This window comes from Octopus sinensis, unplaced genomic scaffold (assembly GCF_006345805.1).
Source record: "Octopus sinensis unplaced genomic scaffold, ASM634580v1 Contig13301, whole genome shotgun sequence".
Lineage (NCBI taxonomy): Eukaryota > Metazoa > Mollusca > Cephalopoda > Octopoda > Octopodidae > Octopus > Octopus sinensis.
In genome coordinates, this window is record NW_021832868.1 from 13,513 (window position 1) to 85,426 (window position 71,914).

General features: G+C 43.5%; 6 protein-coding genes across 6 annotated transcripts; 1 reads left to right on the top strand and 5 right to left on the bottom strand.

Moving 5' to 3' along the window:
* Positions 1-6,740: 6,740 nt before the first annotated feature.
* LOC115229633 (histone H2A-beta, sperm-like) lies at positions 6,741-7,100 on the bottom strand. The gene has a single exon (XM_029799959.1). It carries the CDS (start codon positions 7,098-7,100, stop codon positions 6,741-6,743), a length of 360 nt encoding a protein of 119 aa, XP_029655819.1.
* Positions 7,101-13,041: 5,941 nt separating this feature from the next.
* LOC115229634 (vegetative cell wall protein gp1-like) lies at positions 13,042-13,725 on the bottom strand. Its single transcript, XM_029799960.1, has one exon. The coding sequence runs from the start codon at positions 13,723-13,725 to the stop codon at positions 13,042-13,044; it is 684 nt and encodes a 227-aa protein (XP_029655820.1).
* Positions 13,726-13,835: 110 nt separating this feature from the next.
* LOC115229631 (histone H3.2-like) lies at positions 13,836-14,246 on the top strand. The gene has a single exon (XM_029799955.1). It carries the CDS (start codon positions 13,836-13,838, stop codon positions 14,244-14,246), a length of 411 nt encoding a protein of 136 aa, XP_029655815.1.
* A 1,507-nt stretch (positions 14,247-15,753) lies between these two features.
* Positions 15,754-16,135, bottom strand: LOC115229632 (histone H2A-beta, sperm-like). The gene has a single exon (XM_029799956.1). The coding sequence runs from the start codon at positions 16,133-16,135 to the stop codon at positions 15,776-15,778; it is 360 nt and encodes a 119-aa protein (XP_029655816.1). The 3' UTR covers positions 15,754-15,775.
* Positions 16,136-33,006: 16,871 nt separating this feature from the next.
* On the bottom strand, positions 33,007-33,774 carry LOC115229636 (vegetative cell wall protein gp1-like). The gene has a single exon (XM_029799961.1). The coding sequence runs from the start codon at positions 33,772-33,774 to the stop codon at positions 33,007-33,009; it is 768 nt and encodes a 255-aa protein (XP_029655821.1).
* A 26,310-nt stretch (positions 33,775-60,084) lies between these two features.
* Positions 60,085-60,973, bottom strand: LOC115229637 (tigger transposable element-derived protein 7-like). The gene is made up of 2 exons (XM_029799963.1): positions 60,337-60,973; positions 60,085-60,200 (listed from the first exon to the last, which is right to left on the bottom strand). The coding sequence occupies exons 1-2, from the start codon at positions 60,971-60,973 to the stop codon at positions 60,085-60,087; spliced, it is 753 nt and encodes a 250-aa protein (XP_029655823.1).
* Positions 60,974-71,914: the final 10,941 nt, after the last annotated feature.

Genomic DNA, 71,914 nt, shown 5'->3' on the forward strand with positions numbered 1-71,914 from the left:
GCCAGGCGCCTTGTTCTTCAACCCAGCAATTGCCCTTTTAATCTCTTCCTGTGTTATCGCCCCACATAATGGTCCCTCCGATAATTGCGAAGAGCCAAGCTTCTTCACAATTCGGTCATAAGTCCCGCGTGGAACGGTAGATTCGACCTCTTGAACCTGACTGAGTTGGTTCCTGAGTACTTCCGGGATACGATCAGAGGAGATATATTTCCCGTCTGGTTCTTTTAGTGAAATTTCAAATCCTTTGGCATCATTTCTGGTAAGGCGTTGATATGCTTTCCAGAAATTAGGGTTTCGCTTATCCAGTTTTCTGCATTCAGACCTCCATTTACTTTCGACCTCAGTCTTGGCCATTTTTGCAATAGTAGATTTTATCTTGTCGATCTCCAATTTCAGGCGGCATTTGATTGACTCAACCCGAAATCTTCTCCTGCGATTTTCCAGGGTACCTTTCGTTCTGATCAGAGTGACAAGTTTCGAATTTATCCGCTTTTGCGTTCCTTTGGGTTTCCATACATTTTTTAATGCATAAACATCTAGGAATTTTATGATTGACGATCTAAGGTGATCATCGAGATTGTCAATATCATCTCTGCTTCTCAGAGGCTGGGACACGACATTTCGAAGAGAATTCCGCATATATGATTCGAATAAACTCCAGTTCATGTTCACGAGGTTGTAACCAATGAACAAGTCCTCCGTAACATTCATAGTCATCTTTATCAACATCGTTTGCGGCACGTGGTCAGAGCCAATGTCCGCTTCCAACCTCGGTATGTAACATAAAGGACTAATTGATGCCGAGCATAGAAAGAGACCCAAGCGATCAGCCCTGCCTCTGTCTGCATAATGATTCAGTTCTTCCGAAGTAAAGACCGAAAAACCCAAGCTACTGGCCAAGTCCTCAAGGACAGTTCCATCCATATTCGTAGTTTCACATCCATAACTCACATTTTTGGCATTAAGATCTCCTGCTAGGATTGACAGGCAATTTTCCTCACCGAATGCCAGTAGGAATTCCTGCCGCAGTATATATGTGCGCAGTATTGGAATATGCTGTGGCTGAAATGCTTGAACTTGCTTGAAATTTTTTTTTTATTTTTTTTAACACAGATAATTTTATGAAGGTTAATTACTTAAACTAATCATTTAGTATTTAATTAGCAGCAGAGGATAAGATGGAATGGCAATTCCCACGCAAGATGGCTATTGATATTGGAAAAGCCATGTCCGTTCCCGATGATAATTTCTTCTTCTGCTTGCCAAATCCCCCAGTTTAATAAGGAATTTTTTAGTTCTGGGGCCGAGGACTCCCGATGTCTCCACTGCGATCGGGGCAAAGATATGGCGGTGAGATAATGCACTGTATTTCTTGATTTTTAGCGTTTCGCTGGAAATACAGCAGTAAAATGTGGAAAAAGAAGAATTAAACCACGTCACGTTGTCGTTGCAATTGGAAATGACGACGAATTAAAAGAATTAACTCAGAAAGCTATTATTTCATTTGGTGGATTTATGATTCGCAAGACTGCATAAACTCCTAAACCAACTTACTAACTTTAAATTTATTATTTGAATAATGCACTGTTATTTTGTAATAGAAGCTACTCAAGTATGGAAGTGAAAAGCTAAATGCATCGTATATTTTCCATCAAGTTTATCTACTACAAACGAGGCCTCATTATTTTCATCTAAATTAAAAGTGAGATTATAACCTAATATTTCACGAATGGCACGTTTAATTCCAGAAATATCTCTATACTTTTTGAACAAGTCTCATTTATCGCCGAGTGATGTGTCGTATTATAAAAACGTAACTTTGTCTAAAAATGTTTTCAATTTTTATTATCTATCAGTTTTTCCATACCCCGTGTCAATGTTTGATTAAAGCGCTCAATTACACCCTATTTCTTCAAATTATTTTTTTCTGCAAATAACCATCCTTTTTTATCAGTTTCATGTCGCTAATCGCTATTTACAAATGACACGAGCTATTTATAAAGCGATCATAGTTAGTTAAACAAAAGATTTAGTTCAGAGACATATCCTCTCTCCTAGTAGAAAAAAACTTCATTAAAAGCTGGGCTTTTCATTTAATTCTTGGATTTGCTAGTTAGATTTGGCTGACTTTTTTTCTTTCTAGAAATCGATCTTGGAATCTCTTTAGTTGATTATTACTTTTTTGATCAGAGTCAACCTTACATCCCTTCAATTTACATGCATCCTATTTATATCCCCCTACAAGTAAAAGTACAGAACCCTAAATCGCTGTTTCCTCCCAATCTGACTTTACAAATGAAGCGATAGAAGATTTAAAAAAGCAGGTACTTCCACTAAAATCTAAAATGACTAAACGAAAAAAACTCTAGCCCAACGCACAAACTCAGCTGTTTTCGAGTTAGTCACAGTCTTTCTGAAACAGTGGACTTTAACATGATGGAAAAAGCTCTCCCTTAAGCAGGCACCACTTATACGGATGGTTCTACTATCGAACATAGATATTTTAGACGATGAGTGTCAAACATGCAGGCCGCAAACTTCATGTGCAACACTAATAAAACAGTACCCTGCAGTCCGATTTTATGTCTCTCAGTGATTCTCAACATTTTTAGCTCAAGGGCCAGATCAATAATTAAGAGGATGAGTTCTCAAACTTTTTAGCTTAAGGACTAAATCGATAATTATGAGTATCATTCCGGCCGCACAAAAAATATTTTATTTGATCAAAAAAGGCTTATTAGTTTAATAAGAGAATCAATGTGAGACTTGATTTTGCTTGGCGTCTACTATTTGATTTAAAAGAGGGGTAAAAATCAAAGACAAAGTTCGTAAAGTTGAATTAGGTGTTCACTAGTTAATCGATTTCGATACTTACTTTTTATTCGCATAAGTTTACTGAAAAGATCTACACATCATACGTATTTCCAAAGACTGATGCATTTTTAGCATTATCGACCAAGTTCAGATATTTTCATTCTCGAATTTGACTCCAAAAATCCAATAGTTTACTTAAATTAAATAGCGCTGTAAATCTGCCTCAATTTAAATTAGCTCCAGCTCATACATAAAGCGTTTACAGTATTTTTTTCCATAGGTGACGGAAATATTTTCATAATATGTAGAGCTTCTTTAAAATCATTCAAACGTGTTTCAAATTCATTGATTAAATCACTAATAACAGAGATATATTTTTTGATTGAGTTCCCTATTTTTTTAATGATATCAAAACTTTCTTGACACTTTTTTACTTGCCCAAGACGATCCACCGTCTCTATTTGATAAGAATGCCCATCATATCAACATTTCATTCAGGAAAGTTTTAATAACTGACTAATCAGGCAATACATAATTTCATCATTTATTTTTTAAAAAGTGTTAATAAATATTTAATTAGCAGCAGAGGATAAAATGAATGGAAATTCCCACTCAAGATCACTATTGATACGCGTTGGAATAGCTATGTCCGTTCCCGATGATCATTTCTCCTTGATCGTTTCTCCTTGAATATATAATAATTATAAGCGCAATTCACGGAAAAAGAGTAACTATAATGCCAAACGATATGCATTTATCGAGAAGAATTCGAGGTGAAAAAACATAATTTGTATTTTAAATAAAAAATGATTTATTGTTTGGATAATTCTGAGACAATTTTTAAATTTTTTGTTGAAGTTTGTAGAAAATGTAATGTTGCACCTCGTTTAGATAAAAGAGCATACTCGTTGTGTATTTTAGAAAATATATAATTAAAAATTGTTTAATACGGATTTGTTGGATAATTAATATATAGCAGGAAAACAAACAAAAACCTATAACCATGAACAAGCTATAGTGAACAAAAATATTTATTTTAAAAACACAAGAAAAAAAATATCAGTTAATAAATTCGGAGAAGAGATTGATTTGAGAAATCAATTGAGGAAGCCCGCTGCCTGTATGGAAAGCGAGTTCCCTCGGAGTATGGCTATTCCGATCCTTTGTCTTAGCCATACTCCTTCACGAGGATCATTCTTCTTTGTGGCGAGCATTCTTCCGAGTTCGCGCAAGAACTCGGCAGTCGCTGGGCCAACTGCTCCTGATGACTCAGCCGCAACAGGGGTGAATCTGTAGCGGTCCCCGAGGAAGGAATATTTTTTGGTTTTAAGGTTTTCCGCGATTGAGGCAGCTGCTCCAGGTGTCTGAACCGATTTAAGGAGATTCGTGCTTGAGTAAGTATCGACGCAAGTTGCGTCCCAGACCAAAGATCGTCCGGAGTTGAAAGGGAAAAGAGTCATCCCGTCAGGTCTCTTTCCATCACCTCGATCGAGACCCACTGGTTCAAGCTGTGCTGGGAAGCCTGCAGCCTTCAGAGCTCTGACGATCACGTCGTTCAGAGCGGCGTGACGTGGTCCTCTTCCGGCGGATCTCCTGCAGGATAGCGGGTGCAATCCCTTCGCATCGACCGTTTTCCCGCAGCGGCATCGGTGCTCCTTGGCAAACGTCTAGTCCAAGTCTTTGTCCGACTCCAATCCTCAAAGAATCGTCGTCCAAAAAAGTCCCGAGATTTGGGCAAGGGATTGCACCAAGCCATGCTCCGCTCCCTCCACTTGAGGCTGACACCAGGCAAGCAAGACGATGTTGATTTGCTTCTTTTTTAAGCCCTTCTGAAATTTTGGAGCAGACAATGTTATCCCAGTTCCTTTGTTTCGTTGTGTCTTCGGGGATTTTGAGTCCTGACCTGTTCCAATCCCGGCAAGCTTCATCAAATGACTCATTCCAGCGAAGTCCAATAGTGTGACGAAGGACTTGCCGTGTCAAATGGTTGCAGCTTGAGAGAGACGAAAAATATGCCGGGTACGCGACCTCCAGCGCCGATCTTAGACCGACACCCCCAAATCCAGAAGGAAGCTTCCCGCCGTGAACAAAAATAAAAACTGAACATGCTTTTTCTTATAAATTTACAATTGGACAATATTGCAAATATGTCTCAAATTTATTTTTAACATAGATTAAAGTATTTTACATTTTTTTAGTTTTTTTTAATAAATATATATTTATGCCCTTTTTTATAATATCGAAAATTTAAAACCAAAAAAATACTGAACAAATTTAAATTACTTATATATATATCAAAAAAAAGGTTTTATTTTTTAAAATTCGTTCAAATTGAATCATTTGTAACCTCTCTACATAGCCAATCATTGAACATTTGAAGAAAAAGGCAGAATAATTGGCATGTATAAATCTGGAAAAACATACAGAGAAATACAAGATATCACGAAAAAGTATGCTTGGCACGATATTGCAAATTATCAAAAGCTATTCAAATAAGTGCTTGACGGACAAAAAAGTTAAGTCTGGTTGACCATTCGTTGCTCAATCGTCACAAATATTTTAAATTAAAGAGGCTTGAAAAGTGGATGTCAATTTCAACTGTTTTTAATTACTAAAACATTTACAGAAAAAAGGGAAATCAGTAACAGCTCAAACAATAAGAAATACCACGAAAAATTGGTCTGAATGCATATCCGCCCACGAAAAGACCACTTCTTACCAAAAACCCTAAACTTCAATGATTAAAGCTATGCCAAACATGCAATATGCTCTCAAAATATTTCGGGAGCGAGTTATTTTAAGTGATGAAAGTAAATTTAATATGTAAAATAGTGATGTAAGAACTTTAGTATGGAGAAATCGCAAGGAAAAATATTTAACAAACAATCTTAAAAAAACAGTAAAATTCGGTAAAGGAACTATCATGAACTATAATGCCATAATCAATATTGGATTCATTAATTTGGTTTTGATAAAAGAGAAGATTGGTGGAGCTTTGTATGTTAACATATTAACGAATAATATGATCTCATTTCTGAACAAAATCGAACACAAAGATCCTAGTTTCCAACAAGACAATGATCTGAAACATACTTCGGCAATAGCAAAGAGCTTTTTTCAAGTAAATAATATCGAATTACTACTATGGCCAACACAAAGCCCAGATTTAAACCCTATAGAGAATGTTTGGGCCTTTATTAAAGAAAAAATCAAAGGAAGAGAATTTTTGAAAAAGGAACATTTATTTGCAAAAATATCATCAATTTGGAATTAACTCAAAATAGAATATGCAAAAAGTCTTATTAATAGCATGCCAGGCCGAATACTAGATGTAATTAGAGCTAATGGAGGACATAATAGATATTAAATAAATTTGTGCATTTTTTGGGTTCTGAATTATGAATGAATGGAAAACCGTATAAATATAATATTTTTTAGACAAACTAAAAAATAAAGCAAAACTTTATTTAATTTTTTTAAATCAATAGAAGTTATTTTGTAAATATTGTTTCATAGTAAATTCATGAGAAAATGCTTTTTCAGTTTTTATTTTTGTTCACTGTATATTTTTACTATTTTTTGGGATAATTTCTCCATCTACGAGGCGGGGAAGTCCTCTTGTTAACTCTCTTTTCTCTCTGTTTTCGTTTACAGTTATTATTAAAAAAAAAAAAAAAAAAAAAACAAAACAAAAAATAAAATTTAGCCTAAGTAAATAAATTATATTGGACTAAAAAAATATTTCGCCAATGATAAAATAACACAGTATTGCGATATTTTATCTATAATTACTTCTAAATGTTTATTCGTTGATTGTGTTTGAAATTTTTTTGAAATTCGTTAAAAAAACTTAACTGGTTGATCTATTGTATTTCGAAAACAATATTACAAAATAACAGTGCATTATTCAAATAATTAATTTAAAGTTAGGAAGTTGTTTTAGGAGTTTCTGCAGTTTTGCGAATCATAAATCCACCAGATAAAATAATAGCTTTCTGAGTTAATTCTTTTAATTCGTCGTCATTTCCAATTGCAACGACAATGTGACGTGGTTTAATTCTTCTTTTTCCACATTTTACTGCTGTATTTCCAGCAAGTTCAAGCATTTCAGCCACAGCATATTCCAATACTGCGCACATATATACTGCGGCAGGAATTCCTACTCGCATTCTGGTTTCATGACGGAGACACCGGTGAATGCGTCCAACTGGAAACTGTAACCCGGCCCGAACGGATTTGCTTTTAGCCTTTGACCGTACTTTTCCTCCTTTTCCTCTTGAAGACATTATACTCTGCTAACTATTTTTTATTTACATAATAAAAAAAATTCTACTTCTTGTGTTGTTGGATTTCAGTGGCACGTTGTGTTGTTGTGGTGCACTTTTTTCTTTTTCTGTTCATTGTTATTTGCTATTCAATAATCCATTGTTGCCTCTTTTTCTCTTTTTTGTTTTTCTTTTTATCTCACCAACAATCCATTTATTGATTCTTTTCTTATGTCATCTTGTTTTTCTTGCAAAACAACCAATTCTCGTAAGAGGGGCCGCTCGTGCTCTTCTTGCTCTCTTTATTTTCACTTATCCTGCGCCGGTCTTTCTAAGGCCAGTTCCGCTATGATCGAATGCTGGAAGTGCCCAAAATATCTCGTGCCTGACCTACCCGAGCAGACTAATCTTCCACCCTCCATTCCCGCATCCATTCCCAATCCCTTGGTTTTTCTCAAACTCCTATCAGCATTCCGGAGTCATTCAATCATTCCTGCCAGAATCCCAAAATCAGCCAGACTTACCGTGGCTAAGTCCCTCTCGGTCTTGATCGACCAGGCACTGTTATCCAACGATCCCGAAACCTGGTTCAAGTTATTCTGTTTCTTCCCTGTCTGCCTTAATTCTACATCAATTCGCTCACACGATGCCAAACTCGTTTCTTCCGCTCAGCGGATCAAAGATCGCTGTTTATCCTTTATTCATTCTGAATTCAACTCTGACTGGCTGTCCGTCCCTTGTTCTCCGTCTAGTAATGAGCCGTCTCCCAAACAAAGCGGTTCAGCTGAAATGCGCCTATATCGAGCAGTTCAAAGCAAACTTCTCCAGGGGGACATCTCCGGTGCTGTACGTGCAATCTCGTCGGACTCCTCAGTGGCTCCCCGGTGTGACACTGTCCTAAATCAACTCCGAAGTAAACACCCTCGCACTCCCGCCGATATACGAGCAATTCCGACTTTGGACACGGTCCCGCCTATCCCGATCACACCGGCCGAGGTCTCGGCTGCCCTGGGGTCTTTTGTTCCCAGCAGCAGCGGGGGCTTAGACGGTTTAAAGCCCATCCATATCCGGGATCTCGTATCACCCCTAACCCTCGATTCCGGTAGGGACTTATTATCCTCCATCACCCGTCTTTGTTCGCGCATTGTGTCCGGCACGATCCCAGCCGTCGCAAGGGAGCTTCTCTTTTCTGCGGGGCTTATTGCCCTGAAGAAAGTCGAGGGCGGTGTGAGACCGATTGCTATCGGCAACGTCTTCAGAAGGCTCTCAGCCAAAATCATGTCATTCAGGGTGGTTCCAACTCTGAGTTCGGAGTTCTTACCCTTCCAGTACGGTGTTGGTGTTAAGGGTGCCTGCGAAATCCTAGCGCACGGTACCCGCCAACTCCTACATTCTAAACCCAACGACTGTGAGTTTATTGTCAAACTGGATGTCAGTAATGCTTTTAATTGTGTCCGTCGTGACCACATGCTCGAGGTGGTCTCAAAACGGTGCCCAGAGCTCTGGCCAATCGTAAATCTTGCATATTCTTCTCCAAGCTGCCTCCTGTTTCATGGCGAAACCATTATGTCCGAATGCTGTATTCAGCAGGGTGACCCCCTTGGGCCATTGCTGTTTGCCCTCTCTGTTGATCATATTGCACGCAACCTTGCTTTCAATGTCAATTTTTGGTACTTAGACGATGTTACTATTGGAGGACCTTTGGATGTCGTTATGGAGGACATTAACAAAATCACGTCTGGTTTCGCGGAGATCGGTCTATCTTTGAATGGTCGTAAGTGCGAACTCGTAAATATTTCGTTATCCTCGGGGGCTCTTTCTCACGCATCTTTTTCCCTACGAGGTCTGATTGCAGGGTTAAGGCTCACACCTACCAACGATCTAGTTATTCTGGGGTCACCAATTTCCGAACATGGAATCTTAAAGAGCTTATTGTCTAAATTGGAAGAAATCAAGCTGCTTACCGAGCGGATCCGCGGGCTTGACTCGCACATGGCTTTTTTCTTGCTGAGGAATTTCCTCTTTATCCCGAGGCTAACATACATCCTACGTTCTTCGCCTTGTTTCGTGGCTCCCGATGCTTTACTTGCAATCGACAATTTTATCCTCAGCTCGCTGGTATCCCATCTCAACACGAGACTCACTGGCGTCGGTCTTACCCGTGCGTGCCTACCTATACGTTTCGGGGGGATCGGGATTCGCTCCTGCAAGGACCTAGCCTTGCCTTGCTATCTTTCTTCGACCTCGGCATCCAGGAATTCGGTCTGCTCGGTTCTTTTTCCCTCTCTCGAACTCAACGAGCTTTCCGAATTCTCATCAGCCTCGCGCATTTGGTCGTCACTCGGTCTGGTTTTTCCGACGATCCCTTCAGTCCAAAAGAACTGGGACGAGTCTTTTGCTCAGACACTCTGTGCAAACTCCGGTCAAAGTTGGACCAAGTCCAACTGGCATCTCTCAACTGCGCTTGCCAGCCGCATACGGGAGACTGGCTCAATGCACTCCCTACCCCTAGTACGGGACATCTCTTGGACGACGAATCCTTACGGATTGGTGTCTGCTTACGCTTGGGCCTGGACATCTGTCAGCCCCACCCATGCCGGTGCGGGTCCACGATCTCTCCGAACGGTTTGCACGCCCTCTCGTGCAAGAAGAGTGCTGGTAGAATTCCTCGCCACACTCACCTCAATGACGTCGTGAAAAGGGCTCTAGAGTCGGCAGGTTTCCCCTCCACTCTAGAGCCAGTCGGTCTCTGCCGGAGTGATAGAAAGCGTCCTGACGGGATGACTACCTTCCCTTTCAGGGAAGGCAAGTCCCTGATTTGGGACGCAACTTGTGTTGACTCGTTCTCCGCGTCGGTGTTACTCAAGTCCATCACTAACCCGGGTTCCGCCAGTGCTCAGGCTGAGGAGGCTAAGAGGTCGAAGTATGGAAATATTTCGGACTCTTACGAGTTTGTCCCCCTCGCCTTTGAAACATCTGGAATTGTCGGCAGGTCTGCGACTCGCCTTCTTGCCGACATTGCCAAGAGAATCGCCAAGAAGACCAACGACCGGAGGGAGACGAGCTGGCTCTTCCAGCGAATCTCGGTCGCAGTGCTCCGCGGAAACTGTCACTCGATACGCAGTGCGGCGACTTTGAGCTGACCTCCAGGCTCTTTATTAATTCGTGTATAACTTATTCCTCTTTTATATGAAATAAATTAAATTATGAATTTAAAAAAAGGAAGGAAAATTTTTATTTTAAATAATTAGTTAGAGAGGCTGTTAGTGAGGTAACATAAGGAGACCTTCGGCATTCCTGCCTTTTCGGTCCAGCACACACGCTCGCCTCTCTACACAACCACAGGTTAGGACTTACCGTCTTACCTGCCACCCAGTCATTATCTTCTCTAGGACCTCAGGGAGGCCTTTGAGGGACAATTCCTGGGCGTTGGAGAGCTCATCATGCCATCCTAAGCCATAGGCTAGCCGGATGGCTCGTCTTCTTACTTTCTTAAGCGCGTCAACGTACTTCTCCCTGTCCTCGCAGAAGTGCCAAGCGTGCACGCCATAGGTTAACACGGGTAACACCATGGCGTTGAACACACGGAACCAGGCACCTCTCCTCAAGTGGAAAGCACGCAACGCGCCTAATCGCTGCATTGCACGCATTTTGGTACGTGCAATGTGATCATCGAACTTACCTGACTGCTTGAAGACCACGCCCAAGTAAGTCGTCCGATCAACTACAGCGATCGCTGACCCGTCCAGCGATAACCTAGGGATAAAATTAGTGTAACCCCTCGTCCTTTTACAGACTTTAAGGACACTGCACTTGTCCGCACACATCTTTAGACCCCTACTCCCACACCAGTTTACAAGTTCATCCACAGCAACCTGTAGCCTACGACACGCACACTCTGGTTTCATCGACTGATCCCAGAGGATAATGTCGTCTGCATAGATCACCATTTCAGTACGAGCATTGACTGGCATAGGCGCAGAGGCCATAAAGATATTAAATAGTGTGGGACTCAGCACAGAACCCTGAGGGACCCCGCGAAGGACTGTTGCGACTTTAGAAAAGACCCCCTGATGTCGCACGACCTGACCGCGAGATTCGAGGAACCCCGACAGCCAGCGCCTTAGACATGGAGAAACCCCACACGTGGCGAGGGAACTCCGCAGGCCGTCGTGCCACACCGAGTCGAAGGCCTTTTCTATGTCAAGACTAACTAACATACCAAACTCACTTTTCTGGAGGGCGTTCTTCATTTCGGAAGACACCTTCCACAAGCAGTCTCCACATGAACGACCGTCCCTGAAGCCCCATTGGAACTCCGGGAGGGCGACAGCCACCATCAGCTCCTCCAGGAGCCTTTGGTGCATGATCCTTTCTAGGATTTTAGATATAGCGGGAAGCAAGGAAATGGGCCTATATCCCCCGGGGACATCATGAGGCTTCTCAGGTTTTCCAATGAGGATTACCTCAGCCACTTTCCACCTGGAAGGAATCATCCCAAGTCGCAAGCTCCCGCTAAACAAAACCTGTAAGGCTGTGATCAACAACGGCGGGGCCTTTTTGAAGATGGACATAGGGATCCGATCTAGCCCCGCCGCGGTGTTCTTACTTCGGGAGATCGCTGCCAGGATCTCCCTTTCGGAAACTTCGCCTGCATCGACCCTTGATATGTCCAGCTGGCAGCGCTTGTCCCAAGACAATACCTCCTGGATAGTAACAAAAGACGACGTCTCTACGAACTGACTTCCGTCAGTTCCCGAGATGTTGTTGAGGTGGGTTGAAAATATATCAGCCACCTCAACCGGGTCCGAGGCGAGGGTTCCATCAGAGCGCTTAAGGCGCACTGACTTTGCCTCCCCTCTCCCCGACAGGCTCTTCAGTTGTTTCCAGAAGTCCGGAAAGCGCGGGTCCACTCTTTGGCAGGCCCGCTCCCACCGTGAACTTTCGTGTTCACGGATTTCCCTCCGGATCTCCCTCTGAAGCCGGCTGATCCAGCCGCGAAACCAGACACGGTTCTCCTGGTAGACGCATTTGTCCCGCAGTCTGGACAGCCGGCGCTTGAATCTAATTTTATTTAGCACCCGGTACGGGAGCGTGGAATGTGCCTGGCCCTGTACTGGGTTCTGTTTGAAATTATCTCGCATATAATCAGACAGGGCAGCATTGATTCCATTATCTAACGCCTCCAACTCTCGTATGTTGGCGCAGGTATTCCCCACCAGGAGTGAGGGCAACCTGCTGGCCATGAACCTCTCCAGGTTGGCCCAGGAACCGGACCGGAGGTCAAAGTATCCTGGGGCCCTTTGAGGAACTGGCTCACGGAGTTCGTGCAATAGAGGCAGATGGTCGCTCCCAATATCAGGCAATAAAATTGTGTTACTAACCCAATTTAGCATCCCGGGGCTGACCAGAGCAAGGCCTAGCCAGTCTTGTCCTCCCCGCGAATCGATGTGATTTGGCTCGCTTGAAGATCTGATTTCCAACCCGAGGTCTTCAACCAGCGTCTTTAGAGCCAAACCATGCGCGTTGGTTACCCTGAAACCGAGCTCATGGTGCTTGGCATTCAGGTCCCCAACGACCATCGCCTTCGGATGCTTTCCAAAGAACTCCCGTACGTGCCAAGAACACGCCGTAAAGTTCTTCGAATACATCGCCCCTAGGTAAAAAGTTAAATTACCTATGCGAATCCTCACTTGGAGGAATTCACATAGGCTACAAGAACATATACCTGAGCTCCGGAGAGCAAGGTACGGCTTGTAGAAGAGGCTAGTTCCAGTGCCACATGTTGACCCCTGTTTCCAGGGTATGTGACAGCAGTTGTAGACATCAACTACGTACCGATCCTGCTTTAACTTTGTTTCGTTGACCACCAGGATGTCCGCACTAGTGGTGGCCAACATCCTCCGAATCGGGTCTCCTTTGCCTGACAAGGAGCGCGCGTTCACCGATATGATGTTGAGCATCATATCGGCTCTTCGCCAAGGATCTTCTTGGCCTCGGCATAGTTGCGGCGTAGCATATCCGCTACGCTGCACTTCATCTCCCTACAAAGTGTTATCAGGCGTATACATAACTCCACCGCAGGACTAACACTGTCCTGCGGCTCACGCTCGCAAGGGGGTGAGTGCAATGGCATCTCCACGTATGGAGGAAGCCTTTTCGCCCCCAGGTTTTGCTGGGCGGTGTCACCTGTAGCCGACTCGGAGGGCATCGCAGGCTTCGGCATCCGAGCTGACTCGGATGCTTCCACCCGCTTTGCCGGCTTTGTCGGCGACGGCGGAACCGACCCGCTAGCAATGTGGCTCGCAGGCTTCGCCACCCAAGCGGACTTGGGAGGTTTGGCCTGCTTTGCCTGTTTGCCAGGTTGTGGAGCGGGGGCCGCGACGCTGGGGGTGCGGTGGCTTGCAGGCATCACAGGCTTCGCCACGCAAGCGGACTTGGGAGGTTTGGCCTGCTTTGCTTGTTTGCCAGGTTTTGGCGCTGGGGCCGCGACGCTAGGGGTGCGGTGGCTTGCAGGCTTCACAGGCCTCGCCACCCAAGCGGACTTGGGAGGTTTGGCCTGCTTTACCTGTTTGCCGGTTGGTTGCGCGGGGGCCGCGACAGATGAATTGGACGCAAGCTCAGAAGAGTTCAGTTGCCTTTGCATCAGTCTCGTCCTATCACCGTCCTTAATTCCTGTCACTTTCTCTTTCTCTGTTAATTACAATAAACTTCATTCATTCATTCCTGAAACTGTTTTGTCTGAAATAAAAAAATATGGCTAGAACAAAACAAACGGCTCGAAAATCTACTGGTGCAAAAGTACCAAGGAAACAGTTGTCTGCAAAATCTGCTCTCAAGTCTGTTTCACAATTTGGAGGAGTAAAGAAACCTCATCGATTTCGACCTGGAGTTGTTGCAATGCGAGAAATTAGACGATATCAAAAGAGCACTGATTTGTTACTACGAAAACTTCCATTCCAGAGACTCGTGAGAGAAACCGCTCAGTTTATCAAAACTGATTTGCGTTTTCAATCGTCAGCGATTGTCGCTCTCCAAAAAGCGGCAGAGAGTTACCTAGTTGGAATTTTTGAAGACAGTAATTTGTGCGCAATTCACGGAAAAAAAGTAACTATAATGCCAAACGATATGCATTTATCGAGAAGAATTCGAGGTGAAAAAACATAACTTGTTTTTTTAAATAAAAAAATGATTTATTGTTTGTATAACTCTGAGACAATTTTTAAATTTTTTGTTGAAGTTTGTAGAAAATGTAATGTTGCACCTCGTTTAGATAAAAAGAAGATACTAGTTGTGTATTTTAGAAAAAATATAATTAAAAATTGTTCAATTCGGATTTGTTGGATAATTAATAAATAGTAGGAAAACAAACAAAAACCTATAACCATGAACAAGCTACAGTGAACAAAAATAAAAACTGGACATGCTACAGTGAACAAAAATAAAATTAAAGAAGCTTGAAAAGTGGATGCCAATTTCAACTGTTTTAAATTTACCAAAACATTTACAAAAAAGGGAAATCAGTAACAGCTCAAACAATAAGAAATACCACGAAAAAATTGGTCTGAATGCATATCCACCCACGAAAAGACCACTTTTTACTAAAAACCCTAAACTTCAATGATTAAAGCTATGCCAAACATGCAATATGCTCTCGAAATATTTTGGGAGCGAGTTATTTTAAGTGATGAAAGTAAATTTAATATGTAAAATAGTGATGTAAGAACTTTAGTATCGAGAAATCGCAAGGAAAAATATTTAACAAACAATCTTACAAAAACAGTAAAATTCGGTAAAGGAACTATCATGAACTATCATGCCATAATCAATATTGGATTTATTAATTTGGTTTTGATAAAAGAGAAGATTGGTGGAGCTTTGCATGTTAACATATTAACGAATAATATGATCTCATTTCTGAACAAAATCAAACATAAAGATCCTAGTTTCCAACAAGACAATGATCTGAAACATACTTCGGCAATAGCAAAGAGCTTTTTTTCAAGTAAATAATATCGAATTACTACTATGGCCAACACAAAGCCCAGATTTAAACCCTATAGATAATGTTTGGGCCTTTATTAAAGAAAAAATCAAAAGAAGAGAATTTTTGAAAAAAGAACATTTATTTGCAAAAATATCATCCATTTGGAATTAACTCAAAATAGAATACGCAAAAAGTCTTATTAATAGCATGCCAGGCCGAACACTAGATGTAATTAGAGCTAATGGAGGATATAATGGATATTAAATAAATTTGTTCATTTTTTTGGGTTCTGAATTATCAATGAATGGAAAACCGTATAAATATAATATTTTTTAGACAAACTAAAAAATAAAGCAAAACTTTATTTAATGTTTTAAATCGATAGAAGTTATTTTTTAAATATTGTTTCATAGTAAATTCATGAGAAAATGCCTTTTCAATTTTTATTTTTGTTCACTGTATATATTTACTATTTTTTGGGATAATTTAGCTTAAGTAAATAAATTATATTGGACTAAAAAATATTTTGCCAATGATAGAATAACACAGTATTGCGATATTTTATTTATAATTACTTCTAAACGTTTATTCGTTAATTGTGTTTGAAATTATTTTGAAATTCTTTAAAAAAACTTAACTGGTTGATCTATTGTATTTCGAAAACAATATTACAAAATAACAGCGCATTATTCAAATAATTAATTTAAAGTTAAGAAGTTGGTTTAGGAGTTTCTGCAGTTTTGCGAATCATAAATCCACCAGATGAAATAATAGCTTTCTGAGTTAATTCTTTTAATTCGTCGTCATTTCCAATTGCAACGACAATGTGACGTGGTTTAATTCTTCTTTTTCCACATTTTACTGCTGTATTTCCAGCAAGTTCAAGCATTTCAGCCACAGCATATTCCAATACTGCGCACATATATACTGCGGCAGGAATTCCTACTCGCATTCGGGTTTCATGACGGAGACACCGGTGAATGCGTCCAACTGGAAACTGTAACCCGGCCCGAACGGATTTGCTTTTAGCCTTTGACCGTACTTTTCCTCCTTTTCCTCTTGAAGACATTATACTCTGCGGAAAAAACATTATTAGTTAAGGGAGTTAAAAACTAACTAAGTAGACCTTCGGCATCGCTGCCTTTTCAGTCTCCATCTCACACACGCCTCCCTACACACAACCACAGGTTAAGACTTACCGCCTTACCTGCCATCCAGAAATAATCTTCTCTAGGACCTCAGAGAGGCCTTTGAGAGATGATTCCTGGGCGTCGGAGAGCTCAGTCCGGAATCCTAAGCCATAGGCTAGCCTTATGGCTCGTCTTCTTACTTTTTTAAGCACGTCAACATGCTTATCCCTGTCCTCATAGAGGTACCAAGCGTGGACGCCATAGGTCAAGACGGGTAACACCATGGCGTTAAACACGCGGAACCAGGCACCTCTGCTCAAGCGGAAAGCACGCAACGCACCTAATCGCTGCATTGCACGCATTTTCGTACGTGCAATGTGATCATCAAACTTACCGGACGGCTTAAAGAGCACGCCCAAATAAGTCATCCGATCAACTGCAGCGATTGCTGACCCGCTCAGCAATAACCTAGGAACAAAATTAGTGTAACCCCTCGTCCTTTTACAGACTTTAAGGACACTGCACTTGTCCGCGCACATTCTCAGACCCCTACTCCCACACCAGTTTGCAAGTCCATCCACAGCAACCTGAAGCCTACGACACGCACACTCGGTTTCATTGAGTGATCCCAGAGGATAATGTCGTCTGCATAGATTACCATTTCAGTACGAGCATTGACTGGCATAGGCGCAGTGGCCATAAACACATTGAATAGTGTCGGACTGAGCACAGAGCCCTGAGGGACCCCGCGAAGGACTGTTGCGACTTTAGAAAAGACCCCCTGATGCCGCACGACCTGCCTGCGAGATTCAAGAAACCCCGACAGCCAGCGCCTTAGACACGGAGAAACCCCACACGTGGCAAGGGAACTCCGGAGGCCGTCGTGCCACACCGAGTCGAAGGCCTTTTCAATGTCGAGACTAACTAAAATACCGCATTCCCTTTTCTGGAGGGCGTTCTTCATACCAGACGACACCTTGTGAAGGCAGTCCCCGCATGAGCGGCCCTCCCTGAAGCCCCATTGGAACTCAGGGAGGGCGTCTGCAACCATCAGCTCCTCCAGGAGCCTTTGGTGCATAATTCTTTCTAGGATTTTAGATATTGCGGGGAGCAAGGAAATGGGCCTATATCCCCCGGGGACATCATGTGGCTTCCCGGGCTTTCCGATAAGGATTACCTCAGCCACTTTCCACCTGGAGGGAATCATCCCAAGTCGCAAGCTCCCGTTAAATAAAACCTTTAGTGCAGTGATTAACCGCGGCGGGGCCTTCTTAAAGATGGCCATCGGGATCCGATCCAAACCCGCCGCGGTGTTCTTACTTCGGGAGATTGCTGCCAGAATCTCCGCTTCAGTAATTTCGCCTGCATCGTTCCTTGATATGCCCAGCTGGCAGCGCTTGTCCCACGACAATATCTGCTGGACAGTATCAAAGGACGATGTCTCTACGAACTGACCTCCGTCAGTTCCCGAGATGCCATTGAGATGGGCTGAAAGTATTTCAACCACCTCAACCGGGTCCGAAGCGAGGTTTCCATCAGAGCGTTTAAGGCGCACTGACTTAGCCCCCCTTCTCCCCGACAGGCTCTTCAACTGCTTCCAGAAGTCCGGAAAGCGAGGGTCCACCCTTCGGCAGGCCCTCTCCCACCGCGAACTTTCGAGTTCGCGGATTTCTCTTCGGATCTCCCTCTGAAGCCGGCTAATCCAGCCACGAAACCAAACACGGTTCTCCTCGTAAATGCATTTGTCCCGTAGTCTGGATAGCCGGCGCTTGAACCTAATTTTATTTAAGATCCGGTGAGGGAGCGTGGAATGTGACTGACCCTGCACTGAGTTCTGTTTGAAATTATCTCGCATGTAATCAGTCAGGGCAGCATTGATTCCATTATCAAGCGCCTCCAACTCACGTATGTTGGCGCAGGTATTCCCCACCAGAAGTGAGGGCAACCTGCTGGCCATGAAACTCTCCAGGTTAGCCCAGGAACCCACCCGGAGGTCAAAGTATCCTGGGACCCTTTGAGGAACTGGCTCACGGAGTTCGTGCAATAGAGGCAGATGGTCGCTCCCAATATCGGGCAATAAAATAGTTTTACTAACCCAATTTAGAAGACCGGGACTGACCAGAGCAAGCCCTAGCCAGTCACGTCCTCCCCTCGCGTCGACGTGGTTTGGCTCGCTCGAAGTCCGGATTTCCAGCCCGAGGTCTTCAACCAGCGTCTTCAGAGCCAAACCATGCGAGTTGGTTACCCTGAAACCAAGATCTTGATGCTTGGCATTCAGGTCCCCAACAACCATGGCCTTCGGATGCTTTTCAAAGAACTCCCGTACGTGCCAGGAGCACGCCGTAAAGTTCTTCGAGTACATCCCACCTAGGTAAAATGTTAACTCGCCTATGCGAATTCTCACTTGGAGGAATTCACACAAGCTACATGAACATATACCTGGACTCTGCAAGGCAAGGTAGGGCTTGTAGAAGAGGCTAGTTCCTGTGCCACATATTGACCCCTGTTTCCAGGGTATGTGACGACAGTTGTAGCCATCAACTACGTACGGACCCCCCTTTACCTTCGTTTCGTTGACCACCAGAATGTCCGCACTCGTGGTGGCCAACATCCTCTGAACGGCGTCCCTTTTTCCTTCCAAGGAACGCGCGTTCACCGATATGATGTTGAGCATCATATCGGTTCTTCGCCAAGGATCTTCTTGGCCTCGGCAACGTTGCAGTGTAGCATTTCCTCTACACTGCAATTCATCTCCCTACAAAATTTTAATAGGGAAACGCATAATTGCACCGCAGGACTAATACTGTCCTGCGGTACACGCTCGCCAGGGGCTGAGTGCAATGGCATCTCCACGTATGGAGGACGCCTTTTCAGCCCCAGGTTGTGCCGGACGGCGCCGCCGTTAGCCGCCTCAGAAGGCATTGCCGGCTTAGGCAACCAAGCGGACTCGGAAGCTTTCACCTGCTTTGCCAACTTTGTCGGCGAAGGCTGCACCGACCCACACGTAGCATGGCTCACAGGTTCCACTGTCTTCGCCACCCAAACGGATTTGGAAGGTTTGGCCAGTATCGCCTGCTTGCCAGGTTTTGGCGCAGGGTGCGCGACGCGACGCGGGCGACTTACTGTTGGGATTACATCCCCACCTACCTTTCGGGTTGCCTCCTTGAACTTGGGGCAACCTCTGAAGTTGGCAGTGTGTCCCAACTTACCACAGTTGACACACTGCCTCTCCTTGGATGGTGAGGGGCACGTCTTGCGACCATGCTCCCCACCGCAAATAAGGCACTTCGCCTTATCCGGGCACTTTGTGGAGATGTGCCCGAACCCCTGACACCGAAAGCATTGGGTGGCTTTCGGGCGGGGCCAGGCAGCTCTCATCCTAATGTAGCCGATCCTAGTACCCAGAAGTACTAGGCGCTCGGCTTCCGCAGGAGATCCCAGGATGACCTCCACCACTTCAAGAGGGCGGTTACCCTGCTTGAAGCGTGCAAGGGCAGAGGCACTGGGGTACTCCCGCTGTATGTGTCCTAAAAGGTCATTATCCTCGAAGTCCCGGGGGACCCCGAGGAGCAGGACTCTTACCTGCCTTACCTTTTGTTCAATCCTGACAAGCCGATGCATGCCAGGACCGAACGGGCTGGACTTCTCCAGCTCTCCTTTAAAGCTGAAGAAGTCCTCCTCCTTCTCCCACCCAAGCAGGAATTGGGTGGGCTCCCTCTTCAGGACTCTATACAGCTTTGAAGGCTGGATAGAGTCTAACGTACCTAAGATCTTTATGACCGAGGCCTTCCCACTTGTAGGGAGGACCTCAAGTCGTGCCACAGCACCGAAGGTAATTCTGCCCCCGGCGCCAGTGGTCTTCTTTGGGTGTGCATCCACCTGATCGGACACACACCCAGTACCTAAAACATTAGGGGGGGTTGGACGGCCAGCCGCACGTTTGGGTTTCCCCACCGTGTACCAACCGTCCTCAAGGGCAACCTTATTTCCTGCCGTACCCACCGGACGGCCTCAGGAGACGACACCCTGTTGGCATTAATTGACTTACCTAGGCTGGGTTTGGCACCACTAGACAAACCGCAAACACGTGGCGAACCAGCATGCTGTGCGGTTGTCGTGGCTACCAAACAATTAGTACCTGTTGCAGCTGCTGCTCCCCCGACACCAGCCAAAGGGGCAGCAGAGGAGAAGAGTCTTCAGTGAGTGCTGAACCCATCTGGGAGGGTCCAGGCTTCGACCTCCTGCTTTGACCTAAAGAATTAAAAACACCACTAGAATAGCCGGAAGCACGTGGCGGTGAACCACGGCTCCGGCAGTTCATCGTAGTGGCACACTGAACCGTCTTGTCCTCCGGGGAGTGCGAAGCGGGAACGCCTCCACTTCTGCATAGTCTTCTTAGTGCAGACAGCTTGCGAGCAGATTTTGCAGACAACTGTTTCCTTGGTACTTTTGCACCAGTAGATTTTCGAGCCGTTTGTTTTGTTCTAGCCATATTTTTTTTTTATTTCAGACAGGACCTATGCCAAACATGCAATATGCTCTCGAAATATTTTGGGAGCGAGTTATTTTAAGTGATGAAAGTAAATTTAATATGTAAAATAGTGATGTAAGAACTTTAGTATCGAGAAATCGCAAGGAAAAATATTTAACAAACAATCTTACAAAAACAGTAAAATTCGGTAAAGGAACTATCATGAACTATCATGCCATAATCAATATTGGATTTATTAATTTGGTTTTGATAAAAGAGAAGATTGGTGGAGCTTTGCATGTTAACATATTAACGAATAATATGATCATTTCTGAACAAAATCAAACATAAAGATCCTAGTTTCCAACAAGACAATGATCTGAAACATACTTCGGCAATAGCAAAGAGCTTTTTTTCAAGTAAATAATATCGAATTACTACTATGGCCAACACAAAGCCCAGATTTAAACCCTATAGATAATGTTTGGGCCTTTATTAAAGAAAAAATCAAAAGAAGAGATTTTTGAAAAAAGAACATTTATTTGCAAAAATATCATCCATTTGGAATTAACTCAAAATAGAATACGCAAAAAGTCTTATTAATAGCATGCCAGGCCGAACACTAGATGTAATTAGAGCTAATGGAGGATATAATGGGTATTAAATAAATTTGTTCATTTTTTTGGGTTCTGAATTATCAATGAATGGAAAACCGTATAAATATAATATTTTTTAGACAAACTAAAAAATAAAGCAAAACTTTATTTAATGTTTTAAATCGATAGAAGTTATTTTTTAAATATTGTTTCATAGTAAATTCATGAGAAAATGCCTTTTCAATTTTTATTTTTGTTCACTGTATATATTACTATTTTTTGGGATAATTTAGCTTAAGTAAATAAATTATATTGGACTAAAAAATATTTTGCCAATGATAGAATAACACAGTATTGCGATATTTTATTTATAATTACTTCTAAACGTTTATTCGTTAATTGTGTTTGAAATTATTTTGAAATTCTTTAAAAAAACTTAACTGGTTGATCTATTGTATTTCGAAAACAATATTACAAAATAACAGCGCATTATTCAAATAATTAATTTAAAGTTAAGAAGTTGGTTTAGGAGTTTCTGCAGTTTTGCGAATCATAAATCCACCAGATGAAATAATAGCTTTCTGAGTTAATTCTTTTAATTCGTCGTCATTTCCAATTGCAACGACAATGTGACGTGGTTTAATTCTTCTTTTTCCACATTTTACTGCTGTATTTCCAGCAAGTTCAAGCATTTCAGCCACAGCATATTCCAATACTGCGCACATATATACTGCGGCAGGAATTCCTACTCGCATTCGGGTTTCATGACGGAGACACGGTGAATGCGTCCAACTGGAAACTGTAACCCGGCCCGAACGGATTTGCTTTTAGCCTTTGACCGTACTTTTCCTCCTTTTCCTCTTGAAGACATTATACTCTGCTAACTATTTTTTGTTTACATAATAAAAAAATGGCATTCCGAAATTTCGTTGAAGATTTTTTTCGGAATGGTCCTTTTTTGCATCAGTCGAAAAAAATTTGGCAATGATACTTTTTTTGCATAGGTTGAAAATAGTGTTTATTTAGAGAATTTTTCCTAATGTCTGGACGTGGTAAAGGTGGCAAAGGAGGAAAGAGTGGTGCAAAACGATTTCGAAAGATATTAATTGACAATATACAAGGAATTACTAAGCCAGCAATAAGAAGACTATGTCGAAGAGGAGGTGTTCGAAGAATTTCTGGAAAAATTCATGCAATTACAAGACTGTCTCGAGGAGGACCTCTTCCCAACGAAAAGGTTCCTGATGCGGACGGTTGGCATACCGTGGGGAAACCCAAACGTGTTGCCAGCCGTTTTTAATAGTTTAGGTACTGGGTGTGTGTCTGCGCAGGTAGATGCACACCCAAAGAAGACTGCTCGCGCCGGGGGTAGAATTACCTTCGGCGTGGTGGCTAGAGAGGTCTAGTGGCCTCGGGCAAAAAGGCCTCGGTCATAAAGATCCTGGGGACGCTTGACTCTATACAGCCATCTAGGCGGTATGACTCGAATGAAGTTCGTTTTATTGACTCGACAGAAAAATTCGGAAATTATAGCATTTCTTAAGGATGGTGAAATGCCAGATGAAGTGACTCAGAATCAGAATGAGTCAAATTTCAGGAGAACGGCATCATTATTCAGATTGTCGGACTCCAAAAATGACATTTTTTACTTCAAAACTTCGGGAATCTTACTACGTACCTTTGCTCTCGAGGAAGTAGAAGAAAAGAAACTTTTTATTGAAAATCTCCATTTAAAAAATGGACATCCAGGTCAAGACAAGCTGCTTTTTCTCCTTAAAGATACTGTTTATGGGTCTTGTCGGAATGAGGTTATGTCAGTCCTCAAATCATGCTGCCAATGTCAGGCGAGAAAGCTTATGAACACCAGACCTGTAATTAAGCCAATAAGAGCCTATAGCGTGAGAGAAAGGTATCACTATTCAGTCTAATGTTAGATATATTTTTGATCTAATCGATTTACGTCATTATGCTCATGAGAACGAAAATTACGCGTGGCTTTTGGTTGGCCTCGATTCATTCTCAAAGTTTTGTTGGACGTCACCGTCATTGTCCAAATCAGCTATGGAAGTGTCTAAAGCAATAAATAAAATAATATTAATTTTTGGAAAACCATTAATTCTTCATATGGACAATGGGAAGGAATTTGTCAACGAAAGGATTTCCCGATTGTGCGATGAGTACAAGATAAAGCACGTGAGAGGTCGTGCAAGGTGCCCTTGGGTGCAGGGGCAGATGGAAAGACTAAACCAATCTCTGAAATATATGTTGTCCTCCACCTGTTTGTCTGAAAACCTCTATTATAAATGGATTTCGATTATAGACCGGATAACCAGTTCATATAACTCACCCATTTGGCAACTCGATGCAATAGAATGCATAATTCCGAGTAAACAAGGCGACATAACGAAATTGTTAAATGCATACACATGCACCTATGCAGAAAATTTGGATTCAAAAAATCAAAAAGGTTAAAGACTCACTCTATCCAAAGAGTTGACACTACTATCCTTAGTTAATTTACTAAATAATTAAGATTAATTTATTCAAGTTTAATGCAACTTGGGTCACTCGTCTTCTGAAAAAGTTAAATTTGTTGACTTAAATAGCAATATCAAAAAAATGACAAATTGGGAAATTAATTATTTTAAAAATAAAATGAATAACAACGTCATTAAGAAATGCCAAATCGCATAAAAAAAGCTCATTCGAAGCGTAAAGAAAAAAAGTAAATTTACAAAAAATAACACTTATAGATGAATTAAAACACAACACTGATCACCAACCCGTAATAGCGACCACTCCAATGCAGTTAAGCATTATTGAACTCCAAAAACAAGCCCGTAAACAGATGACCGTACAGGAGAAACTTCTGGAAGTAGTGGACAGTTTTGACGTTCTGTCCCAATCAGAGGCCAACTACTTAGTCCTAGACCAGAAATTACTTGACAGAGCTAAAATAATCGAAAATCCACCAACATATGCCCCTTCAGAACACAGCCTTAGTCTTGAATCTATCGAAGCTCCAATTCAAAGAAAGCCTTACAAACCTTATGTTAAACCACATTCAACAAGCGCGTTTATACTTTCCTCAATTATATTTAGTATAATTTGTATGTTTATATTTTAGCTGTAATCGCACTTTTGGTTCACCATAACGCATTCAGACCACAAATGAACGACATTAAGCCTATTGAACAGCTTTGTGAAAAAATGTCTCCACATATATTGATCACAAATAACCAAGTGAATGTCACATATATGAAGGCTCTGAATGTCGGATAATTGGAATATGAGACTTCAGATGTCAACGAACTTAGTTATTTTATTAAATATAAAAAATGTCGGAATATTTGGACCTGGATATTTTCTTGTTAATAGAAATGATAAAGAGGGAACAAACTACATAATGCATAGATTTATTGGAAAATATGAATATCCGATGGAATTTGTGGAAATAGTTTGCAACAAATATTTGTTGCCTTTTAAGTAAATTACTTTTTGATGTAAAAATAAATTTATCTGAAAAATTATCTTTTATAAATACAGATAAGCTGTTTTTAATCCAAATATTTTTTTTGACTTTAAATCAGTTCGACTCTTTCGAGCAACCATCTTGTTGTATAGGCGTCAAAAATAATTCAGTACCAGTCTGTTCCATGCTCGTCCATGCCCCTCTGTTGCGGGCGAAATCCCGCAAAGATTTTAGGTCGTCCCAGTTTTTGAAACTTTTGTCATGAAGTTTGAGATCCCTTTCAAGAACTGTGTGTGATGACATGGGATGAACTGGTCACCAAATACCACAAGCGGTACTTAAGACAGTTGGATGTAGATAAGTCTCTACAGGCTTATATACAGTCAGCCCTTTCCTGACGTTTAGTCAGCAAGAGGCGCTAGACTGCACCTTCTCGAAGGTCTACAGTGCCAGAGAAGAAAAGGAAGAAAAAGAGGAGGTGCGTGGAGTGCCACCTTCTGCTCACTTCGAAGGCTCTGGACTTAGTAAAATTACTTAGTTTCTTTTTTTAATAAAGCTAGTTAGTATATTTATGAAATTGCTAATTTTTATCTGGTTAATTTGTAAGGAATATCAATGTATTTTATTAAAAAAATTATGTATAATTTATCCACCAAATCCGTAAATTGTCCTACCTTGACGTTTCAAGGCATTAACAACGTCCATTGCGATAACAGTTTTTCTTTTGGCATGCTCAGTGTAAGAAATACAATCACGAACAGTTTGCTCAATAAAAATCTTAAGGACAGAACGTGTCTCCTCGTAAATTTTTCCAGAAATTCTTCGAACACCCCCTCTTCGACATAGTCTTCTTATTGCTGGCTTAGTAATTCCTTGTATATTGTCAATTAATATCTTTCGAAATCGTTTTGCACCACTCTTTCCTCCTTTGCCCCTTACCACGTCCAGACTAGGAAAAATTCTCTAAATTGGAAAATTTTTATTTAATAATTAATTAGAGAGGCTGTTAGTGAGGTAACATAAGGAGACCTTCGGCATTCCTGCGTTTTCGGTCCAGCACACACGCTCGCCTCTCTACACAACCACAGGTTAGGACTTACCGTCTTACCTGCCACCCAGTCATTATCTTCTCTAGGACCTCAGGGAGGCCTTTGAGGGACAATTTTTGGGCGTTGGAGAGCTCATCACGCCATCCTAAGCCATAGGCTAGCCGGATAGCTCGTCTTCTTACTTTCTTAAGCGCGTCAACGTGCTTCTCCCTGTCCTCGCAGAAGTGCCAAGCGTGCACGCCATAGGTTAACACGGGTAACACCATGGCGTTGAACACACGGAACCAGGCACCTCTCCTCAAGTGGAAAGCACGCAACGCGCCTAATCGCTGCATTGCACGCATTTTAGTGCGTGCAATGTGATCATCGAACTTACCTGACTGCTTGAAGACCACGCCCAAGTAGGTCGTCCGATCAACTATAGCGATCGCTGACCCGTCCAGCGATAACCTAGGGATAAAATTAGTGTAACCCCTCGTCCTTTTACAGACTTTAAGGACACTGCACTTGTCCGCACACATCTTTAGACCCCTACTCCCACACCAGTGTACAAGTTCATCCACAGCAACCTGTAGCCTACGACACGCACACTCTGGTTTCATCGACTGATTCCAGAGGATAATGTCGTCTGCATAGATCACCATTTCAGTACGAGCATTGACTGGCATAGGCGCAGAGGCCATAAAGATATTAAACAGTGTGGGACTCAGCACAGAACACTGAGGGACCCCGCGAAGGACTGTTCCGACTTTAGAAAAGACCCCCTGGTGTCGCACGACCTGACCGCGAGATTCGAGGAACCCCGACAGCCAGCGCCTTAGACACGGAGAAACCCCACACGTGGCGAGGGAACTCCGCAGGCCGTCGTGCCACACCGAGTCGAAGGCCTTTTCTATGTCAAGACTAACTAACATACCAAACTCACTTTTCTGGAGGGCGTTCTTCATTTCGGAAGACACCTTCCACAAGCAGTCTCCACATGAACGACCCTCCCTGAAGCCCCATTGGAACTCCGGGAGGGCGTCAACCACCGTCAGCTCCTCCAGGAGCCTTCGGTGCATGATCCTTTCTAGGATTTTAGATATAGCGGGAAGCAAGGAAATGGGCCTATATCCCCCGGGGACATCATGCTGCTTCCCAGGTTTTCCAATGAGGATTACCTCAGCCACTTTCCACCTGGAAGGAATCATCCCAAGTCGCAAGCTCCCGCTAAACAAAACCTGTAAGGCCGTGATCAACAACGGCGGGGCCTTTTTGAAGATGGACATAGGGATCCGATCTAGCCCCGCCGCGGTGTTCTTACTTCGGGAGATCGCTGCCAGGATCTCCCTTTCGGAAACTTCGCCTGCATCGACCCTTGATATGTCCAGCTGGCAGCGCTTGTCCCAAGACAATACCTCCTGGATAGTAACAAAAGACGACGTCTCTACGAACTGACTTCCGTCAGTTCCCGAGATGTTGTTGAGGTGGGTTGAAAATATATCAGCCACCTCAACCGGGTCCGAGGCGAGGGTTCCATCAGAGCGCTTAAGGCGCACTGACTTTGCCTCCCCTCTCCCCGACAGGCTCTTCAGTTGTTTCCAGAAGTCCGGAAAGCGCGGGTCCACTCTTTGGCAGGCCCGCTCCCACCGTGAACTTTCGTGTTCACGGATTTCCCTCCGGATCTCCCTCTGAAGCCGGCTGATCCAGCCGCGAAACCAGACACGGTTCTCCTGGTAGACGCATTTGTCCCGCAGTCTGGACAGCCGGCGCTTGAATCTAATTTTATTTAGCACCCGGTACGGGAGCGTGGAATGTGCCTGGCCCTGTACTGGGTTCTGTTTGAAATTATCTCGCATATAATCAGACAGGGCAGCATTGATTCCATTATCTAACGCCTCCAACTCTCGTATGTTGGCGCAGGTATTCCCCACCAGGAGTGAGGGCAACCTGCTGGCCATGAACCTCTCCAGGTTGGCCCAGGAACCGGACCGGAGGTCAAAGTATCCTGGGGCCCTTTGAGGAACTGGCTCACGGAGTTCGTGCAATAGAGGCAGATGGTCGCTCCCAATATCAGGCAATAAAATTGTGTTACTAACCCAATTTAGCATCCCGGGGCTGACCAGAGCAAGGCCTAGCCAGTCTTGTCCTCCCCGCGAATCGATGTGGTTTGGCTCGCTTGAAGATCTGATTTCCAACCCGAGGTCTTCAACCAGCGTCTTTAGAGCCAAACCATGCGCGTTGGTTACCCTGAAACTGAGCTCTTGGTGCTTGGCATTCAGGTCCCCAACGACCATCGCCTTCGGATGCTTTCCAAAGAACTCCCGTACGTGCCAAGAACACGCCGTAAAGTTCTTCGAATACATCGCCCCTAGGTAAAAGTTTAAATTACCTATGCGAATCCTCACTTGGAGGAATTCACATAGGCTACAAGAACATATACCTGAGCTCCGGAGAGCAAGGTACGGCTTGTAGAAGAGGCTAGTTCCAGTGCCACATGTTGACCCCTGTTTCCAGGGTATGTGACAGCAGTTGTAGCCATCAACTACGTACCGATCCTGCTTTAACTTTGTTTCGTTGACCACCAGGATGTCCGCACTAGTGGTGGCCAACATCCTCCGAATCGCGTCTCCTTTGCCTGACAAGGAGCGCGCGTTCACCGATATGATGTTGAGCATCATATCGGCTCCTCACCAAGAAACTTCTTGGCCTCGGCATAGTTGCGGCGTAGCATATCCGCTACGCTGCACTTCATCTCCCTACAAAGTGTTATCAGGCGTATACATAACTCCACCGCAGGACTAACACTGTCCTGCGGCTCACGCTCGCAAGGGGGTGAGTGCAATGGCATCTCCACGTATGGAGGAAGCCTTTTCGCCCCCAGGTTTTGCTGGGTGGTGTCACCTGTAGCCGATTCGGAGGGCATCGCAGGCTTCGGCATCCGAGCTGACTCGGATGCTTCCACCCGCTTTGCCGGCTTTGTCGGCGACGGCGGAACCGACCCGCTAGCAATGTGGCTAGCAGGCTTCGCCACCCAAGCGGACTTGGGAGGTTTGGCCTGCTTTGCCTGTTTGCCAGGTTGTGGAGCGGGGGCCGCGACGCTGGGGGTGCGGTGGCTTGCAGGCATCACAGGCTTCGCCACGCAAGCGGACTTGGGAGGTTTGGCCTGCTTTGCTTGTTTGCCAGGTTTTGGCGCTGGGGCCGCGACGCTAGGGGTGCGGTGGCTTGCAGGCTTCACAGGCCTCGCCACCCAAGCGGACTTGGGAGGTTTGGCCTGCTTTACCTGTTTGCCGGTTGGTTGCGCGGGGGCCGCGACGCTAGGGGGGCGACTTACCTTCGGGATTACATCCCCACCAACCTGTCGGGTTGCCTCCTTGAACTTACGACAACCCTTGAAGTTGGCAGTGTGTCCTAACTTACCACAGTTGACACACTGCCTCACCATAGGTGGTGAGGGGCATGTCTTGCGATCATGCTTCCCACCGCAGATTAGGCATTTCGCCTTCTCCGGACACTTCGTGCTTATGTGTCCGAACCCCTGACACCGAAAGCATTGGGTGGCTTTCGGGCGGGGCCGGACAGCACGAAGCCTGACGTAGCCGATCCTAGTACCCAGAAGTACTAGGCGCTCGGCTTCCGCAGGAGATCCCAGGATGACCTCCACCACTTCAAGAGGGCGGTTACCCTGCTTGAAGCGTGCAAGGGCAGAGGCACTGGGGTACTCCCGCTGTATGTGTCCTAAAAGGTCATTATCCTCGAAGTCCCGGGGGACCCCGAGGAGCAGGACTCTTACCTGCCTTACCTTTCGTTCAATCCTGACAAGCCGATGCATGCCAGGACCGAACGGGCTGGACTTCTCCAGCTCTCCTTTAAAGCTGAAGAAGTCCTCCTCCTTCTCCCACCCAAGCAGGAATTGGGTGGGCTCCCTCTTCAGGACTCTATACCGCCTAGATGGCTGTATAGAGTCAAGCGTCCCCAGGAGTTTAAAAACAGTTTAGAAAAAAAATATAACAAAAATAATTAAAATTTGGTAGAAATTGATCATTTTAGATTTTAGGGCGCTAAAATACAAGATCGCCGAATCCGGGAACAAATAAATAAAAGTTTGCCATAAGAATATAAAGAATAGAACTTTCTATCAAAAAATAAGGTAAAATTCAATGAATAAAGATAAATGAGAATATTTCAAATAAGCGATATAAACAAATTGAAAGAATAAACTCGCAAATATTACACAAATGAAATTTCAGATAATTTATTAATTAAAAGAAACTACATCGCAAAATATTCCTTCTAATCCAAATAAATAAAAAAATAAAGATTGACCAAATAATGGCAAATTGTGAAACAGAATTGCGAGCAGATTGTTTCCTTGGAAATTTTGCTCCAGTAGATTTTTGAGCAGTTTGTTGTGTTCTAGCCATATTTTTGTTATTTCAGACAGAACCGATTCAGACAAGTTATTTTTGATTTATATTATTCCGAATTTTTAAACAACGTTATTAGGAGGAGGAAAATTTTTATTTAATAATTAATTAGAGAGGCTGTTAGTGAGGTAACATAAGGAGACCTTCGGCATTCCTGCCTTTTCGGTCCAGCACACACGCTCGCCTCTCTACACAACCACAGGTTAGGACTTACCGTCTTACCTGCCACCCAGTCATTATCTTCTCTAGGACCTCAGGGAGGCCTTTGAGGGACAATTCCTGGGCGTTGGAGAGCTCATCACGCCATCCTAAGCCATAGGCTAGCCGGATAGCTTGTCTTCTTACTTTCTTAAGCGCGTCAACGTGCTTCTCCCTGTCCTCGCAGAAGTGCCAAGCGTGCACGCCATAGGTTAACACGGGTAACACCATGGCGTTGAACACACGGAACCAGGCACCTCTCCTCAAGTGGAAAGCACGCAACGCGCCTAATCGCTGCATTGCACGCATTTTAGTGCGTGCAATGTGATCATCGTACTTACCTGACTGCTTGAAGACCACGCCCAAGTAGGTCGTCCGATCAACTATAGCGATCGCTGACCCGTCCAGCGATAACCTAGGGATAAAATTAGTGTAACCCCTCGTCCTTTTACAGACTTTAAGGACACTGCACTTGTCCGCACACATCTTTAGACCCCTACTCCCACACCAGTGTACAAGTTCATCCACAGCAACCTGTAGCCTACGACACGCACACTCTGGTTTCATCGACTGATTCCAGAGGATAATGTCGTCTGCATAGATCACCATTTCAGTACGAGCATTGACTGGCATAGGCGCAGAGGCCATATAGATATTAAACAGTGTGGGACTCAGCACAGAACACTGAGGGACCCCGCGAAGGACTGTTCCGACTTTAGAAAAGACCCCCTGGTGTCGCACGACCTGACCGCGAGATTCGAGGAACCCCGACAGCCAGCGCCTTAGACACGGAGAAACCCCACACGTGGCGAGGGAACTCCGCAGGCCGTCGTGCCACACCGAGTCGAAGGCCTTTTCTATGTCAAGACTAACTAACATACCAAACTCACTTTTCTGGAGGGCGTTCTTCATTTCGGAAGACACCTTCCACAAGCAGTCTCCACATGAACGACCCTCCCTGAAGCCCCATTGGAACTCCGGGAGGGCGTCAACCACCGTCAGCTCCTCCAGGAGCCTTCGGTGCATGATCCTTTCTAGGATTTTAGATATAGCGGGAAGCAAGGAAATGGGCCTATATCCCCCGGGGACATCATGCTGCTTCCCAGGTTTTCCAATGAGGATTACCTCAGCCACTTTCCACCTGGAAGGAATCATCCCAAGTCGCAAGCTCCCGCTAAACAAAACCTGTAAGGCCGTGATCAACAACGGCGGGGCCTTTTTGAAGATGGACATAGGGATCCGATCTAGCCCCGCCGCGGTGTTCTTACTTCGGGAGATCGCTGCCAGGATCTCCCTTTCGGAAACTTCGCCTGCATCGACCCTTGATATGTCCAGCTGGCAGCGCTTGTCCCAAGACAATACCTCCTGGATAGTAACAAAAGACGACGTCTCTACGAACTGACTTCCGTCAGTTCCCGAGATGTTGTTGAGGTGGGTTGAAAATATATCAGCCACCTCAACCGGGTCCGAGGCGAGGGTTCCATCAGAGCGCTTAAGGCGCACTGACTTTGCCTCCCCTCTCCCCGACAGGCTCTTCAGTTGTTTCCAGAAGTCCGGAAAGCGCGGGTCCACTCTTTGGCAGGCCCGCTCCCACCGTGAACTTTCGTGTTCACGGATTTCCCTCCGGATCTCCCTCTGAAGCCGGCTGATCCAGCCGCGAAACCAGACACGGTTCTCCTGGTAGACGCATTTGTCCCGCAGTCTGGACAGCCGCGCTTGAATCTAATTTTATTTAGCACCCGGTACGGGAGCGTGGAATGTGCCTGGCCCTGTACTGGGTTCTGTTTGAAATTATCTCGCATATAATCAGACAGGGCAGCATTGATTCCATTATCTAACGCCTCCAACTCTCGTATGTTGGCGCAGGTATTCCCCACCAGGAGTGAGGGCAACCTGCTGGCCATGAACCTCTCCAGGTTGGCCCAGGAACCGGACCGGAGGTCAAAGTATCCTGGGGCCCTTTGAGGAACTGGCTCACGGAGTTCGTGCAATAGAGGCAGATGGTCGCTCCCAATATCAGGCAATAAAATTGTGTTACTAACCCAATTTAGCATCCGGGGCTGACCAGAGCAAGGCCTAGCCAGCCTTGTCCTCCCCGCGAATCGATGTGGTTTGGCTCGCTTGAAGATCTGATTTCCAACCCGAGGTCTTCAACCAGCGTCTTTAGAGCCAACCATGCGCGTTGGTTACCCTGAAACCGAGCTCTTGGTGCTTGGCATTCAGGTCCCCAACGACCATCGCCTTCGGATGCTTTCCAAAGAACTCCCGTACGTGCCAAGAACACGCCGTAAAGTTCTTCGAATACATCGCCCCTAGGTAAAAAGTTAAATTACCTATGCGAATCCTCACTTGGAGGAATTCACATAGGCTACAAGAACATATACCTGAGCTCCGGAGAGCAAGGTACGGCTTGTAGAAGAGGCTAGTTCCAGTGCCACATGTTGACCCCTGTTTCCAGGGTATGTGACAGCAGTTGTAGCCATCAACTACGTACCGATCCTGCTTTAACTTTGTTTCGTTGACCACCAGGATGTCCGCACTAGTGGTGGCCAACATCCTCCGAATCGCGTCTCCTTTGCCTGACAAGGAGCGCGCGTTCACCGATATGATGTTGAGCATCATATCGGCTCCTCACCAAGGAACTTCTTGGCCTCGGCATAGTTGCGGCGTAGCATATCTGCTACGCTGCACTTCATCTCCTCACAAAGTGTTATCAGGCGTATACATAACTCCACCGCAGGACTAACACTGTCCTGCGGCTCACGCTCGCAAGGGGGTGAATGCAGTGGCATCTCCACGTATGGAGGAAGCCTTTTCGCCCCCAGGTTTTGCTGGGCGGTGTCACCTGTAGCCGACTCGGAAGGCATCGCAGGCTTCGGCATCCGAGCTGACTCGGATGCTTTCACCCGCTTTGCCGGCTTTGTCGGCGACGGCGGTACCGACCCGCTAGCAATGTGGCTCGCAGGCTTCGCCACCCAAGCGGACTTGGGAGGTTTGGCCTGCTTTGCCTGTTTGCTAGGTTGTGGAGCGGGGGCCGCGATGCTGGGGGTGCGGTGGCTTGCAGGCATCACAGGCTTCGCCACGCAAGCGGACTTGGGAGGTTTGGCCTGCTTTGCTTGTTTGCCAGGTTTTTGCGCTTGGGCCGCGACGCTAGGGGTGCGGTGGCTTGCAGGCTTCACAGGCCTCGCCACCCAAGCGGACTTGGGAGGTTTGGCCTGATTTACCTGTTTGCCGGTTGGTTGCGCGGGGGCCGCGACGCTAGGGGGGCGACTTACCTTCGGGATTACATCCCCACCAACCTGTCGGGTTGCCTCCTTGAACTTACGACAACCCTTGAAGTTGGCAGTGTGTCCTAACTTACCACAGTTGACACACTGCCTCACCATAGGTTGTGAGGGGCATGTCTTGCGACCATGCTACCCACCGCAGATTAGGCATTTCGCCTTCTCCGGACACTTCGTGCTTATGTGTCCGAACCCCTGACACCGAAAGCATTGGGTGGCTTTCGGGCGGGGCCGGACAGCACGTCAAGAGGGCGGTTACCCTGCTTAAAGCGTGCTAGGGCAGAGGCACTGGGGTACTCCCGCTGTATGTGTCCTAAAAGGTCATTATCCTCGAAGTCCCGGGGGACCCCGAGGAGCAGGACTCTTACCTGCCTTACCTTTCGTTCAATCCTGACAAGCCGATGCATGCCAGGACCGAACGGGCTTGACTTCTCCAGCTCTCCTTTAAAGTTAAAGAAGTCCTCCTCCTTCTCCCACCCAAGCAGGAATTGGGTGGGCTCCCTCTTCAGGACTCTATACCGCCTAGATGGCTGTATGGTCCTTTTTTGCATCAGTCGAAAAAAATTTGGCAATGATACTTTTTTTGCATAGGTTGAAAATAGTGTTTATTTAGAGAATTTTTCCTAATGTCTGGACGTGGTAAAGGTGGCAAAGGAGGAAAGAGTGGTGCAAAACGATTTCGAAAGATATTAATTGACAATATACAGGAATTACTAAGCCAGCAATAAGAAGACTATGTCGAAGAGGGGGTGTTCGAAAAATTTCTGGAAAAATTTACGAGGAGACACGTTCTGTCCTTAAGATTTTTATTGAGCAAACTGTTCGTGATTGTATTTCTTACACTGAGCATGCCAAAAGAAAAACTGTTATCGCAATGGACGTTGTTAATGCCTTGAAACGTCAAGGTAGGACAATTTACGGATTTGGTGGATAAATTATACATAATTTTTTTAATAAAATACATTGATATTCCTTACAAATTAACCAGATAAAAATTAGCAATTTCATAAATATACTAACTAGCTTTATTAAAAAAAGAAACTAAGTAATTTTACTAAGTCCAGAGCCTTCGAAGTGAGCAGAAGGTGGCACTCCACGCACCTCCTCTTTTTCTTCCTTTTCTTCTCTGGCACTGTAGACCTTCGAGAAGGTGCAGTCTAGCGCCTCTTGCTGACTAAACGTCAGGAAAGGGCTGACTGTATATAAGCCTGTAGAGACTTATCTACATCCAACTGTCTTAAGTACCGCTTGTGGTATTTGGTGACCAGTTCATCCCATGTCATCACACACAGTTCTTGAAAGGGATCTCAAACTTCATGGCAAAAGTTTCAAAAACTGGGACGACCTAAAATCTTTGCGGGATTTCGCCCGCAACAGAGGGGCATGGACGAGCAAGGAACAGAAGATTGTTTTGCTTGTGACACGTGTCGGATTATAACTTTGTTAATGTTCCTACGGAATGTATTATAATAATAATTTCCTCATGACATTAACTAATTTATAACTTTCCGTTTACTTATTGTTTTATTTATTAAGAAATATTTTAATTATCTACTATTACAAATTATCCTCTCAAAAAATTCGGAATGCTACTTTTAAAAAAATTTTGGAAATAAAAAAAAATGGCTAGAACAAAACAAACGGCTCGAAATCTACTGGTGCAAAAGTACCAAGGAAACAGTTGTCTGCAAAATCTGCTCGCAAGCTGTCTGCACTAAGAAGACTATGCAGAAGTGGAGGCGTTCCCGCTTCGCACTCCCCGGAGGACAAGACGGTTCAGTGTGCCACTACGATGAACTGCCGGAGCCGTGGTTCACCGCCACGTGCTTCCGGCTATTATGTGGTGTTTAATTCTTTAGGTCAAAGCAGGAGGTCGAAGCCTGGACCCTCCCAGATGGGTTCAGCACTCACTGAAGACTCTTCTCCCTCTGCTCCCCCTTTGGCTGGTGTCGGGGGAGCAGCAGCTGCAACAGGTACTAATTGTTTGGTAGCACGACAACCGCACAGCATGCTGGTTCGCCACGTGTTTGCGGTTTGTCTAGTGGTGCCAAACCCAGCCTAGGTAAGTCAATTAATGCCAACAGGGTGTCGTCTCCTGAGGCCGTCCCGGTGGGTACGGCAGGAAATAAGGTTGCCCTTGAGGACGGTTGGTACACGGTGGGGAAACCCAAACGTGCGGCTGGCCGTCCAACCCCCCCTAATGTTTTAGGTACTGGGTGTGTGTCCGATCAGGTGGATGCACACCCAAAGAAGACCACTGGCGCCGGGGGCAGAATTACCTTCGGTGCTGTGGCACGACTTGAGGTCCTCCCTACAAGTGGGAAGGCCTCGGTCATAAAGATCTTAGGTACGTTAGACTCTATCCAGCCTTCAAAGCTGTATAGAGTCCTGAAGAGGGAGCCCACCCAATTCCTGCTTGGGTGGGAGAAGGAGGAGGACTTCTTCAGCTTTAAAGGAGAGCTGGAGAACAGCCCGTTCGGTCCTGGCATGCATCGGCTTGTCAGGATTGAACAAAGGTAAGGCAGGTAAGAGTCCTGCTCCTCGGGGTCCCCCGGGACTTCGAGGATAATGACCTTTTAGGACACATACAGCGGGAGTACCCCAGTGCCTCTGCCCTTGCACGCTTCAAGCAGGGTAACCGCCCTCTTGAAGTGGTGGAGGTCATCCTGGGATCTCCTGCGGAAGCCGAGCGCCTAGTACTTCTGGTACTAGGATCGGCTACATTAGGATGAGAGCTGCCTGGCCCCGCCCGAAAGCCACCCAATGCTTTCGGTGTCAGGGGTTCGGGCACATCTCCACAAAGTGCCCGGATAAGGCGAAGTGCCTTATTTGCGGTGGGGAGCATGGTCGCAAGACGTGCCCCTCACCATCCAAGGAGAGGCAGTGTGTCAACTGTGGTAAGTTGGGACACACTGCCAACTTCAGAGGTTGCCCCAAGTTCAAGGAGGCAACCCGAAAGGTAGGTGGGGATGTAATCCCAACAGTAAGTCGCCCGCGTCGCGTCGCGCGCCCTGCGCCAAAACCTGGCAAGCAGGCGATACTGGCCAAACCTTCCAAATCCGTTGGGTGGCGAAGACAGTGGAACCGTGAGCCATGCTACGTGTGGGTCGGTGCAGCCTTCGCCGACAAAGTTGGCAAAGCAGGTGAAAGCTTCCGAGTCCGCTTGGTTGCCTAAGCCGGCAATGCCTTCTGAGGCGGCTAACGGCGGCGCCGTCCGGCACACCTGGGGCTGAAAAGGCGTCCTCCATACGTGGAGATGCCATTGCACTCAGCCCCTGGCGAGCGTGTACCGCAGGACAGTATTAGTCCTGCGGTGCAATTATGCGTTTCCCTATTAAAATTTTGTAGGGAGATGAATTGCAGTGTAGAGGAAATGCTACACTGCAACGTTGCCGAGGCCAAGAAGATCCTTGGCGAAGAACCGATATGATGCTCAACATCATATCGGTGAACGCGCGTTCCTTGGAAGGAAAAAGGGACGCCGTTCAGAGGATGTTGGCCACCACGAGTGCGGACATTCTGGTGGTCAACGAAACGAAGGTAAAGGGGGGTCCGTACGTAGTTGATGGCTACAACTGTCGTCACATACCCTGGAAACAGGGGTCAATATGTGGCACAGGAACTAGCCTCTTCTACAAGCCCTACCTTGCCTTGCAGAGTCCAGGTATATGTTCATGTAGCTTGTGTGAATTCCTCCAAGTGAGAATTCGCATAGGCGAGTTAACATTTTACCTAGGTGGGATGTACTCGAAGAACTTTACGGCGTGCTCCTGGCACGTACGGGAGTTCTTTGAAAAGCATCCGAAGGCCATGGTTGTTGGGGACCTGAATGCCAAGCATCAAGATCTTGGTTTCAGGGTAACCAACTCGCATGGTTTGGCTCTGAAGCGCTGGTTGAAGACCTCGGGCTGGAAATCCGGACTTCGAGCGAGCCAAACCACGTCGACGAGGGGGAGGGGACGTGACTGGCTAGGGCTTGCTCTGGTCAGTCCCGGTCTTCTAAATTGGGTTAGTAAAACTATTTTATTGTCCGATATTGGGAGCGACCATCTGCCTCTATTGCACGAACTCCGTGAGCCAGTTCCTCAAAGGGTCCCAGGATACTTTGACCTCCGGGTGGGTTCCTGGGCTAACCTGGAGAGTTTCATGGCCAGCAGGTTGCCCTCACTTCTGGTGGGGAATACCTGCGCCAACATACGTGAGTTGGAGGCGCTTGATAATGGAATCAATGCTGCCCTGACTGATTACATGCGAGATAATTTCAAACAAACTCAGTGCAGGGTCAGGCACATTCCACGCTCCCTCACCGGATCTTAAATAAAATTAGGTTCAAGCGCCGGCTATCCAGACTACGGGACAAATGCGTTTACGAGGAGAACCGTGTTTGGTTTCGTGGCTGGATTAGCCGGCTTCAGAGGGAGATCCGAAGAGAAATCCGCGAACTCGAAAGTTCGCGGTGGGAGAGGGCCTGCCGAAGGGTGGACCCTCGCTTTCCGGACTTCTGGAAGCAGTTGAAGAGCCTGTCGGGGAGAAGGGGGGCTAAGTCAGTGCGCCTTAAACGCTCTGATGGAACCCTCGCTTCGGACCCGGTTGAGGTGGTTGAAATACTTTCAGCCCATCTCAATGGCATCTCGGGAACTGACGGAAGTCAGTTCGTAGAGACATCGTCCTTTGATACTGTCCAGCAGATATTGTCGTGGGACAAGCGCTGCCAGCTGGGCATATCAAGGAACGATGCATGCAGGCGAAATTACTGAAGCGGAGATTCTGGCAGCAATCTCCCGAAGTAAGAACACCGCGGCGGGTTTGGATCGGATCCCGATGGCCATCTTTAAGAAGGCCCCGCCGCGGTTAATCACTGCACTAAAGGTTTTATTTAACGGGAGCTTGCGACTTGGGATGATTCCCTCCAGGTGGAAAGTGGCTGAGGTAATCCTTATCGGAAAGCCCGGGAAGCCACATGATGTCCCCGGGGGATATAGGCCCATTTCCTTGCTCCCCGCAATATCTAAAATCCTAGAAAGAATTATGCACCAAAGGCTCCTGGAGGAGCTGATGGTTGCAGACGCCCTCCCTGAGTTCCAATGGGGCTTCAGGGAGGGCCGCTCATGCGGGGACTGCCTTCACAAGGTGTCGTCTGGTATGAAGAACGCCCTCCAGAAAAGGGAATGCGGTATTTTAGTTAGTCTCGACATTGAAAAGGCCTTTGACTCGGTGTGGCACGACGGCCTCCGGAGTTCCCTTGCCACGTGTGGGGTTTCTCCGTGTCTAAGGCGCTGGCTGTCGGGTTTCTTGAATCTCGCAGGCAGGTCGTGCGGCATCAGGGGGTCTTTTCTAAAGTCGCAACAGTCCTTCGCGGGGTCCCTCAGGGCTCTGTGCTCAGTCCGACACTATTCAATGTGTTTATGGCCACTGCGCCTATGCCAGTCAATGCTCGTACTGAAATGGTAATCTATGCAGACGACATTATCCTCTGGGATCACTCAATGAAACCGGAGTGTGCGTGTCGTAGGCTTCAGGTTGCTGTGGATGGACTTGCAAACTGGTGTGGGAGTAGGGGTCTGAGAATGTGCGCGGACAAGTGCAGTGTCCTTAAAGTCTGTAAAAGGACGAGGGGTTACACTAATTTTGTTCCTAGGTTATTGCTGAGCGGGTCAGCAATCGCTGCAGTTGATCGGATGACTTATTTGGGCGTGCTCTTTAAGCCGTCCGGTAAGTTTGATGATCACATTGCACGTACGAAAATGCGTGCAATGCAGCGATTAGGTGCGTTGCGTGCTTTCCGCTTGAGCAGAGGTGCCTGGTTCCGCGTGTTTAACGCCATGGTGTTACCCGTCTTGACCTATGGCGTCCACGCTTGGTACCTCTATGAGGACAGGGATAAGCATGTTGACGTGCTTAAAAAAGTAAGAAGACGAGCCATAAGGCTAGCCTATGGCTTAGGATTCCGGACTGAGCTCTCCGACGCCCAGGAATCATCTCTCAAAGGCCTCTCTGAGGTCCTAGAGAAGATTATTTCTGGATGGCAGGTAAGGCGGTAAGTCTTAACCTGTGGTTGTGTGTAGGGAGGCGTGTGTGAGATGGAGACTGAAAAGGCAGCGATGCCGAAGGTCTACTTAGTTAGTTTTTAACTCCCTTAACTTATAATGTTTTTTTTTCCCCCACCAATTTGGACAATTTGGACACACGTCCAATTTGGACACACGTCCCATAAGTGCACCGAAAAAGTTCGTTGCTTGGTCTGTGGTGGCGAACACCGACACAATAGGTGTCCGAACTCAGACCCCAGACCAAATGACCCTGCTGTCAAGACCTGCATAAACTGCAACAGTCCTGGACACTGGGCATGTTACGGTGGATGCCCACTCGCCAAAGCCGCGTCTGCAGCCTTACGGGCTGTGAGAAATCCGCCGGCCAGCAACCCAGCTCGCTGGGTGAAAGCCGAACGCACAGAGTCGATCTGGACAAAGAGGCCAGTTGTGAATCCGATCAAGACTGATGTCTGCATTCAGACATCGGCGGACTCCGACTTTGATTTTAAACTCGACCCGAAGCCGACGGCTGACTCTTGTTCCAGTACCAGAGCTGGCCGCACGGCTGCTGCTCGCAAGAAGACAAACACCCCTCCAGACAATATCTCATCGCAAAGAGGTGCCCTCTCGGACGAAGACCTGCACAACAGAGACTCCCTTATGGAATTCTTTCATCGTTGTGTGGGAGCTCTAACCAAACTTGGTGTGGAACCTGAGGTGCTGCAACGGCTCCTATTAGAGGGGAGCACGCCAGCAAAATAGCCCCAGTCAAAATCATCGCTGTGAATGCCCGATCTATCAAGAGACGGCACCAGGACTTCGTTGAGATGGTAAACAGCGGCCATCCAGACATTATTGTCGTCAACGAGTCTAAGCTCAAAGAAAACCACTCGTACGAACTTCCGGGCTACCGGTCAGTGGACCTAAAATGGGGAAGCTGCTCTACGCCAGGGACTGGCTCGAGCATCTTCTACGCCGAAAACCTCCAAATCCGTAACCTCACCATCATCGAGAGCACGGTGTGCGAATTCCTCTCTCTTGAGGTGAAAACTGATTCCTTCTGGATAAAGGTCGGTGGAATATATTGCAAATATCTCCCCCCCTGCATCAGATTGATTGACGAATTCTTCTCAAGCACAGCTCATTGCTTCTTATCGGAGACTTAAACTCGAAGCACACGGCGTTTGGATGTCGGTTAACCAACCAAGATGGTCGAACACTGAAGAAGGTCACTGACAAGCTTGGTATTTTCGTCAGGACATCCGAAGACCCGAACCACCACTCGCCCTTTGGCGGGGACAACCTGTGCCTGTGCATCTGTTCTCACTCTGTCGCTAACCTTATGGAAAAGCCTACAGTCCTTGACGATATCGGAAGTGACCACCTACCAATGGAGATCAAAATTCACACTAGCATTGTTAGACAAGAACACATTTCCTCTCACTACAATCTCTCAAAGATCAACTGGCCACACTACAGGAGCTCCATAAGTGCATTCCTGCATGACAACGGTCGCCCTGTTGGGTATAACTCAGCCCTCGACATCGACTCCGCAAGCGATAAGCTAAGCAAATTCATGCTTCAGTATCTAACGTCGTACGGAGAATTGTCAAGTGCAGACCGCGCACGGAGGACCACTCTGAGCGTGAAAGTGAAGATCATCCTCAACGAAAGGAAGCGGCTGAGAAATAAACTCAAACGCTGTGTGGACCCAGCTGACAGGGGAAGACTTAGGAACATGATCTCGGAAATTGGTTATAAGGTCCACGTCGCGACAAAGCTGGAAGCAGCCAGGAAATGGCAGAAGGCTTGTCAAAACCGACTACAGAAACCCAAATTTCTGGGACTGTTTCCACAAAGTGGCTAACCTCGAAGGAAAATCCTCACCCCGAGGTTGTGCAACCAGTCTGGTATGCCCGCCTCGCCACAAGAGATGCCAACATATTTGCAGAACACCTGGCCACTATCCAGGAGGCCAATCCGGAAACGTCGCAAAACCGGGAGTCGGAGCCACTGCCGCGCCCACTGTCGCCGGACCATCACCCGATCACCATTGCAGAGGTGACCTGGGCCATCCGTTCGTCAAAAGGCAACGCACCGGGCCATGACAAAATACCGATGCGATTGTTTAAGGAAGCACCCGAAGACCTACATGTGTTCCTCGCGGATCTGTTTACGGCAAGTCTCAAATGGGGCCATGTGCCGGAAAAATGGAAAATCTCAGAGGTCCGGATGATCAAAAAGCCTGCGAAACCGGTGAATCTCGCTAGCAGCTACCGTCCCATAAGCCTAATCCCAACTATCTCAAGGCTGATGGAGAAAATTATGGCCAAGCGCCTCGACTTCCACGCCGAAGAGAAGAAAGTGCTGCTCCCGCAGCAATGGGGTTTTCGCTCTGGACGTAGCTGCGGTGACTGTTTCATTACGGTACAGTCCACCATCTCGAGAGCAACGGAGTTTAAAGAAACTTTATCTCTTGTATGTCTGGACATCTCAAAGGCTTTTGACAGCGTCTGGCACAGAGACCTCCTGGAAAGGATCGAACTCTGTGAGCCAACAGCGGAAGTCTTCCTCTGGATGCGCTGCTTCCTCTCAAATCGCTACTCTTTTATCTCTGAGTCGGGCTTCTTCTCAAGATATATTTCGCTCCGAAGGGGGGTTCCGCAGGGGTCCTGTCTCAGCCCAATCTTTTTCAATTTGGTAATGAGCAGTTTCCCCACACCCTCCGATCCCAGGACATCCCTACTCCTCTACGCGGACGATGTTCTCGTTCTGGACACCTCGATGGACACCAATGCCTCGGAGAAACGACTTGCCGGCTACATTGAGGAGATAAAGAATTGGTGCATTGGTAAGCGACTCTCGCTGGCCATGGACAAATCTGCATATCTCCAAATTAACCCAAGAAAGTCGCAAGATCGCAAACCCGGCTCTTTGGTGGAAATTGCTCGCCCTGAGAGCATACGTTACCTGGGGCTCACAATCGACGCAAACTCGAGATACCATTTGCATTTCAAACGGAGAAAAGGGAAAGCCATCGCCGCTCTCCGACTCCTAAGAAGCATGCACTTGAATACAAATACCTTCCTATTTGTATACCATGCAACAATCTTGCCCAGCCTACTGTATGGTATGGAAGCTTGGTTCTACTCGAAACAATATGAGAAAATTCTGCGAAAATGCGAAAAAATACGGAGATACGCTCTAAAACTAGCCTATATGCTAAATCCATGGGAGCCTGTCCCAAGCTGGGCGGAGAGCAAGTCTCCAGAGCTACGGCAGGCCATCGAGGCTTCTATCCGAACTTTTCGGAAACGCTCTAAAGTAACTGACCTATTCATCGATCGTGGAGAATAGCAGGTGTCCCTGCTCATAGACAGACAAAGCGGACGAACCATGGAAGAGCTCGAATGCCCAAAGCAATCGTCTCGTCAAAATTACTTTCCGCACTAATTTTCTGTCTCGCTCTTCTTTCTTACAATAAAATTCTTCGTTCGTTCGAATATACAAATTTTGTTAATATTGGCACCTAAAGTTAGCACAAAAGGACAAAAAAGAGCTCCCATTAAAACAAAAAAATGTTTCCGTCGCTACAAAGAAAAAAAAGAAAAGGAAAACTTTTTCGATATATCTTATGAAAATTTTAAAGACAGTACATAATCAACTTGGGATGTCAAAGAGGCTATGATGGCTATGGACAGTTTACATTCGATGTTTATGACAAAATAAAAACCGAGGCTTCAAATTTAGTCTATCAGAATTCGAAGGCTACCATTACCTCACGTGAAATACAGACTGCAGTTCGTCTGATTCTTCGGGTGAATTGGCAAAACATGCTATTACAGAAGGGTGCAAGGCAGTTACTAAGTACACAAATACAAAATAACACTTTAAAATAATTTTTATTCATTTGTTCTCTAAATAACTATTGCAACAATCGAAATCTAACTAGTAATTGTTCCTTTGCCATTCGAGACCTCCGCAGCCTTCTCAAACATCCAAGTTCTTAAAAGATGTCGGCCTCCTTATAGCTCGGAGAAACATGTATGCACGCGAATCTTCTGGCTGAAACAGAGGATCTCGGTTACAATCATGCGCGACAACTTGCAAGCTATTCTCTTTGACCGGGATCTGATCGTTCTCTGCTTTTTGTTTAATTGATTAACTAGTAATTTAGTCTGTAATCTCGCAAAATTCATCAATTTAAGCAATAGTTACAATTATTTGATGGTGCTAATAAAATATTATTTTAAAAATATTTAATTTTTAAAAATGATGAGTGAATTAACCAAAAAATTTTCGGAATGATACTTTTTTGCATTACTCCAAAAAATTTCGGAATAACGTTGTTTAAAAATTCGGAATAATATAAAACAAAAATAACTTGTCTGAATCGGTTCTGTCTGAAATAACAAAAATATGGCTAGAACACAACAAACTGCTCGAAAATCTACTGGAGCAAAATTTCTTTGCCATCATTGAGATATCCTTTCTGGTATTTACACTGTTTATAAGCTACTAGGTAGAATTGTGTTTTAATTAAAATTATCTTGATTCTTAGTTACCCAATTATTAATAGAAAACATAATAAATTGTGGCACGTGTGAGCACTCTTTTTGACCAACCTTGTTGTCCTGTTGCATTATTTGGTCAATCTTTATTTTTTAATTTAATTGGATTAGAAGGAATATTTTGCGATGTAGTTTCTTTTAATTAATAAATTGTCTGAAATTTCATCATTTTGTAATATTTGCAAGTTTATTCTTTCAATCTGTTTATTCCACTTATTTTGACATCTGCTTTATCTTTATTTATTGAATTCTACGTTTTTTTTTTGATAGAAAGTTTTATTTTATATATTCTTATAGCAGATTTTTATTTTTTTAAATTTTGAAAATATTCTTTTATTTTAAAATTGAATGATAATTTGTGACATGGGTTCCTGTTCATTTCTCTTCTTTAACATATTTTATCCGTTAAATAAAGTTGATTGATTTACCTCGTCTCGATTATTTGATAAAATGTTAATTATTTCAGCGGCCTGATAGAATGGAGATTCGAATTTATCCAATCACAACGAAGGGTTTGTTTCATAGTCTTTTTAACTCGAACCTATCTATAATTTTTTTATCTAAACTTATTTCCGACACTAAATTCGTATTTACTATTCTGTCATTTATTTTCCTATTCATTGCCTTATAGTAGGCTAAGTTTCCATCAATCGGATTTAAATTTGAATTTTTTGGAATTGGACAATTATTATAGCACTATCGGAAAAACAAAATTTGGCTAAGGTTGTCGTCAATTATGGTTGTCGCCAATTATGAGTGTGCTCGCTCTACGGAATGGGATTTATAAACAAAATATTAAAACAGCAATACATAAGAAATTATTTCAAGTACAATGGGCCTTGTTTATCACTTGGTAGTTTTGTAACTCCTCCTTTGTCATCTCTCTCGATCAACCGTGGAGGTCGACAACAAAATTGGTATAGAAAGTGTGATCATTGATGTAATGCTCGAACCTCTCATAATAACTATTGAATACTGCAGTGATCTAATAAATATAAACGTTCAGATCAAATTACTTGAAAAAATTCTTTTAAATTCAGGATGGTCAATGAAATGGCGATAATCAGAATCATATGGATTTATGATTGTTTTGTATTATTATTATTTGCAACATACGTAGAATCATATTAGTTATAATTTTACTCGTGCAGCATTAAAAACAATCCTTTGAACCAGCCTCCTCCAACCTCCTCTGTCGTGAGCGAGTTTCCTCAGCTCGTCCAGATCCTCACCACTCCTTAGCCTTTTCTTCACACATTTCAGGTCTCCGTCAAGTGTTTCCGGCAGCGTAACACGTGGACGTCCACGGAAGCTCGATCCCTCTTTCAGGAAGTAGCCCTCCATTGCTATGTTAGCTGGGGCAAGCATGTCCATTCGTAGAATATGGCCAAATAACCTCCACCGCATATTGACGATTTCCACACTCAGAGGGCCAGTTCTGCATCTATTGTATAGCGATTCCTGGTTGATTCTTATAGGCCAGTTCAATCCCAGTAGGGATCTAAGTTGCCTGCGGTGAAAAGAATCGAGTCCACGTTGTTCAGTACTAGACATTCCCCAGGTCGCCGAATTATATGTCAGGATTGGTTTGACAAAGGCTTCATACATCCTCAGACGAAGTGACGTACACGAAGTGTTTTGTATTAAGTTTTCTAAAAATTTGTTCTTGGGCAAATTTAAATCAGTTGTTAAGAAAAGAAAATTTTATTAAAAATATACAAGTGTCCCAAGACTAATTTGACCCACTGTAAATAATTACAAGGAGGACGCGACACTATAAACATCCTCTGGCTCACTCAATTCGTCCACACTACTATCAAAATGGGTAATGTGGGCTACAAATAAGGGGACAAAGGAAACGTTTGCTAAAGAAATAGTTATCTTCCAAGTCAGAATCGTCTTCTTCTGATTCCGAATCCACAAACCTCTCGGGATCCACAGCCAACCAGTTCAACTGAACATTACAACAGCACATACTCGACTACGAGTGGACACACACTTCCAGCGCCCAGGCCAGAACACTTTCAAGTGGGTGATCGAACCCACTTAAATCAGTTGATTCAAAATATTCACCACCATAAACAGGAAGCATTGATTGCATCGCTCTTTATTTATTAAATATTAAATAACATCCGACATAACCCGATCTTATTAACAAATTTAAATACTTTAAAAAATATACCTTTATTTTATTACTTTTAAAGCATTTAACAGTGCTTGCACGGTGTTAGTCGGTATAATGAATAACCAAAAATCAAAACAACGATACCTCCCAAACGGGGTCCCACAAGGATTTTCCTTATAACCAATCCTGTTCAATTTATTTACAAGAGATCTCCCAAATCCAAACGACGAAGATACAATCCTTTTATCATACGCTGACAATCTAATTATTGCAGCTCCGATGCATGTTTATGCCAAAACCAAATTCTTCCAAAAAAATTTTATAAGCTAAAAAAATGTTTTATGTAAATTCAATTTCAAAAAATAATCTGAAATCCCTTTCCACTAAGTTGAGTTTAAGTAGTCCCGTGACGAAGTTACGCACAACATTCCCATTTGAGTTGATAAGGACATTACTCTTCTCCACAACGTCCAAATAGCACATGTTGTTAGAGTACTAGTGTCCTTCAAGAGACGGAATCTCTCACGGAGGTGGAGACTTTAGTAATCCGAGGCTTATGGACAATCAACGACTGGAATTTTGAAATTGGTTTTATAGAAGGATCCCGGGGTCAGTGATTTGGGGGATCCCTAACGAGTTCCTCTATTAGTTCATATATCAATTGGCAGTTGTCAATTTCGGGAATTCAGGTAAAATCACAGAAATATTGTTAGAATACACATATTATAGGAATTCAAAGCACTGTATTTGTGTTGGTGTGGATGAGAACGACAACTAGAGGTGATATTATCACAATAAAATAATAATTATTGTTTTTTATATATAAATAATATATGTCCTCGTCTACGAATATGGGAGAATTGTGTCCTTCCTTGTCGAACAGTAAAAGGTGGAATGATCTGATGGACTTTGGGGATATATTGGGGATGTATTAAAGACATATTAGTGGCTAGAGAAGGTTTGGTTACACATTATGGTTACACTTTTTTTATATTCAATTATTAATACATTATTTTTACTTTCTTTATTAAGGTTTTCGGGATCAAAAAAACAAAAAAATTAATATTAATGTTATACTCCTTTGTGTATTTGAACCCACGACGTCTGAGAACTGTTCTCGTTGTCTGAATGATTCATCACAACTTAAAATGAGTTTTCTTAGTTGCCTGTTACTACAACAGATCTACATTTTAAAAGTAATGTAACATTAAAAAATTATTTGTAATAACTTTAAACATTTATCAATGTTTAATAAAAATTAATTATGTAAATTCTATCTTAAATTATTTAAGAATCCAGATCGTCAGTGATTTCTCTTCTTCGTTTGGAAGAAGAGTTTGCAACAAAATTCTCATCATTTTCCATTTCTGCGTCAAAGTAATTGTTCAACTGAGTGTCCTCACGACATGCCAGCTCCGCAAGTTGATTGGCGGCAGAGGCGTACTCCTCGTTGTCTACCTTCATCCCATGTCTGTGTTCAATAAGCATACTCTCTAGAGTCCTCTTCAGCACAACCGACTGGATGTATGTCCTCGTTCCTTCTTCAATGGATAACTTGTCCATATGACTTTTAAAGAACTTTGAGACAACTCCATCCCATGTCAAGACAATTGGAATAATCTTCACTTTTGCTTCATAGAGAACTGACAGTTCGTTTGCAAGCAGGTCATATTTGTGAAATTTCTCCACTTCAACTTGCTTTAAACGGTCTTGCGAGGTAACTCCCACTTCGATTAAATGAATTTCTCTTTTCCTCTTGTCATAAACGAAGATATCAGGTTTATTGAATTGAACCTTTGTTTCAGTCATAATTGAAGTGTCAACTCTGATTTCGACATTTTGGGTCGACATTGTTGACACGACTGAATGTCCTTTCAATTTCCTGCTTCGTTTTATTCCATACATTCGACACAAGTGGAGATGAATACACTTTACCACTTCGTTGTGTCTTCGGAGATAATCACTGTTTAGCATCCTACCACACCGCGTGGCTAGATGGTCAACAGTCTGCCTGCTTTTTTTGAAGTGGACGCATAGTGATCCCGTGTATGCAAAGAACAAATTCCTATCTTGCAAAAGACAGTACAATGCTTCGCTTCGTGGACCATTGTTCCCTTTCGATAGCCATTGCGAAGAAGTAGATATGTCGACATCTGATTCCTCCATACATTTGAACATCACCGAGTGTAGTGATTTACTGTTAATTCGGTTAAGCAAGAGTTTCCTTTGTGCGTCCTTCAGTAACTCAATGGTCAGATTTTCCCTGCCGACAGCTGCATATTTGGAGACAAGAAATTCTGCGATTGTGGCTAAGTGCCATTTTTTTCCTTTTATTACTCGCAGAATACCCGACCTCCGCAGACAGGTAGTCGACTGTTTTTCCAAACTTTTAAGAAACTGGAAGAGCATTAATTCGCTTTTGAAAGAAATTGAGGCAAGTCCTCTTCCAATGGTCTTGCGGTCCAAATACAACCTCTCCTTATTTGCAGGCTGGAGGTGTAACTTGAGAGTCGTAAGTAATCGGCGTATTTGTTGGTCAATCTCATCAAATTCGTAAGGTTCGATATTGATTAGCCCAATATAATAATTATATAGGGATAATGCATATTCATTGATTCCACGAAACAAATTTACAGCATTCAGGTTTGTTTTTGACAACATAGTTATCCTCTTCTTGACATTCTCCAATATGGAGTCCATAACTTTATTCTTGAGAACATTACTTCCGCCATCTTCAAGTACACCCAAGTAGCGATATCCGTTGATTCCATCGACAGTCTCACAGCATGATAAAGATTCCACATTAGATGCTGATTTTTCGGAATTCATCTCTAGGCCGACACTTTCAAAAAATCCATTAACAGCCTCCATCATTTTGACTAACACATCTTCTTTGAGGGCAACTATTTTCAGATCGTCAATAAAGAAGAAATGATTGGTGGAGTATGTCAAAATATTGGGATCTTCCCGACTAATTTCGAGTTTGGGAAACATGGAGTTAAGCATCCTGCTTAGGGGATCCATCGCCATAACGAATAGCAGCGGGGACAATGAATCTCCTTGGAGTATTCCCCGGCTTAACTTTACTTTCCCAATTCTTTTCCCATCGATATGTAAGTTTACTGTCCACTTCTTGACTATATTCTTTACAAAGCTGACAATCCAATGTGGTATTCCAGAGCAATCCAATACGTGGAACAAGAACTCGTGATCAACTGAGTCAAATGCCTTCTTCACATCGACCCAAGCAGAATAGAGGCCATTTCCATACTCCTTATTTAAGCATTGGTTAATGAGGGCTTGCTCTTTGGCGCCTTGACATTGCTTCCTCGTCCAAAGCTGATTATCTGAGATTAAGCCAAATGCCTCGATGAAATCGGCCAGTTTGGCATTAACACATTTGGTGACAAGTTTATACAAAGTTGGCATACACGTTATAGGGCGTAAGTCCTTCGGGGTCTCACACTCACTTTTTTTAGGAAATCGTATATTGTAATTCCTTGTATATTGTCAATTAATATCTTTCGAAATCGTTTTGCACCACTCTTTCCTCCTTTGCCACCTTTACCACGTCCAGACATTAGGAAAAATTCTCTAAATTGGAAATTTTTTATTTAATAATTAATTAGAGAGGCTGTTAGTGAGGTAACATAAGGAGACCTTCGGCATTCCTGCCTTTTCGGTCCAGCACACACGCTCGCCTCTCTACACAACCACAGGTTAGGACTTACCGTCTTACCTGCCACCCAGTCATTATCTTCTCTAGGACCTCAGGGAGGCCTTTGAGGGACAATTCCTGGGCGTTGGAGAGCTCATCACGCCATCCTAAGCCATAGGCTAGCCGGATGGCTCGTCTTCTTACTTTCTTAAGCGCGTCAACGTACTTCTCCCTGTCCTCGCAGAAGTGCCAAGCGTGCACGCCATAGGTTAACACGGGTAACACCATGGCGTTGAACACACGGAACCAGGCACCTCTCCTCAAGTGGAAAGCACGCAACGCGCCTAATCGCTGCATTGCACGCATTTTAGTGCGACCCCCTGGTGTCGCACGACCTGACCGCGAGATTCGAGGAACCCCGACAGCCAGCGCCTTAGACACGGAGAAACCCCACACGTGGCGAGGGAACTCCGCAGGCCGTCGTGCCACACCGAGTCGAAGGCCTTTTCTATGTCAAGACTAACTAACATACCAAACTCACTTTTCTGGAGGGCGTTTTTCATTTCGGAAGACACCTTCCACAAGCAGTCTCCACATGAACGACCCTCCCTGAAGCCCCATTGGAACTCCGGGAGGGCGTCAACCACCGTCAGCTCCTCCAGGAGCCTTCGGTGCATGATCCTTTCTAGGATTTTAGATATAGCGGGAAGCAAGGAAATGGGCCTATATCCCCCGGGGACATCATGAGGCTTCCCAGGTTTTCCAATGAGGATTACCTCAGCCACTTTCCACCTGGAAGGAATCATCCCAAGTCGCAAGCTCCCGCTAAACAAAACCTGTAAGGCCGTGATCAACAACGGCGGGGCCTTTTTGAAGATGGACATAGGGATCCGATCTAGCCCCGCCGCGGTGTTCTTACTTCGGGAGATCGCTGCCAGGATCTCCCTTTCGGAAACTTCGCCTGCATCGCCCCTTGTTATGTCCAGCTGGCAGCGCTTGTCCCAAGACAATACCTCCTGGATAGTAACAAAAGACGACGTCTCTACGAACTGACTTCCGTCAGTTCCCGAGATGTTGTTGAGGTGGGTTGAAAATATATCAGCCACCTCAACCGGGTCCGAGGCGAGGGTTCCATCAGAGCGCTTAAGGCGCACTGACTTTGCCTCCCCTCTCCCCGACAGGCTCTTCAGTTGTTTCCAGAAGTCCGGAAAGCGCGGGTCCACTCTTTGACAGGCCCGCTCCCACCGTGAACTTTCGTGTTCACGGATTTCCCTCCGGATCTCCCTCTGAAGCCGGCTGATCCAGCCGCGAAACCAGACACGGTTCTCCTGGTACACGCATTTGTCCCGCAGTCTGGACAGCCGGCGCTTGAATCTAATTTTATTTAGCACCCGGTACGGGAGCGTGGAATGTGCCTGGCCCTGTACTGGGTTCTGTTTGAAATTATCTCGCATATAATCAGACAGGGCAGCATTGATTCCATTATCTAACGCCTCCAACTCTCGTATGTTGGCGCAGGTATTCCCCACCAGAAGTGAGGGCAACCTGCTGGCCATGAAACTCTCCAGGTTAGCCCAGGAACCCACCCGGAGGTCAAAGTATCCTGGGACCCTTTGAGGAACTGGCTCACGAAGTTCGTGCAATAGAGGCAGATGGTCGCTCCCAATATCGGGCAATAAAATAGTTTTACTAACCCAATTTAGAAGACCGGGACTGACCAGAGCAAGCCCTAGCCAGTCACGTCCTCCCCTCGTGTCGACGTGGTTTGGCTCGCTCGAAGTCCGGATTTCCAGCCCGAGGTCTTCAACCAGCGTCTTCAGAGCCAAACCATGCGAGTTGGTTACCCTGAAACCAAGATCTTGATGCTTGGCATTCAGGTCCCCAACAACCATGGCCTTCGGATGCTTTTCAAAGAACTCCCGTACGTGCCAGGAGCACGCCGTAAAGTTCTTCGAGTACATCCCACCTAGGTAAAATGTTAACTCGCCTATGCGAATTCTCACTTGGAGGAATTCACACAAGCTACATGAACATATACCTGGACTCTGCAAGGCAAGGTAGGGCTTGTAGAAGAGGCTAGTTCCTGTGCCACATATTGACCCCTGTTTCCAGGGTATGTGACGACAGTTGTAGCCATCAACTACGTACGGACCCCCCTTTACCTTCGTTTCGTTGACCACCAGAATGTCCGCACTCGTGGTGGCCAACATCCTCTGAACGGCGTCCCTTTTTCCTTCCAAGGAACGCGCGTTCACCGATATGATGTTGAGCATCATATCGGTTCTTCGCCAAGGATCTTCTTGGCCTCGGCAACGTTGCAGTGTAGCATTTCCTCTACACTGCAATTCATCTCCCTACAAAATTTTAATAGGGAAACGCATAATTGCACCGCAGGACTAATACTGTCCTGCGGTACACGCTCGCCAGGGGCTGAGTGCAATGGCATCTCCACGTATGGAGGACGCCTTTTCAGCCCCAGGTTGTGCCGGACGGCGCCGCCGTTAGCCGCCTCAGAAGGCATTGCCGGCTTAGGCAACCAAGCGGACTCGGAAGCTTTCACCTGCTTTGCCAACTTTGTCGGCGAAGGCTGCACCGACCCACACGTAGCATGGCTCACAGGTTCCACTGTCTTCGCCACCCAAACGGATTTGGAAGGTTTGGCCAGTATCGCCTGCTTGCCAGGTTTTGGCGCAGGGCGCGCGACGCGACGCGGGCGACTTACTGTTGGGATTACATCCCCACCTACCTTTCGGGTTGCCTCCTTGAACTTGGGGCAACCTCTGAAGTTGGCAGTGTGTCCCAACTTACCACAGTTGACACACTGCCTCTCCTTGGATGGTGAGGGGCACGTCTTGCGACCATGCTCCCCACCGCAAATAAGGCACTTCGCCTTATCCGGGCACTTTGTGGAGATGTGCCCGAACCCCTGACACCGAAAGCATTGGGTGGCTTTCGGGCGGGGCCAGGCAGCTCTCATCCTAATGTAGCCGATCCTGGTACCAAGAAGTACCAGACGCTCGGCTTCTGCAGGAGATCCCAGTGTAATCTCCACCACTTCAAGAGGGCGATTACCCTGCTTGAAGCGTGCAATGGCAGAGGCACTGGGGTACTCCTGCTGCAGATGACCTAGGAGGTCATTATCCTCGAAGTCCCGAGGAACCCCGAGGAGGAGGACACTTACCTTACTTACCTTACGTTCGATCCTGACAAGGCGATGCATGCCAGGACCGAACGGATTTGACTTCTCCAGCTCCCCTTTGAAGTTGGAGAAGTCATCCTCCTTCTCCCACCCAAGCAGGAATTGGGTGGGCTCCCTCTTCAGGACTCTATACAGCTTTGAAGGCTGGATAGAGTCTAACGTACCTAAGATCTTTATGACCGAGGCCTTCCCACTTGTAGGGAGGACCTCAAGTCGTGCCACAGCACCGAAGGTAATTCTGCCCCCGGCGCCAGTGGTCTTCTTTGGGTGTGCATCCACCTGATCGGACACACACCCAGTACCTAAAACATTAGGGGGGGTTGGACGGCCAGCCGCACGTTTGGGTTTCCCCACCGTGTACCAACCGTCCTCAAGGGCAACCTTATTTCCTGCCGTACCCACCGGGACGGCCTCAGGAGACGACACCCTGTTGGCATTAATTGACTTACCTAGGCTGGGTTTGGTACCACTAGACAAACCGCAAACACGTGGCGAACCAGCATGCTGTGCGGTTGTGGTGGATACCAAACGATCAGAACCAGTTGCACCTGCAGCTCCTATCATAAATTGATTTGTATAGATTTTTTGTTAAAAAAATTTGGCACGTGGAAATTTCAGAAATACAATCTCCTTGCAAATTAATTGTCGATTCTCTATGAAACAGAAATAAATATTATTATCGCAGTCTTTATTTCAGATATCTGGACCATCATTGAGATATCCGCTCTGGTATTTACACTGCTTATAAGCTACTAGGTGAAATTGTGTTTTAATTAAAATTATCTTAATTTTTAGTTACCCAATTATTAATAGAAAACATAATAAATTGTGGCACGTGTGAGCACACTTTTGACATACCTTGTTGTCCTGTTACATTATTTGGTCAATCTTTATTTTTTTATTTAATTGGATTAGAAGGAATATTTTGCGATGTAGTTTCTTTTAATGAATAAATTATCTGAAATTTCATCATTTTGTAATATTTGCGAGTTTATTCTTTCAATCTGTTTATATCGCTTATTTGAAATCTTCTCATTTATCTTTGTTCATTGAATTTCATCTTATTTTTTGATAGAAAGTTCTTTTATTTATATTCTTATGGCAAACTTTTATTTATTTGTTCCTGGATTTGGCGATCCTATATTTTAGCGTCCTAAAATCTAAAATGATCAATTTCTACCAAATTTTAATCATTATTGTTATATTTTTTAAACTTTTTTTTTTTTTTCTAAACTATTTTAGTATTTACAGTCAAATTAATTAAAAGAGAATTAATGTCGTGAACTTGAGGGTTAGTCCGACGACGATGCACTGCGGATAGAGAGGCAGTTCCCGCGAAGAATTGCAACCGAGATGCGCTGGAAAAGCCAGCTCGTCTCCCTCCGGTCATTTGTATTCTGTGAGATTCTTCCTCCCACAACCCGTAACAGATTTTCTACCTTCTTTCCAACCACACCGGAGGTCTCAAAGGCTAGGGGGACAAACTCAACGACGTTCGGAAGCACAGCGTACTTCGTCAACTTCCTTTCTTCTGCCAGCGCACATGCGTAGCCTGGTGTACTGGCTGTTCCTGTGAGCACAGTATCTGAAAAGGAGTCGACGCAAGTTACATCCCAAACAAGAGACCTTCCTCCTCTAAAGGGGAATATAGTCATCCCGTCAGGACGCTTTCCGTCACTGCGGCCGATCTCAAATGGGAAAAGGGTCATCCCGTCAACTTCCAAAATTTGCTTTTTGGATTTGTATTACTCAACAAAATTTCGGAATGATACTTTTCGATTACTCAACAAATCAACAAAATTTCGGAATGATACTTTTTGGATTACTGGCCGGCGGGTTTTTCACAGCCCGTAAGGCTGCTTACGCGGCTTTGGCGAATGGGCATCCACCCTAACATGCCCAGTGTCCAGGACTGTTGCAGTTTATGCAGGTCTTGACAGCAGGGTCGTTAGGTCTGGGGTCTGAGTTCGGACAGCTCTTGTGTCGGTGTTCGCCTCCACAGAGCAAGCAACGAACTTTTTCGGTGCACTTATGGGACGTGTGCCCAAATTGGTGACACCGGAAGCATCTGACAGCCGGGGGCTTGTGCCATTTACATCGGATATGGCTGAAACCCGCAGTAATCCCGAAGCGGATGAGGGTGTTGGCCTCAGCTCGGGAGTCCAGCGTAAGCTTTCCGACTGGAATGTCGGTTCCATTCCGAGAGTATCTCTCGAACTTGAAGTCCGAATCGAGAGTTTCCCGGAGGTGGAGGTCAAGGTCGTTAGTCGACATCCAACGGGGGATTCCCTTTAGGATCAGGACGGAAGCTTTCTCAGGTATTGAAGCAAGTTTGTGGCCGCCTTCGCCAAACAATTTAGTATGAGTTAACTCCGCCTTGAATGCGGCTGCATCCTCGGCGCACCGGAATTGTAGTAGGAAAGACCCGGACTTCTGTAGAGTAATCCGAGCTTTCGACGCATTTGGGGATTTTGACAGGAGATTAAACCTCTTGATTTTCCCCAGTGCTGGGTTGTCAATCGTGAGGGTAAACAACAGGCTCGAGTTATCGCACTCCATCGCCAACTGAGGAGGCTCCTCGTCACTGAGTTTTCCTCCAGTAGATTCGCGAGCTCTTTGTTTGATTGCGGTGTCAGTTTGTTTCTCTTTAATAACTTTGGATTAGTTTTTTTTTAATAACTTTGTTTCAATTTGTTTCTCTTTGATAACTTTAGGTGCCATCTGTTTTTCTTTAATAACTTTGTTTCAAAATTCAGGCTCTTTTTTGTCCTGGTTTCTCTGACCAGGACCTGCACAACAGAGATGCCCTTATGGAATTCTTTCGTCGTTGTGTGGGAGCTCTAACCAAACTTGGTGTGGAACCTGAGATGCTGCAACGGCTCCTATTAGAGGGGAGCACGCCAGCAACATAGCCCCAGTCAAAATCATCGCTGTGAATGCCCGATCTGTCAAGAGACGGCACCAGGACTTTGTTGAGATGGTAAACAGCGGCCATCCAGACATTATTGTCGTCAACGAGTCTAAGCTCAAAGAAAACCACTCGTACGAACTTCCGGGCTACCGGTCAGTGGATCTAAAATGGGGAAGCTGCTCTACGCCAGGGACTGGCTCGAGCATCTTCTACGCTGAAAAACTCCAAGTCCGTAACCTCACCATCATCGAGAGCACGGTGTGTGAATTCCTCTCTCTTGAGGTGAAAACTGATTCCTTCTGGATAAAGGTCGGTGGAATATATTGCAAATATCTCCCCCCCTGCATCAGATTGATTGACGAATTCTTTTCAAGCACAGCTCATTGCTTTCTTATCGGAGACTTAAACTCGAAGCACACGGCGTTTGGATGTCGGTTAACCAACCAAGATAATCGAACACTGAAGAAGTACACTGACAAGCTTGGTGTTTTCGTCAGAACATCCGAAGACCCGAACCACCACTCGCCCTTTGGCGGGGACAACCTGTGCCTGTGCATCTGTTCTCACTCTGTCGGTAACCTTATGGAAAAGCCTACAATGCTTGACGATATCGGAAGTGACCACCTACCAATGGAGATCAAAATTCACACTAGCATTGTTAGACAAGAACGCATTTTCTCTCACTACAATCTCTCAAAGATCAACTGGCCACACTACAGGAGCTCCACAAGTGCATTCCTGCACGACAACGGTCGCTCTGTTGGGTATAACTCAGCCCTCGACATCGACTCCGTAAGCGATAAGTTAAGCAAATTCATGCTTCAGTATCTAACGTCGTACGGAGAATTGCCAAGTGCAGACCGCGCACGGAGGACCACTCCGAGCGTGAAAGTGAAGATCATCCTCAACGAAAGGAAGCGGCTGAGAAATAAACTCAAACGCTGTGTGGACCCAGCTGACAGGGGAAGACTTAGGAACATAATCTCGGAAATTGGTTATAAGGTCCACGTCGCGACAAAGCTGGAAGCAGCCAGGAAATGGCAGAAGGTTTGTCAAAACCTGGACTACAGAAACCCAAATTTCTGGGACTGTTTCCACAAAGTGGCTACCTCGAAGGAAAATCCTCACCCCCGAGGTTGTGCAACCAGTCTGGTATGCCCGCCTCGCCACAAGAGATGCCAAACATATTCGCAGAACACCTGGCCACTATCCAGGAGGCCAATCCGGAAACGTCGCAAAACCGGGAGTCGGAGCCACTGCCGCGCCGACTGTCGTCGGACCATCACCCGATCACCATTGCAGAGGTGACCTGGGCCATCCGTTCGTCAAAAGGCAACGCATTGGGCCATGACAAAATAGCGATGCGATTGTTTAAGGAAGCACCCGAAGACCTACATGTGTTCTTCGCGGATTTGTTTACGGCAAGTCTCAAGTGGGGCCATGTGCCGGGAAAATGGAAAATCTCAGAGGTCCGGATGATCAAAAAGCCTACGAAACCGGTGAATCTCGCTAGCAGCTACCGTCCCATAAGCCTAATCCCAACTATCTCAATGCTGATGGAGAAAATTATGGCCAAGCGCCTCGACTTCCACGCCGAAGAGAAGAAAGTACTTCTCCCGCAGCAATGGGGTTTTCGCTCTGGACGTAGCTGCGGTGACTGTTTCATTATGGTACAGTCCACCATCTCGAGAGCAATGGAGTTTAAAGAAACTTTATCTCTTGTATGTCTGGACATCTCAAAAGCTTTTGACAGCGTCTGGCACAGAGACCTACTGGAAAGGATCGAACTCTGTGAGCCAACAGCGGAAGTCTTTTTCTGGATGCGCTGCTTCCTCTCAAATCGTTACTCTTTTATCTCTGAGTCGGGCTTCTTCTCAAGATATATTTCGCTCCGAAGGGGGGTTCCGCAGGGGTCCTGTCTCAGCCCAATCTTTTTCAATTTGGTAATGAGCAGTTTCCCCACACCCTCCGATCCCAGGACATCCCTACTCCTCTACGCGGACGATGTTCTCGTTCTGGACACCTCGATGGACACCAATGCCTCGGAGAAACGACTTGCCGGCTACATTGAGGAGATAAAGAATTGGTGCATTGGTAAGCGACTCTCGCTGGCCATGGACAAATCTGCATATCTCAAAATCAACCCAAGAAAGTCGCAAGATCGCAAACCCGGCTCTTTGATGGAAATCGCTCGCCCTGAGAGCATACGTTACCTGGGGCTTACAATCGACGCAAACTCGAGATACCATTTGCATTTCAAACGGAGAAAAGGGAAAGCCATCGCCGCTTTCCGACTCCTAAGAAGCATGCACTTGAATCCAAATACCTTCCTATTTGTATACCATGCAACAATCTTGCCCAGCCTACTGTATGGTATGGAAGCTTGGTTCTACTCGAAACAATATTAGAAAATTCTGCGAAAATGCGAAAAAATACGGAGATACGCTCTAAAACTAGCCTATATGCTAAATCCATGGGACCCTGTCCCAAGCTGGGCGGAGAGCAAGTCTCCAGAGCTACGGCAGGCCATCGAGGATTCTATCCGAACTTTTCGGAAACGTTCTAAAGTGGCTGACCTATTCATCGATCGTGGAGAATAGCAGGTGTCCCTGCTCATAGACAGACAAAGCGGACGAACCATGGAAGAGCTCGAATGCCCAAAGCAATCGTCTCGTCAAAATTATTTTCCGCACTAAGCTTCTGTCTCGCTCTTCTTTCTTACAATAAAATTCTTCATTCATTCAACTTGCAAAAGGAGCTCTTGCAGCATATTCATATCCACTCCAAGTTGACTTCGCGCTTGTGAGAGTGCTGGGGGTCGGCAACGTCTAAATAGAGACATCGACTTTGGACGGACTTGGGGGAGACCCTTTTGTCCAGACTGATTCTATCGGTTCGGCTTTTACCCAGCGTACTGGGCTTTTAGTCTGTGGGCTCTTCGCAACCCTTGAGGCTGCTGTTGCTGCTTTGGCAGACGGACATCCACCGTAGCACGCCAAGTGCCCAATGTTCTTGCAGTTGCAAAAGTGATTGAACTTGCAAAAGGGTCTGTGTTCTCGAGCAAAGGTGCCAACCTCCATCTTAACATTCATGTTAAGAAGGATTGGCCCCCCGCTCATGTATATTTTCTGGTAGTTTGGGTTGTCCCAGTCCTCGTCCTAAGGTTGTGAGAATTCCCCGAGAGGAATTGTGCGAGGCTTTACCTCATCTCCTTCTTTCAATCCATGTACCTTCTCTATTTGTTCGTACTCATTTTCCCCAATCGAGTCTTTCACGAAATCAGCAATATTTTTCATATATGTTTACACAGTGACTATGTAAGCTCAGTATGATTGTAGTATCTTTTTTTGTAATCAGCAAAATTTCATATGGTTCGATGTGTCAGAGAGTTCTCTTTGTCTCACAGATTCAGCATCTCCCGATAATAACTTATACGTTACACATATAATTTGGTTATCTCCTTGTGCGAGCATCTTCATCTTTATGTTTCTCCTTAATTGTGCCTTTTCTTTCTCTGTTAATTACAATTACAACTTGCAAAAGGATCACTCAACATTTGTCAAGAATCTCTCAGTTCCAAGATAGCCATATAAATTCTTAAGGGCATTCACTCCAATATTTTGGAAAGGCTCTCGGATGCTCGCTGAATCACGGTGTCGAAGCAGCTCTTGAGCCAGTTCCTGTTTCTGCTTGTTGGACATACCAAGATATCGACCCGCCATCATCAGGTTCTTAGCTGACCTGAAGGCACCGACCCCACGGCGTATGGATTGCTTGCCATCGTTGAGTATTTCAACAAAGGCATTGACAAGGTCGCTCACACGCACATCTAAGGTCCTCCACTCTCCATCGTCCTGCCTCCTCCAGATGGAAGGGAAAGCCATTATGTCGCGGTACGGGTCAGCTTCCATCTCCTTCAGTGGCTGTTAGTCTTGATGGAAAGCTGACCAGACCGTTGCATAACTTCCCTCAGCCTTAGCGATGTCCTTTCCCTTTTCCCATTTGAAGTTGGAACACTAAGTGTTCCAAAAACTGAGGTTTTGTCAAAAAAATTAATATCAATATAAATTTAATAATTTAATTAATGCAAAAAAGTCTTAAATATTATTATTTATTGAAAAATAGTCATCGATCCTTTTTCCATAACCATAATTTTTCTTCAAACTACTGAACAAATTTTGTCTGAAGCAGTAAAAATCATTTAACAAAATTGGAGCTATATCTAGAACTGATTCTTCCAATTCATTCACTTTTGCTACTACTTCTTTGACCGTAGTCTGTTTATTTTGCATACCACTGTAAAAAATTTCTTCATTATCGCTGCTTTCCGTATTTTCCAACACTTCGTCTACAACTTGTTCTATAACATCATCCGTCAGATTATCAGAAACAACAAATATTTCATTGCCGAAAGTATTATCCCAACAATTTGTAATTATTTCGGAGGATACATTTTGCCACGATTTCGATACTATTATCAATGATTGGCGTAAATTAATTTTTTTAAGTAAGTCGCAGTAAAAATCTTCTTCATCTATACAACAAATAAATTCAATTAACGCCTTCGAATAATTATCTTTAAAAGCTTTGATTATCCCATTATCCAATGGTTGGAGAATCGGAGTTGTATTTTTGGGTAAAAACAGCAATTCGATATTTGAGAGCGATTTATTTTCATGACACGAAGCGTTATCAAGAATTATTAAAATTTTTCTCTTTTCCATTTTAATTCGTTCATTCACTAAGAATAACCATTGAATAAAAATATCTCTTGTCATCCAGGCATTTTTGGAAGATGAGTACATAGCACCATAATCCTCAGGGTTAAAATTTCTGAAACATCTGGGATTTTTAAATTTCCCGATTATTAAAGGATCAAATTTTTGACCTGAATAACTGCAGCAAAAGAGCAAAGAAATTTTTTCCTTATTTATTTTAGACCCTAACGCTTTTTTATTTTTTTGTACGAATGATTTTTTTGGGGTCTTTTTTATAAAAAGACAAGTTTCATCAATGTTAAAGATATTATTTTTTCCAAATTGATCAATTTTTTCATGGAAAACTTTTAAAAATGATTGAATTCCATCACGATTACATGAGTTTTTTTCGCCGCTAAGGATTTTGAATTTGAGTTCATGTCTTTTTTTAAAATTCATTAACCAACCATTCGATGTTTTAAAGCTTGTAATGTTCAATTTACCCGCAATTTTCAAACCTTAAAACAATGTGAGAAAAAGTAAAATTACCAATTTTTTTGATAAGAGGACCTGAAACTGGAATATTTTGGAGCCGTAATCTTTGACACATCTTACCACATTAACCCAGTTTATAATGGAAGGTTTTGCAACTAGACCTCATCTCAAATCAATTGTATGCTCACTCGATCTTCAGAAGGCCTTTGATTCGGTCTCTAGAAAGATACTGACTCGAAAAATATTTGACCTATCGATCGACTCGAACATAAAACTCTGGCTTTCGAATTACCTCAGCGGAAGGAGAGGGCGTGTATGCCTGAATGGAATCAATTAAATCTCGAGATTACTTCCAAACGGAGTTCCCCAAGGCTCCCCCCTCTCTCCTGCTCTATTCAATTTATACCTATCCGACATTCCTAACCCTGAAATGGAAGACTCAATCTTTCTCGCCTACGCTGACACCTACTCATTGGATCACGTAACCAAGACCTCTCGAAAGCTTTCAAAAGAACACAAGATCTCTTATTACAAATTCGAACTTGGCTATATCAAAACAGGATGAACATCTCCCCCGACAAATCGTCCAATACCCTATTTACGTCGGAAAAGAGACTTGGAAGCCTTACTATTGATCTTTTTCTGGACAACGAAAAGATCTCATTCACGAAGAACCCTAAAATTCTGGGGGTCATTTTTGACACCCACATGTGTTTTACTTCCCATTTAAAGAAGGCCATCGGATCCAGTCAGAGAAGGATTGGACTAATCAAATCGATTTTTGGTGAACTAAAGACACCGTTCCCGGCTCTCGGCACTCTCTACAAACAATTCATCGAACCAACAATTGGCTATGCCTGCGCCGCTTGGGGTTCTAATCTCTCATGGTCTAACCGCCTTAAAATTGAGACTACACTATGCCGAGCCGCGGCTAGCATAACGAAAATTTCCAAACTGAACAACATTACCCCAACTCCGCTTGACCAACTTATTAAGAAAGATGGAAAGGGTTTCTTAGCCATCCAACAAGACCACCTGCCAAAAGACTCTAACAACCAGAAGCACATCACCCCAATTCAATTCCTCACAAAAACTGCTCCCCGCCCATCCCGCACTTGCGTTGGGTCCAGAGTCCAACATCGGGAAAAGCTGAGAAAGATTTTGAGGGTTGTTGGAATCACCTAATTAATTACCCTAATTAACTGTTGGTGATTCTTGGGTTAAAATAATAATAATAGGCAGAGATCCTACAAAGTGTTCCAAAAACTGAGGTGTTCCAGTTCCGAGGTATGTTCCAAATCGAGGTCGGACTGTATCAAACAACGCTTTATGGATTACCTCCCCAGATGGAAAATTAGAAGGGTTGTATAGGCCAGGGGTCGGCAAAAGCAGGCTCGCGAGCCTTTGAAGGCTCTTCAACTCTTACGGTAGGCTCTTTCAATTTTTAACTATTTTTTTATAAATGATTTCAATTTTTAACTATTTTTTTTGTTTTGTTAATAACAAAAAATCTTTGCACGTTTAACATTAATTTTTTGTAGTACATCGATATATGCCTAGCAAGAAAAATTAATAAAAAATCGATAATGCGCGACATTTTCAATCAAAATGGACTGAAACTTTTGCATTCACGTCTAATTCAGAACAACTACCGAAATGTCTCATTTGCCAAGAAACATTGAATCAAAATAAAAAGTCAAATTTAGAGAGACACTTTAACACAAAACACTTAAATTTCGCTAAAAAATATCCAATTGGTGATTCCCGAAAGAAAGCTGTAGAAGAATTTACAAAGAATATTCAATTCGAGAATTCTGCTTTTAAATGTTGGTCTGACAATGCCAGGACTGCGTATATTGCAAGTTTTTTGATAAGCCACGAGATCGCAAAAAGGGGAAAACCATTTACCGATGGGGAATTTATAAAGGCATGTTTCATTAAAACCTCTGAAGAACTTTTTCACGATTTTTCAAATAAGGCAGAAATCGTGAGTAAGATAATGAATATACCTTTATCTGCGAAAATAGTAGCCGACAGGACTTTTAAGATGTCTTCGAATGTATCTGTTCAACAAGTTTCTGACGTGAAATTGTCTAATTCAATTTCAATAAATGACATTGCACAAGTATCATTGTTCATGTCATACTTAGGTGTCTCTGTTTGTTCGTTATGTGTTTCGAGGTTTCCTGAGGCAAGAACTTTTGGCATTACTAACAGTTAGTAATCAGTAGGGCAACCAAAAGTCATATAAGTCATATTATTTTTTATTGGTCATATTGATGTTATTTCTATAATTAATAAACTATTATTATATTTTTTAATAGTTTTATTAATTTTTTTAGGTCTTATAGGTCATATTTTATGCCGTTAGGTCATATTTTTTTTGTTAGGTCATATTTATATTTATTAAATCATATATTTTTATTAATCTTTGTTTAAACAGAGTTCTTCAGAAACAATTTTCAAATTTTTCACTCTCAAAGTTGATTTGTAAAATATAGAAGTCCCCGTTCCAGCTATCGAACCCGACTTCCATTTGATATCAAGGGAGTAATAGCCATTCAGATAATAATACACCATACACAATTGCAAACATTTATATCCCTCCCCCATCGAGCTGCTCTAGAGGCTACATTCCTTCCCTCGCCGCTATCATGTCTATCAAAAATATTATAATCTGCGGAGATCTAAATGCTAAAAATCCAGTCTGGCTGTCTAATCAATGCCTTGACCAGCGAGGCCTTCATCTAATGTCGCAACTGGAAGATCTAGTCATACTGAACGACCCTCATACAAACACAAGGTGTGCTCTGAGAGCAAACGACACTAATACATCTCCAGATCTCTCCCTCTGCTCCCCATCAATCTCCTCCCGCATACGTTGTTTTTGAAATAAAAATATCACATTTGTAGTTGAACACAGATATCATTTGTCGATTTTTAGAACCTTCATGTAAAGTGGCACTAAATAATACTTATTTTGTTGTAGTCACCACTAGATTGTGTTGAACGACTAAGAATTTATTTTGCTCATTAAATATTTACGTGGAATGCCTTTAAAACACCCAATTATGACAGTCTGTGTCTGGTAGTTGCCCTACTTCTATCGTTGCATATGTACATTTTATCATTACTCACAAGTTGGTGTTGGTTGGAGACGGAGGCCAGGGCTTCGCAAGTCGCCTGACAATAGAGATCTGCCGTTGAATAGATGGAGAATTGGGCAGCCTCGGACCAAACCGGGCAGCCAAGTAATCTTCAGTCTGAGAGAGAATGGGAAGCAGAGTGAGCGGATAGGAATGCCGGAAGGACCAGATCGGAATAAGATCTCATGCCAAGGCCGCCACAGCGCACATGCATTAAACGGTTGGACAGGTTGCCACTCACTGAGCTTTGGACAAAAGGCAAGCTTTCGACTCCTACGACCATGGAAGACCTCTTAAATGTATGAACGGACAAAATGTTGACCTATCCACGTCCTTAAAGTGGTTAGACTAAAGGAAAATTAAGATAATGAAACAACTTTGAAGCATTATATTATTTAGGAAACAGTTAAATCTTAACGTTTTAATTTAACACATATAATTTATAGAGGGATTGGCGTCTTCCTCCCGGAAAACAGGATTAATTGCCAACAAATCTCTATTATTTGTCGTAAGTTATAATGTCTAGGCCCGTTCTAAGTGTCCGGAGTGATAAATCGGATTTATCACTCCAAATCATCTAAATTCTTTGTTTAAGATCTGAAATTCTTAATGATTACTTTTGTTAATTCAATAATTTTTTAAATTATTAAAATTTGAAAAAAGTAACTCAGTTAACAAGAACGCGGAAATTAAACAAAGAAATTTTCATCAATCAGGTGATTGAGCGTCATAGTAACGAACATAAAAATGTAAGATTAGGAATAGGAATAGGAAGTTTTATTGGAAACAGAGAAGGGTTAAAGGTTAGGGGGGAGTTTGTATAATGAAACAATAGGACTACCCTATCGACTTCTTCCCAGAAAAAAAAAAGAGACCCCCTCAAGTAAATTTTTTTTTTTTTTTTTTTTTTTTTTTTTCTTTTCTACCTCTGCAGGTACGTCCCAGTGACAATTGAGTTGGATTTATAACCACTTATAGCTTTTTCGACATAAAAATGTAAGATTACTCTATGCGAATTTTTTTTTACAATTAACCTCAATTAATTCAATTCAAATCCTTTAGTTTTATAACTATTTGTTGATTGCTAAAAAGACTATAAAATATAGATATTGACTAAATCGAAAACCGAAACTAAACATAAAAATAGATAATAAAATTTACAAACATTGTCCCAAACAGTCTCGTATAATATAAATTCAGTTTTCAACAGAGTCTGTATTTAACCGCTACATATGATTCTGTGCAAACTCTTCCGGTCCTTATTTATGTGACGAAAAGGGTTTAGACGAGATGACCTTCTTCCAGTATAGAAGCAACGTCTCCTATGTCGAATAAAACAAAGCAAAAGTTCACTTATATTATGAAACAATTTTTAAAAAACATTACAAATTGATTGAATATAAAATGAAAATGTAATTTTTTAAAAGTTAATTTTTTAATCATTGACTTTGGAATTGTCTTCCTTTCACCAGATGTGCAATTCTCAACGAGAACGGAATGCAGAGAAACTTCTTCCACTACTAGAAATTGTTCCTTGCTAAAAAAACTAGTGAGTGGATATTTTCTTGTTTTTATATTTTTATCGAAATCAATTTTAATTGTAACATTATCTCCAATTGTGATATCTTTTTTTCGAAAATTTTTATTTGCGTCTTCTGTAACTTTTCTTTTATACTTTTAATTATGAGTTTTTACTTCTAAGGATAATTCCGTTTCTTCCGATTCTGAGTTAATCTCTTCTTCTTCGCCTCCACATGGCAAAATATTAAAACCCGTTATTCCGTAAAATAGACTGGGTAAATAAAAAGAGACTAACCAAAATGGTGACTTTCCAGTTCCGCGATGACAAGTTATGTTGTATTTATACACCACTTTCTGTAGAATTTCTCTCCACCTTATATATTCTGTTGCGAACAAAGTCTTCCCCCACCAACGTTTGAGAGTTTGGTTATATCTTTCTATTTGTCCTTGAGATTGTGGGTGCCTTGGTCTTCCATATATCGGAGTTATTTTCCAATCATCAAAAAGTTTTGAAACTTCTTTGTTGCGGAATTCCTTTCCATTGTCCGAATGAAAATAAATTGGAGGACCGACAGTCTGGAATAAACTCTCAATTGCATTATAGATGCTTTGTGATGTTTTATTCTCTAACGCGAACTTTAAAATATAGACATTTTATCCCCAATTCGACCCATTTCCTATCTAATTCAACAAAAATAAAATTTCAATTTTTTTGCCTACCAGAAAAACATGCGGGTACATTTTACCAATAATTTCATCCGTATCCCCGTATAGGACGTTATTTAACCAAAATTAGGCGACACAAATAAAATTTATTCCCAAGTCAGGCCCGCCCGCTAGACGTGACCAATCAAATTTACTCAATGTCAAAAATACCAAATTAACTTATTTTATTGCTAAGATGCTTGCTCATCTTCTCGCTGGCTGTTCTACGCGGGAATTGTCTTTCAATCCTGCTGTCGGTACTTTATAACTAGCCTATTCGTTTTCCATTTAGTTATAAATAAAAAAAACTTATTTTATTATGCACTCACATCTTCCTGTTTATTCTCTTATAATACGGAGAATCCAAACTAATTTCTAGAAACCTGAATTCGAATTTATCTTTAGTTGATTAAAAGCATTTACTGATATTTTCGGGAGTGTATTAAAGTTTAGCTGCATCTACATCAGTATTTCCTAAAACAGTATTGAATCCAGAAATTCCACGATATCTCTCAAAGGGTCAAACACCTGCAAAAAATTTAAGTTAAGACAGATAATTCTCCTGTAGATGAGTGAGGTGTTTAATTGTACAAAACACGACCTTTCTTATGTATTTTATCCGCTCTTTGTTGTCATCCAAAATTATAATCTTTTAAAGGCTCCTGGTGATCGTCTGATTGAATCGTTTAACAATTCCCTGACTCTGAAGATTGTTTGTTCTTCCATGTACTTGTTGGACACAAAACTCTTCACATATTTTTGCCACATAAAAATTTTTGAATTCTGTACAATTGTCTAATTGGAGAAACTTGCAGGGACCAAGATCCATAAAAATGTCATTTAAACTAGTCGCCACGTCTACTTTTATTTTCAAGATTCCTTGTAAACGCATATGCTGAATATACGTCTATTGTAGACACTCATTTTTAAATCTAGAAAATGAGCTAAATTTATACAGTTTAAAATCAATTAAATTTACTTGAAACCTTTCATTAGGTAAATCAGCGACAATATTAATTGAATCATCATATTGTTTTAGTGGAACTGAAAATTTGCACATATTGCATTCTTTAACAACTTGCGAATGATCAGTCTTTTCAATATGAACAATCTTCGTCTACATAAGGCCTCATAAATTTCACTTGCAATTATTTTCATCTCTTCTAAGCTCGTGGAAGCAATTACGAGCGTAGTATGCCGTTTACATTTTTAGGATATAGTTTCCCCTCTCTAATTAGAAATTTTTCTGCATTCTTTTTGATTCGATACTTCTTGTATTTTGGAAGATCGATTTTTCCATTATTGATTATAGATCTGGGAAATTATATTCATCTTGATCTTTTACAAACAAACGCTGGACCGACATGACAAAGTAAAGACAAAGTTATACTTGCGTAAATAATATTTTATCTGGGTGAGTACAGTATGCCGGCAAAAAATTATTTACATCTTTTATGAAATAAATGATAAATGAAAATAACGTCAAGAGTAATTCAAATTTATAAAAAATATGATGATGCTTTTTTATATTCATCAATTAAACTGACAGGTGATTGACAAATTGATGATAAGTCGCTTTCTGGGCTCGCAACAGAAAACAACGATTAAATACTGCAACCTTAGTTAAATTTTGTTTTTCAATAATTTGATAGGATATAAATGTCGATATTTATGTGCGTCATTAATGGAAATACGATGATCTAAACCAACCTGAGAGAATACCGCAAAATATATTCATACGAAATTTTGATGAAAAATACTTCTATCTAAGTAATAATTTTCGAAAAGAGTAAATCAATTTTGCTAGTAATGTCCAGATTGAGCTGGGGCTCGATTTGTTTAAAAATGGAAAATTCACAATTTAATTAAAAATAACTTAAGGGCGGTTCTAGACCGCAAAAATATTTCTTTAATCAATTTAATTGTATTTTCATTAGCTGTTTTTTGACTAAAAAATAAATATAACAAAGTGATTTATGATATATTTTTAACGCTCAATGAATAAATAAATTTTAATTTGTTTTTATTATATCAAAATTAATATAAAAGATCAAATATAGTAATTTTTTTCTACTGGTAAACAAGAATTTAACTACATTATTCATGAGATTGAAAACTATCTCGCATTAGTTGATATATAATAAGTATATTCTAGTTTTGGATGGCTGAAGCATACAATTTGGTCGGAGTGAGCTTTGAGATTACCCCTGACGGGTTCGACTGGAAATTCAACTTTAACGTTTTCGGACAAATATTTCGTTCCATCCTCAGATCATGGAAGCGCAGATATGGTCGCTTTAAGGTGATAAATTTTACTTTTAAACGATTGACGTCATCTTGTCAGAGTTTAATGTAGTATAGAATCGGCTAATAAACAACGTCTATCCGCTCTCGTATAAATCTCTGCTCGTCTGTGTTAGTTTATCGTGTCTAACTTTCCTGTTGAAAGTTCCAAAACTTTATTCGCTGCAAAAAAGTGTGGCGCAAATACTGAAAAAGTATTTTTTTTCATTTCAGCTCAAGGTTTCTATGGATGGAAGACACTGGGGTGTTCATAATATGTCTCAACGGTCTCCTCTTGTGGATTGTTAATATATTTATCTTCAAATACAGCCTCCGTGCTCTGCTTAAATACCAAGGATGGGTATTCGAAGAACGAAAAAATATTACATGGCGAACCAAAATATGGATGGCATTTAATTTTCATAATTAATTAAATAGTTTACATTAACCTGGTTTGTCGGAGATAAGAATTTGAGGAGCTACCAGTCCTGCCTCCCTCGACTTCCTCTTCCAAGACTAGAGGACACAGTCAGTCGGGTACATTAGGAAGGTCATTTTAGTATCTGGAATCTGCAAAGTGCATATACCAGAATGAGCAGTTGGAGGAACTAAGGACTAATGCCTCCAGGTTTCTTACAACCCTGGGCCCAAAACTGCAAAAATATCTCATACTCAAATCATGGTGGGCTTCAAATTATGTTTTGTTTGTTTTTTGAATTTCAAGGTCTCCGATTGGTGGGAGGAGTTTATTTACTTGGTCGACAGGTCTTCCATTGTAATAAACAGCAATTACTACAGTCTGGGGTTGGCAGGGTACTCGAGGACCATGTCTTGTCGTCAGGCATCACGTGCCGCTGGGTTTGTCTCAAGTTTATTGGCTTTTCGTCGAAGCATCAACACCGAGAATCTCAAGCCTGTATTCTACGTTTTTTGACTTACAGTTGATGGTTTCGAAGTCAGTTCCACTTTGCACGGGTCAGTATGACAGGTTGTTCAACACGTCCCGAATTGCCTATACACTCAAGGGTCAAAAAAAGCCTCATTTGTAGATAAGTTGGAACATTTTGACGTGAGTAATCACATTACCGTCTATCACAAAGGAAAGTACTTCAAAGTCTATATTTATTGCGATTCACAACTGGCCAGTCCCTCAGAACTGGAAAGGTTTTAGCATTTTAATGGTTTTTAGAGTCTTTGACATTATCATCAACGATACTTCCCAGCCAAAGGAAGGAGAGGAGTTTTTCGGAGTTGTTACTGCTGTCGACCGAGAGACCTCAGCCTCTCTTAGAGGGGAACATTTCTCGGACGGAGTAAACAAGGATTCGATTCAAGCCGTTGACAGAGTAATTTTTATTTTCTATCACAGGCTGCTTTTCATTTGGTTCTTGAGAACTTCCCAGCAGAGTTGGAAGTGGACTCGGACAGTGAACAACTCAGTCACATCTCCAAACGTCTATTTCATGGAAAAGGATACGACCGGTGGTTTGAAAAGTCCTTTAACCTCGTCGTCTTCTCGGACGGACACGTTGGTTATACTCCTGACTGTGTTTAGGTTGCAACCATAGCGGAACACTCCTGGTAAAGTTAACATGATTGTCTTAGGGGGGACGCCCTTGTTTTATCTCACATGATTGAAATGACCACTTTGTACGAAATACAAAATATTCGGTCAGTTTATTGATGATCATAGAATAAACAGATATCAAGAAAACGGTAGGATCGTTTGTACAAACTTGTCCAATTGTTCTTTAATAGATCCGATCAGACTGACATTTGACTTTGACGATTATGTAAGGAGAAATGACTCAGCTGTAGTTCGTCAAAGTTTTGGCCGATCATTCAAAGAGAATTTTGTCGGAGGTGGAGAATTTAGATCTTCGAGTTTTCCATTTTAGTCAGTTCGGAAAAGGTTTTGGCCGAGTAAATAAACTGAGCACGGATTCCCTGATTCAGCTGGCTCTACAACTTGCCTACTATAGGGTTAGCTGCTCTAGGCCACGTTAGGAGACGGAATCATTTGTTAATACTTACGAATCGGCCAGTACAAGATTTTTTCTAGAAGGACGAACTGAAACTATTCGCTCATGTACAGCCGAATCCTGTAGATTCGTTAGAGCTTTGGTGGACGAGACTGATTCTGTACAGTCATCTAGAGTATTCCTAGAATGAAAGTCTAAAAAGACTGGCATATGAAGCAATAAACTCACATCAACGAGTTACCAAAATGGCTTGCACTGGAATGGGGATTGACCGTCATTTATTCGCTCTTTTCATTGTTTCGAGATTTTTGGTGGAAAAATCGGAATTTTTGGAATGCGTTCTTCAAGAGACATGGGGAATGTCTACTAGTCAAGTAAAACAAATATCTTTTGTCACAATCAGACTCCAGTTTCTCAGACTTCTGATCCCGCGTTTTTGCACCTGACAAAGACTGCATTTGGTGGAGGGTTTGGACCGACTTGCTCCCGTGGATACGGAATTGCTTATTTCCCAGACGAGGACAGTATTTCGTTCCACGTATCGTGTTTAAAGGATTCTGAATGTCGGGTTTTTTCGATTTAAATCACGCTTAGAATTCTACAATATTCGGAGAAAGAATACAGACTGCATTGATAGATATCGCACGAGTAATTCAACAGGACATATAATCTAACCTCTTTAATCAAAACTATAATTTAAATTTGAGCAATTATGTTAATTGGCACTATTCTAATGATCTTAAAATGACACCAATTACTTAGTTCTTTTTAACAATTCATGAGGCCAAAAGATTAATTGGCCGGAACCCTTTACCAACACCCTAAAAGCAGTTATCATAAAAAGGCAACAAAAAATGGTGAAGACAGCCTCTATTCCTGCGAATCCCCTATACGAACTTTTGTTTAACTACCTCAAA

Coding starts and splice junctions, on each gene's coding strand:
- LOC115229634 (XM_029799960.1), bottom strand. CDS start 13,725: ATGCAAAGGCAACTGAACTCTTCTGAGCTTGCGTCCAATTCATCTGTC.
- LOC115229636 (XM_029799961.1), bottom strand. CDS start 33,774: ATGGTGAGGCAGTGTGTCAACTGTGGTAAGTTAGGACACACTGCCAAC.
- LOC115229633 (XM_029799959.1), bottom strand. CDS start 7,100: ATGTCTTCAAGAGGAAAAGGAGGAAAAGTACGGTCAAAGGCTAAAAGC.
- LOC115229637 (XM_029799963.1), bottom strand. CDS start 60,973: ATGTACTCATCTTCCAAAAATGCCTGGATGACAAGAGATATTTTTATT. Junction 60,201..60,336: donor CTTCAGACAAAATTTGTTCA/GTAGTTTGAAGA, acceptor ACAAAACCTCAG/TTTTTGGAACACTTAGTGTT.
- LOC115229632 (XM_029799956.1), bottom strand. CDS start 16,135: ATGTCTTCAAGAGGAAAAGGAGGAAAAGTACGGTCAAAGGCTAAAAGC.
- LOC115229631 (XM_029799955.1), top strand. CDS start 13,836: ATGGCTAGAACAAAACAAACGGCTCGAAAATCTACTGGTGCAAAAGTA.